Genomic DNA, 66596 nt, shown 5'->3' on the forward strand with positions numbered 1-66596 from the left:
TTTATACTTTTTATAACAGGCTTGATTATTTTTCACTGACATTTTACTGTTAATGTACTGTTTTGTTTGATGCATCATGCTGGAAAATAAAATTTATTTGAATCTGTGGTTATGTCTGACTTCACATTTATGACTGATTGTGTTTTCATGGAGAAAATTCACGCATAGGATTTATAATAAGATATTCAAAGTTTGGAATAATAGTCATTATTTCTGGATTTAAACAAGTCGAATTGTGAAGTTTATTTTTCTAATTTGTCGGGTTCATTAACAAACTATTGTAGAGTCTTGGGAACTTTCTGATGTTATTCCCCCAACAAATATATAAGGACTATAAAAAGACAAAAAAATGTAAACTATTAACAACAATATGACTAAAAGAATAAAATGCATATTAAATGATTATTCTGTGACATTAAATGACCACAAACAGTTACAGAGGAACTACAGTGGAACCAAATATTACACAAAAACTATTTGGGTTGCTTTGCTTTGATTTTTGTCTCATTAAAGGACTAAATGTGAAACACTAAACAAAATGCCTTCAAATGTGGAAAAAGTATCAAAAGTTACCAGTTTGAGACGAAACAATAATAATACCATAATAAATAAAAATAATACAATAATAATACAATTCAAAACTATAATAATGCCATAAAAAATCAAATAGTACAATAATAATAATAATACAAAACAATAATAATACCATAAAAAAATAATAATACCATAATAAATAAGATATAGAATAAACATACTATAATTACTAAAGTATAAAAGATAAAAAGTTTTTTTAGAGAAACATATTCCTATTTTAAAAGTAAATTTAACATGTTTGTGACGTCATTTATCGCTTTGGTGTAGTTTCAAAGCTCTGCCACTAGATGGCAGACGTCTATAAGACTTGACGTGCAGTAGTTTGTTTATACTTTATTGCAATGGCGACTATGTCGGAGCTAAAAACTGGTAAGTTTTTTCATTCAACCTTTATTTATTTAAAAACTAGTAAGTGCCCTCTTACATACTCATTATTATTTTTTTGCGTACTTGCAGTCTAAACTATTAAGTAGTCCCATTGCACTAAATGCTGTGACAAATAAGAAGCCACAGATACGGGTTAGCTAGCATAGCATTAGCAACCTAACATCATCCCTACCAAACCTCATTAGGAAGTTTGACAATTTAGCAAAATAAGTTCCAGTCATTTGACAGAAAGTTATAGTTTCCAAATAATTCAAGATTTCCTAATTTATTACAATCCACGTTTCATCCGGTATAGCTAAACACTTGATGTATTTAAAATAAATCTAGTATATGTCTAAATAAGGTTGAATGAATAACTCAATTAACTGTTCACTGATGCTAATACAATCAAGCTAGGTAGTTGGGTAGGTTAGTGTGTCTTAGTGTCTGGGGTGGATAAAATAAAAAAAATAAATGTTTAAACATGAGACGATTCGAACGGTACCTCTTGATGATCTTTAAATTGTAATATGAGCCATATTATACCAATGTGTTTTTTTAAGAATGTAAGTGAATTAAAATTATGATAAAAACTGAATGAAGTTCGGTGCGCTTTATATTAGTAGTTAGCTACATTTTCTAACTCGCAGTTTTGGCTGGCTGAATATTTATTGTCATTTCGTTCAGATAACATTCGGACTGTTTGTTTCAGCTGTTCGGGACACGCTGGAGTCCCGTGGTGTGCTGTGTCAGCTGAAGGCTCGTATCCGGGCGGAAGTGTTCGGTGCTCTGGATGACCAGCGTGAACCACGGCCGCTGCTCTCCCACGAAAACCTGCTGATAAACGAGCTGATCCGGGAGTACCTGGAGTTCAACAAGTACAGGCACACTGCGTCGGTACTCACAGCAGGTGGGCAAACACATTAAAGTTACTTTTATATAAATGTATTACAGCTGAAATACTTTACATGCCCATATACTATCCTTTTCAGGTTCACTGTAGTTACCAATGCTTCTTTTGCTTCTTTGGCGTTTCCCTGTTCAGGGATCTCCACAACAAGTCATTTTCCTCCATCTCGCTGTCCTGTCCTCTGCTTCCTCTGCCCTCACTCCAACTACCTCCATGTCTTCATCCATACTGTATCTCCTCTTTGTCTTTATCCTGGCAGCTGCATTTCTAACATCCTGCTACCACTATACCCACTGTCCATCCTATGGACATGCCCAACTCCAAACCATCTCAGTCTGGCCTCGCTAACTGTATCTCTCAGTCCTTCAACCTGCGCTGTACCTCTTTAAAGCTGTACCTCATTCCTGAGGAATGAAAAAATGTAAATTAAACGTAAAAATCACCTTTTCTTGAAAAGGTTGTAAATGTACATCCAATCAGTATTTTGTGGAGGTTTAATTAAAACATGTTAACTGGTTCATGAGATATTTTGCAAACGGGTAAACAAGACTGACTTCCAACAGTTCCATCCATCCATTATCTTTACCCGCTTCTTCCTTTTCAGGTCGTGGGGGTCACTGGTGCCCATGTCCACCTAACACTGTGCGGGAGGCGGGGTACACCCTGGACAGGTGTCCAGTCCGTCACAGGGACACATAGAGCCAAACGAGACAAACAACCATTCACTCTCTCACTCACACCTAGAGACAATTTAGAGTTACCAATCAGCCTAACATGCATGTTTTTGGTCTCTGGGAGGAAACCGGAGTACCCGGGGAAAACCCACGCATGCACTGAGAGAACATGCAAACTCCACCCAGAAAGACCCCCAGACCGGGATTTGAACCAGGGCAACCTGTAAGCTAAAGCTGTGGTGGCCATCTTAAATCTGGTTGACTTGCAAGTTTTTTTTTGTTTGTTTTTTTCATTTCACCTTTATTTAACCAGGCTTAAACACTAAGAACAAATTCTTGTTTACAGTGCTGGCCTGGCAGCAGCAGCAGGTGCTTGTAGGGTCAAGGGAATGGAAGTAAGGCAAAACCATGAACTATATAATTCATTAACAAGCAAGGAACACATTACATTAACAACAGTTCATTGTCTAAGTCCAACAACAACATTACGAAGCATGAAAACATTTGCAAGTATCCTTAAAAATGGCTTTTAAAATATTTTTAAAACTTGAAACTGAGACAAGTGAGATCAGACCCAAAGTTTTTGGAAGCAGATTCCTGTCAGATGGAGCAGCAGAGCCAAAGCGAGACTTGGTCTTTAGAGTTGTTATTCACAAATACTGAGAGGATCGAGTGTTAATGGGACTTAACAATTTCCTGCAGGATCAATAAAGTTCTATCTTTTATCTTATACTGTACTTCGAAACGGGTGCTAACTGCAGTAGCTGAGTTAAATATGGAGGCGACTAACCCAAGTTAATCAGCTGTAGATCTTCACTAATGATTACTTTATCAGTTTCATTAAAATCCATCCTGTGGTTTTGGGGATATTTTGCTAACAGACAGTGAAAAGCAGACATGAGCAAAAACTATTATAGCCCCTTTGCTTTCAGCAGTGAGCGATCATAGGTGTAAGAAGGTTGTATTTACCTTTCAGTATCCAGTTGTCAGTGTAGAGCTGCAGTTCTCAATGATGTTTGTTTTCTTCTCTCAGAATCGGGCCAACCCGAAGCAGCTTTGGACAGACACTTTTTGGCTGATGAGCTGAAGGTTTCAGAGGATGCAAGTTCCAAGTCTGTGTAAGTGTCAGGATTTGGGAAAATCCCACAACAGTCCGCTGTCGAACATGGAATTAGACAATTTATTGGACTTCTCTAAGGTTAAGAGTTCCAGCTGGTTCCAGTCTCAATCTTTTACATTAAAACAGGCAACATATTTTTGGGAGGGGAGAAGAGATGCAAAAGTTGTCTGAGTATTATATCACAGTTTCATTTCTTTTGACTTGTCTTGATGCACCGCTTGAGAAACCCCCAAAACACACAATTCATAGTAACTAACTGATATCCTCGTCAGTCAACCCTGTTTCTACCAGTTTATTCGTGCTGAAGATAAGGGGAAAAAAAATCATAAAAGTTAATAGAAATTTTTTTACATGCTTTGCAGGCCCCTTCTGTACGGATTAGTGTCTCATTTTCGAGACAGCGGTGATCACAGAGGGAAGGTTTTCCTGCGGGGTCTTCACACAGCTCCTGGACAAGAAGAGTAAACTGTGATGTGACCTCCAAAACTCAGGAACTGAAAAGACGCCTCCTCTAGATGACATAATTTTACAGAACCTCACTGAACTCAACATATTTCCTCTTGTTCGTAGTTTTACACTCTGCCGTTTATTAGAGTTACAGTGTAAACTGTATGAAATCCAAAATGAATCGATTACATTTCATTTGTTACTTTAATTTGTCAAATAATTTCCATGACATCTATCAGTTTATTAGCAATACATAATATAGGCTTGTACTTACAAGGTACTACTTTTTTTTAAATTGTACTTTATTAATCCCCAATGGGGAAATTAATTTTCTCTCTAGTACTTATATGGTACGTACATGGTAGCAACATGGTTGCTGTCCTAGTACTTACCTGATAGTTACCAGGTATTACCAGCTAATTACTGTGTATGTACAAGGTGCTTACTGGCTACATACAAAGTATTTACTTATCCATTATTGTTTACATACTTGGTACATACTTGATACTTACCAGGTAAGTACTGGATACTTACTGTACCTGTTATGTACCAGATATTTATCAAGTATATACTGAGTATGTGCCAGGTAGATATAAAGTACAAACCTGGTACTTGCAGGGTTTTCTATCTAGTACTTATATGGTAGCTACATGGCTACTATCCTGGTACTTACCTGATAGTACTAGGTATTACCATCTAGTTACCATGTACATACAAGGTACTTACCGGCTACATACAAAGTATTTACACACCCATTATTGTTTATATACTTGGTAGTACCTACTTGATACTTACTAGGTAAGTACTGGGTACTTACCTGGTATGTACCAGGTATGTATCTATTATGTATGGGGGAGTGGTGGCGCAGAGGTTAGAGAAGGTGGGCCTGTGATCGGAAGATCACCGGTTCAAGCCCCGGTACCGACAACATCAAAAATGTGGGTGGGGTAGGTGAAGCACCCACACCTGCCCCCACCCTCATTCGCCCCATTCTGGGCCCATGAGCAAGGCCCTTAACCCCCATCTGCTCCCTAAACAGGTTTCTCTTGAAAATGAGTTCTCGTGACTCAATGAGACTACCTGGATAAATAAAGGGTAAATGAAAAAAAATGTATCAGATACTTACCAGGTATGTACTGAATATGTGCCAGGTCGGTATAAAGTACAAACCTGGTACTTGCAGGGTTTTCTCTCTAGTACTTCTATGGTACCTACATGGTAGCTACATGGCTACTATCCTGGTACTTACCTGATAGTACCAGGTATTACCATCTAATTACCATGTACGTACAAGGTACTTACCGGCTACATACAAAGTATTTACCGGTACTTACCCCTTATTTTTTTACATGATACCTACTTGATACTACCATGTAAGTACTGGGTACTTACCTGGTATGTATCTGTTATGTACCAGATACTTACCAGGTATTTACTGAATATGTGCTTGGTAAATACAAACCTGTTACTTATCTGTTCTGTACCTGATACTTAATAGGTACATACCAGCTAAATATGGGGTACATAACACAGTACATAACAGGTATGGGATATCTAGTACATATTTGGCATGCGCTTGATATTTACCAGGTATGTACTGGGTATGTATTTGGTCTATATCTGGCTCAGACCTGATACCAGTCTTGTACCTAGTACAAGGTACTGAATACTTATCGTGTACCTGAAACATATCTTTTATGTACATAATACTTAAAGTGCTCATAGCTGGTACATGTTTGACTGGTACTTTATACTAACTGGGTACATACCGGGCTGTTTTATGTATTGCTACCAGAAGTTTTTGTTTGAAGTTTTATTGTTTTTTGTGAGACTTGATCAGTACATTTTCAGCAGTCTTCAACCTGCATTGATTTAAATTGATATTTTGATCCCTTTTTTATATTATGAATGTTTGACATTTTATACATTTTAGAACTTTAAAAATAAATATTTTTTATTTATTAACCTCCGACTGTGATGGTCCTGTTTTTACATCGCACCATGTGGTGGCAGTGTCACTACAAAAAGCCAGGGCTGGTTCTGCACAACATACTAGTACATTTTGTTTTAAATATTATTTTGCCATATTTTTTGTCACCTCAGTTATTTTGAGTTTGATTTCATCACAGGACAGTTTAAAATGTACTGCTGTAGGCAAATATCAAGTTAAATGTGTACCAAATGCAACAAAATGTCATAAAAGTTGGTTTCACTTATTGTTTTTAAGACAATAAAGCTACAACAAAATTGGGAGGGAAAGATAAACCCTTTAGTCAAGAAAAATGTTCACTATTCAATCACATAAAATAAAAATAACTACCAGTACTAGACATTATGTAGTTAAGACCATAATTTAGACTTTCAGTCTTTTAAATGGAAGGGTTTTTTTTACATTTAATGTTTTTAAGTAAAAATAAGTGTTCTTGTTTCACACAGCTTGCAGCTCTTAGCTTTGTTAGCTATTCCAAAGTATGATAATTAAAAAAAAACTAGCATTAAGCATATATTTTTTTTGGTTACTGATATGGTATTTGCTGATTTTATTACTACTAAATATGACAATTCCCTTAAAAATAGATAATCTGAACAACTGAATACGACTTTTTCCACCATTTGTCCTCGACAGCTGTATAAATAGGATTGACTGCAGTCGTTTGCCTGCAGCAGGGCGAAACTGTTTACTCCGAGGCTCAGATTAGAACGTGATTGCATTCCACCAGGGTGAAACATATCCATAAACATATTAATGCTCCAACAGACAACCATCTTTGGACATGAGGGGAGTGAAAATAAAAGCATCACTATACATGCTACACGTGTTTCTTCACGACTGATTTAAACTTAAGAACTGCCGATTTCTCAAGTTGCAATTTAGAAAGAAAAATTATTTAATGTATAAATAGATGCATCACCCACTGCATTCATGAAGGACTATTAGACTGCCTGCAGCTGAGGGTGAGAAATGATGGAGCTGCAGATGGTTTGGTCAACCCTGCTCAGATTATTTGTTGTGAATGACTCTCAGCTACCATCACACAAAAATTTAGCTCTGCCTGTAAAACTGACTGACTTAGAGCAAGTTTTGTGTTTAGAAAATTTGATTAGCTATAGCAGCCATCTTGAACTGGATGGACTTCAACAGTTAAACAGTTGTAGACGTGCAGCCAATAAGTTCTTTCTAAAGGTTTCATTAAAATCTAACTAGTGGCTGATAAGATATTTTGTTAACAGACAGGACTTGACTTCAATAGTTTATGCTAAAATTTTAAGCAAATATCATGACCAATGAGTAGAGTATATGTTGATTTCTCAACTTCTATTGCACCAAATTTTCCATCAATAGCTGTAAAATTGACTGAGTTATAGACATTTTTGTTTCCTAGGGTCAGTTGGCTGCGGTGGCCATCTTGACTTGAGTTTAGTCCAATGATTAATGAGATGTAGCTGCAAACCAAATAATTATTTCTTGAAATTACTTTTTTTTTTTTTTTATCCACTGGTTCATGAGATATTTTTCCAACACTCAGACAGACACGGGAAATAGAAATACATCTACCGTATTTTTCGGATTATAAAGCGGATTAAGTGAAAGTAAAACATTTTGACAGATTTTTGAGCGCCGTGTACCACATACAATCAGTTCGAGGTCAGTAAGCACAACCAGAATTTATACATAAGGCGCACCGGATTATAAGGCTCACTGTTGACTTTTGAGAAAATTAAAGGATTTTAAGTGTGTCTTAAAGTCTGAAAAATACAGTAATGTAACGGTGGGGTTTAAAACACCTTTGAATGTAATTGGGTTTTTATTATCGCCTTCTTTTCAAGTTTTTAACTTTTTACTGCTTTAATAACTATCTTTCTTCTCTTAATTGGACGAGGAGCAGTCTTTAGCTGAAGGAAGTGAAATGTCTGCTTTTTCAGAGGAGAGACTCCTTTATATTTGAAGATTCCTTATATTTCTTAATTTTTACCTTGAATGGATCACAATATATCAAATTAATGATAACATTTGGACTGACACGTTCTCTGATGACATCACACAGCTGTATTACATCTGCTGAAGATGATCGGACAGCAGATTCTTTCATTATAAGACGTCTTGCACGTATCGTCTTTGATTTTCACTTGTCACCTTCACATACTGGTGGCAGAGGTGACTTTGTTTGAACAATGCCGTTGCTGTTGGACCATATTTAGTCACTGGAGTGTGGCGTTGTTGCTCACATTAGACTTTGAAACACAGAACGCTGCTGAGACTCCACTCAGACCCCGCTCTCCTTATATGGAACCCACTGCTGCTTTCATTCCCTCATCGTCCCTCTGTCCCGTCTCTCCTGAGTTTTTCTCTGCTCCACCTCCACGATGTTAATCAGAGGGAGTCCTCCATTCTGGTCTATCACCAGGTTTTACACAAACACACACAGCCACATCGACACACCGGCATGGCGTTTTGCCTCTGGCACAAAACAGGCCACAGATATCAAGCAGCAGCTTGATTTAGTGGCGCAAACAGAACAGTGTCCTTATATAGGAAGCTCCTTTGGGTAGAAACTGGAAACTGGAGGGAAGGAGGGAGGAAGCTGTGATGGAGGAATGTGCTGCGTGGAATACACATATAAGATGTACACATGCACGCGAAAAGAAAGGAGCTTTCGTTATTATCGCCGTCCGACAAAGGCCCATGGCTCTGCGTGTGTGTTCGTTTATCTGTTAGCAAAATATTCCATGAACCACTGGGAGTATTTGAACTGAATGTGAACTCAATCCAATTCAAGATGGCTGCCATACAAAGTGATTTTGGCAATAACAAAAGGGCTACAAGTCAACAGCAATATTAAGCTGAAGATTGGTGTGGTGGTAGTTGAGACTGATCCTCAGCCTACACTCCGAGCACTAACTGATAGCCTAAAGTTTGTGTTTAAACCTGAAATTCACGATGGAAATCAACTCTGTTAGCAAATTATCTCATGGATCACTGGCTGGATTATAGTCAAACCCAACAATGTGCCGTCAGGTCATCTGGATTGTTTCAGTTTTGTGCTGAGATGTTTCACCCTCCATCCAGAGGGCTTCATCAGTCTGAGGAAACACCAAACAAAACTGATTCGCAACCAACAGCTTACTAAAAAGTGGAAAAAACTTATGTTTGTGTTAAAATGGCCTCTGGGGCATGCCCTCTCCTCCGGTGCCCTCTCTCTCCCTCGTCGTACAGTCATGTCAAACTGGTTCAAAACACCAAAGTCCATGCTCAGTAATCCAGATATAAAATCCAACAATAATTGTGGTTTTGAACCAGTTTGACATGACTGTCAACGAGGGAGAGGGTGGGCACCTGAGGAGAGGACATGCCCCAGAGGCCATTTTAGCACCAACATAACAGTTTCTTTCCACTTTGGAGTAAGCTGTTGGTTGAGAATCAGTTTTGTGTGATGTTTCCTCAGACTGATGAAGCCCTCCGGATGGAGGGCGAAACGTCTCAGCACAAATAAAGAAACCGTCCAGATGGCCTGAGCATTGTTGGATTTTATATTGAGCATGGACTTTGGTATTATAGTCAAACCTTTGGGAAGTGATATACTAAATAACTTTTAGTCTTCCCAATGTGAGAAAAGGTGACAAATGGCAATAGCTCAGACAATTTTACAGGTATTGAGCTAATGTTTGGTGTGGTAGTAGCTGAGAATCATTCACAAAACATACTCCAAACACTAACAAATTATGCAAGATCTCACAGCATGAGCGCTCGTGTTTTCAAGGTTTCACGAAAAGAGCTGCATCTGTGTGTACAGTAAATGTACAACTCCATTATTTCTCAACATAAGAGGATGTGAGTGGGTGATTTTCATCCCTTCAAGGAATGCTGGACTTTTAATTGGATTTATGAATTGTACAAAGATGTCTGCAGCGTTACAGTAAAGGGGGAGTCCTGTGTCGTAGACAGCTGGTTTGCCATATGAGGAAAGGGAACATGTTAGACAACCTATAAACACGAATAAGTGTGGAACACAGATACTACGCTGAACTATTGTCTTTCTAGTGTTTAAAAAACTCTTCATTCACTCTATATGGAAATATTTTAGTGCAGATCCCTTTCAGGAACTTGCACGTGTCATCATGCTGCCTCCACATGTATAACAGAGAATATTTTATGCATCAGGTAATAAAAAGCTCAAGCCTTATTTGACTTAAAGTTTTATTTGTTAAAAATAAATGCTTAAAGCAGCTTTTGTTCAGCTTTTTGATTTCAGTACATCTTCTCTTTATAGCCCAGTTAATGACGTCTGTAGTATCCATGTAAGTATTCTTCCAAAAACATTAACTTTTCCATATCACTAAGCTTAGATGTTTGGTATGTTTTACTCAGACTGATCACTCATAACATGAATGCTATTTCTCACATATATTTGTTCCAATTCCAGATGTTTCTCCTCAGTCCTTAAAAACATGATAAAGCCTATAAGAAAAGCTCATAGTATTTTCTCATAGTAAAGTCGAAATTTTGGTCTTAAATAAATTATAGTGTCTATATATGTTTTATTATAATGGCTAAATCAACGTAGGTTATAATATATTAAAACACAAATCATTTTAGATCTACATTTTTTTGTTTAGGAATATTTTATTATGTCATTGCATTACCATGCTAGCTTTATTTTGTAGATAAGTGGTTCTCAAGCATTTTGTATATTTTCAATAAATGATAAGCTTTTTAGATTAAGTCAAAAATATAGACCAAAGTCACTGTAAAGTTTTCTCACACAAACATCTCAAGTAAGAACTGTATAACAACTAATGTAAAAAAAATGTAACTGAGGATTCATTTCACAAATTTTAATAAACAGTAAGCTGTTTGCAGAACATGTAAACTGGATGTGATTAAATGTGATTAAATGTGCTTACTGCAAGCTATGTAAATCAAATGTAAAAAATTATCCTGAGCTAAATCAAATAGTTCAGTTTAAAAGAGTTTGCTCCAGTAGTTTTCCAGATATATTGATATTCAATTCTGAATCATAAGTACACACTCAATGTAAACAAAGCACTTTTATCTCCATACTTTGCTCAACAAATCTGAGCTTAAATCAAAATTGCTAGATTTATTGATTCCAAACAACTTCTCCGTGGCCATTGTTGACCTATATTCAGTCACTTTGGCTGTTTCCATAGGAAAATACATGTGGTAGTTGACAGCAATTCACAAATTTTGCTTTCTGTTTTTAATTTAAGGACACATTAACCATCAATATGAGAAAAATTGTTTTATGAATTATTTTTGACTAATCTTCACGACACTCCATTACCTTTAAGACCTTACCAAACATATAAATTGATTGACAGCAAAATGTCTTATGCAAAGTCCAACAAGCAGTTTGACGCCCACGATAGTAGATTATTGCAAAGCTCCTTTTATTAACTATCCTAATTCTGTTTGGTTATAATGCCTCAACATCTACAAATTTATCAGTGACAAATTGATGGAAAAACACATATCCTTCATTAGAATATGAAGTATTATACTATTAAGAATATAGCCCCTAATTTATTTATACTTTACATACTTTTTTAATACTATTTGATTAAATTGCCATTTTATTTCTCCAGATCCAATTAATCTTCAGCTGTAGCTCCTCTTCAGACATCCCATGCTTTGTCTTAATTCCACAGGTGACTGCACTGCGCATGCTCACTTTAAACCCATAAATTTAAATCCGATTGCACTGCGCATGCCCTCTGTAAACCCATACTTTTCCGGCTCTTTAAACCCGACTGCACTGCGCATGCTCACTGCCTCTGCCCGCACTACTGGATGCTGATCGAAGCCGAGCGCGTGCGGATCCACCCTCGCGCAGCTGTGCAGTTTAAATAGTTCGGCTTTAAAATTCACGGGGGTCATTTGGACTGTTTGCTTTGGGAGTACTTCCTCGGTGCTGCCTTCTTCAAACTCCAGCTTTTAAAACCCGAAGCCGCCATTTGACACAAGTTTCTGCACCTTATGTGAGTATTTTCCCCCTTTTTTGGGGCGGAGGGATATAAAAATGAGTGAAATGCACCTGTCAAATTTAAACTTTTCCTCCACTCTTTACCGGTGTTTATATGTGTTTGTTTTGTTTTTCTCATTCGTATTTAAATAGAAAAATGAACTTTGCATATGATGTGAACAAAAAGTTAACAATTTTTTGTGTGTTTTAATAAAACATTTTTAACTAAAGGTATGAAAATTGTAATAAAGTAGTAGTAGCTCATATTAGCTTTAGCTGTTTAGCTTGACGTAACAACTTTTAGCTAAATTTATTTAGGATGTAAACTGCATTTTTGTTGTTTATTTTACGGTCTACTTTTCATGCTTTTTGTTCTTTGTGTGTACAAAGACAAACAGAGAATCATAGGGTTAAAATTAAAAGTATTTGGGGTTAAAACTAAACGTTAGCTGCAGAAGTAGTTTGATAAAGTAATATTCCAACCATTTCTTTTCTGTGTGCATCATATTTGGGCAGCTCTAGTTCAAAGTCTGCAATATTTAAATATTTCAAACCTGGACTAAAATATTATGGCTGAAAGAATCTCTGAAACACGGTTTAAATTTGTGATACATTTATTCTATTCATGACAGTCCAAGAAAAGACTACAGTACTTCAGTGTTTTTATTTTATTTTTTTTATTTTTTGGCATCTAGATTATATTGAAACACGTCTAGTATAAAACCTGCAATTCCTGTTTTAAACCTGGCCTTAACCATTTTAGACAAAAACAATAACAAAAAGATATAAATAAAACCAAGTTAGGGATTTGAGAAAGTTTTATTCTATTTGTGAAAGTTCAATAAAGGAGCAAATTTAATGTTTTCTCTTTTTTTTTTTTTTGTCATCTGGATAATTAGAGCTGCTGCAGCCCAACAGTAAAGCCACAGTAGTGTTGAGGATTAACGGGAAGTTGAGTCTTATTATCTATAAACATGACTCTGGTGGTGTTTACTGTTGTCCTGATATGGTTATGTTACATTTAAGTCAAGCATGTTGAACTTTGTGGTTTAAGATACAGACTGTCAACAAATGTAAAAATAAAAATTCAAATTAAGAAGTTTTAAAAAAAAACATATTAACGGTGTACTTAGCTGTGCATCCATTAGTTTTGGTTTTATTGGAGATAATCTAAGTTAGTCCAAAGAATCTCTAACATATGATTTTAATACAACATAAAAAGCATATAAATGGACAAGGTCTTGATCTGTGATTCTTTACCTTTTCAGAATGTTGATAAAGATCTCTGAAAGCTAAAGGAAGAGAGATGGAAACAGCATCTGTATTTCATCTTACCTATATTTTCTACACTGATGAGAACAGGAGGGATGAAACATTGACAAGGATGCTTTTTTTAAACAAAACACAAAAGCACTTAGTGTTTTTTTTTAATCATTTGTTCAGTTTTAAAGCTCTGCAGTAACTGGGTTATTCGTACAGCTAAATATGAGCTAAGCATGTTCAGTTGAGGAAACCTCTTTCTATTTGATGTTGCTCCTCAAGCCAAACGTATAAAAGTCATGTAGTACTTTTTTGTAGGATAGTAACAGGAAGAAGGCTTGTGGAACATTTTGTGAGAGGAAATGAGGAACATCATTTTCTTGTCCTGCAGGTCATATTCTGTCAGCCTCAAATAGAAAGGTCGTAAAGCCTTTGGGGCAAGTTTATTTTTGACAGATAAAGAATAATTTTGTGAAAGTTTCCTCCATTTTTTTTTTTTCTGTAGGAGAATTGCATTAACACCAAGTGATGCATAAATGTAAACAATTTAAAAAAAAGATGATACAGTACAACAATTAAGCAGGATAAATTGACAACAAAGTAAAAAAAAGACATTTTGATTTTAAAAGTTAATTTTATTGCATTTTATGACCTTTAAAATGAAATATAATGGAGTGTATTGTCTTATAAAAAGTAAAGATGACTATTAGTCTTGTGATGACTGCCTTTCTGCTTCAGCTGGTCTGTTTTAACCTGTCAGTCCCACTTCAGATGGCTGTCTGCAAGATTCACAAGCTGAACACAAACTCTATTGACAAAACAGACTGTGTAAGAGAATGGCTTGATGGAAATACTGAGCTGGTTTGTGACAAATAAATTGGTTTAATGCATATCCTTATGCATAGGGGACTGTATAGGAAAAGCCTGTAAGATGCTACTCATCATAGCATGGATTTAACTTTGAGGATGGCTTAACTCACTGGACTTCTATGCAAACTAGATTTTAACAAATACAAACCAATCTAGGTTAGCATTTAGACAGTTTTATTTTTGCCCATTTAGCCTAGGACTGTGTTTAAGCTTTCCCAGGACAGTTTATATTTTTTTTATAGCTTAGCTCCCACTCTGTGTGCCAGTCTCAACATACACAGTACGAGGACGATGTCTGCAGAGGGGATGATTTATTTGCTTTAATCCAGGAAGTTTACACTCTAAAGTTCAAATGCAATGTTAATTTGATTAATCATGAGGTACATTTAGCTTTATCAAACAAATTTGAATAAAGTTACTGTAGTTGATATTTTTGCCTAGCTGTTTAACAGAAAGCTTGATGTACAGAATATGGCAAACTTAAAATAGAGTCCAAATTAAAATGTCTAGATTCCTAATGAAGAGGCGAAGAATCAATAATCCTATTTTCTCACTTTACGTTAGGTTGAGATCTTGTGATTGTTGAGGTCATGAACTTTAATTCAGATTATTTCCGCATATCGCTAACTCTTGCCCTGTGGATGAAGTCAGTATAATCCTGCAGGACACGACTCTCCATCAGGCTATAAGTTTGGTATGAAAATATTAAAATGATATCATGGTGCATTCAATTGATTAACTTTTGGAGTCAATCCAGTTCAAGATGGCAGCCACATCTAATCAACCTAGGTTCACACAAAAATTGATATACCTCATAACATTTTACAGATGCTGAGTTACTATTTGGTATAGCAGAAGCTGAGAATCGTTCAAAACATTCGCAGAGTTCTAAAAGTTCATGCAAGGTGTTGCATAAGAATGTTCATAATTGTCAAGGTTTAACCAAAGTGCCTGGAAAACTGTCATTTCTGAACATCAGATCTTAGTTTAAACTTTGGCTTGAAAAGCAGCAGATGATGTGCACTCCTTCAGAGAATGCTAGGTCTTTATCTGTCTTCATTTGCAGCGGGACGAGGGATAAATCACATTAAAACTCCCCCACTGCACAATATAAAAACTGAGATGTCCTCACTGTAAAGGTTTAGTGTTGAGCTTTGTCCCCTTTCTCCTGTTAAATATCTGACATGCTACATTTGCATTTCCTCTTCCAAAGTGTCAGTAACATACATTTTGCCTACTTATTCCCGGTTGCTTCATTTACTACGTCAAACTGCAGGTATCGCCCAAGAAATGAGTAAAACCTAGACTCTTGTTCTTAATGTAGCCACTGACTTGTGCATTTAAAAATGAATTCCAGCAGGGGCCCATGTGATGCCTGACAGTTTAAACCCGGAGCCCCGCTCAGCCTCTCTGCCTCCGTTATCATTTAGCAGTAAACGACAAAGCCAGCAGAAGACATACTATTCCCTATATGGGCTTTGTTTGGGAGTTCTCTGGTCTCGCTGTTTAGGTCCGCAGAAAAGAGTCCTGCTCAAGAGAAGGGGCCCTTATATGGTCATCGCAGCACGAGACTGAAGCCTCCTAGCAGGAGACAGAGAAGGGAGGGTGGGAGAAGATGGAGGGTGAAGGACATGAAAACAGGAATCTTGTCAATTAAGCAGTGACCAAGTATAAGAACAAGCCACTTTGTACTTTTTAGTTTTTTGTTTTGTCTTTTCAGATAAAGCTGTTGAAACAATGTTAAGTTAATTAAAGTCAACTTCCAACCCTCGGCCTTTATATCAGTGGGGAGGTTAATTGTTTGTTTGTTTCCCCGTGACTGGAAGTGTGGGGTTGAGAGCGGGTGGAGATCTGTGAGAATGGCTGCACTTTGCAACTCCCCAATGTAAAGAAGCATATTAACTCTGAGATGTACGGCAACGTTACAAGCACATCTTCTTTCTCAGAGAGACCTTTGTCATATTAGTCATGCTCTGTCATCTCTGTAATTGTCTCACTGTAATCCACCTGACAATGTTGCATCCTAACATCTTATTCTTTTGTCATTTTCAACAGCTGGCCCTCCACCTTAAGCCAAAATGTCCAAGAAGGCCCCAAGTGAGGACGAAAAGTTCCTCTTTGTTGACAAAGACTTCCTGAACAGTCCAATGGCTCAGGCCGACTGGGCGGCCAAGAAGCTGGTATGGATCCCATCAGAGAAGCACGGCTTTGAGGCAGCTGGCATCAAGGAGGAGCGTGGCGATGAGGTGCTGGTGGAGCTGGCTGATAACGGCAAGAAGATCACCGTCAACAAGGACGACATCCAAAAGATGAACCCACCCAAGTTCAGCAAGGTGGAGGACATGGCCGAGCTCACCTGCCTGAACGAGGCCTCTGTGTTGCACAACCTCCGTGAGCGGTACTTCTCAGGGCTTATTTATGTAAGTATGCAGCAAAACGTGCAGAAAATCTAATTGACTATGTGCAAAGGGTTATAAAAACTTTTCCTCTAAAGAAATTAAACAAGTTGATGTTGGGTGGAAAAGTCCAGTTTCATTTTCTCAAGACTTAACGTTTTTAATTACGTTTCTCTGACAGAAACAAAACCATCTTTTAAGTATTTCATCCAATATGATTTTGTCTTTATAGACGTACTCTGGCCTGTTCTGCGTGGTGGTGAATCCCTACAAAATGCTGCCCATCTACTCCGAGAAGATCATCGATATGTACAAAGGGAAGAAAAGACACGAAGTCCCTCCTCATATTTACGCCATAACTGATAACGCCTACAGGAACATGATGCAAGGTAGGATTGTTTTTCCGTTTCACTTCCTCTCAACAATCCAAACTTAAGATGTCTTCAGGAGTGATTGTACGTTAAATGAGGGGAGGCAGCAGACACAGTGTGATAAGCTACAGATCAAAAAAGGAAAGTCAAACTGCATTCAACTTTGGCATTGATTGCCAGCTGAACCAAAAGATTTTCACGCCGAAGACTGAAAAATCAGATGAATTCCCTGATGAGGTGAAGAAGCAAGAGCTTAAAGGTTGTAGATGCCCTCAGAGCTAAAACAGGAGTTCAGAGAGTTTCGGCTCATCTTGGACTGCACCTTTCCAGCAACTGAGTTCAGTTTTACTTCAGCCTGAGTAGAAATTGTTTTGACAACCTGCTGGGGACTTTCAGAAAAAAAGAGAGAGGAAAAAACAAAAGAACAGACCTCAGGCATATGATAAACCCAATAAAACCATGGCATGGTCTGCTCACTGCACACAGTGAAAAGACCATCTGATGGGACACAGTATTAGAGTCCACAGTTGTGTGCAACCTTGCACCGCACTAATTACTCTGCAGTTTGAATCGGTTTTTACTGTAGCTGAACATGCAAAACGGAGCTGTTCACTCAGCGTCCAATGTGGAAAAAGCACTTTTAAACTGAATTAAACAAAACTAATCAAAGCACAGAGACTTGATGTTTTGTGCGGTTACATGCAGCCATATTAGCTTTTCAGTGAACGTATCTGATTTGTTTAGAGCCGTTTATAAAGTTGGAGTTAATACTACGCTGATTCCTGAAAGACCTATCAGGAGGATTTTGATGTAATCTCCAGATGTTAAATTAAAAAATGATTGATAGTAGCTTATTTGTGCCGTAACACAAGCGATAAAAACAGTATATTGTTGAGACTGTTTTCTTGTTCATATTCTGTCCTTGTTTAATTTTCTAGTTGGCATTGCTTTGAGTTTGCAAGCCTTTGCTTTTTAACTATTATTTTTTGCTTTAGAAGAGTGGAAGTTTGAATATTCATGGAGTTTGGTGCTTCCTCTGATGGAGAACAGTCATAGGAAGACCATAAATAAACTCCTGAATTCATGTTTTCTATGATTGTGCTTCAAAACAATATGTTTTGTTAAATTTAAGGTGTTTATTAAAAGATAGAACTAGTTTGTGCTGTCAGGCTGACACTTGATTTTTACATTGCATTTTGTGATTGGCAAGTTTAATTAATTCCATCATATTTCTCTCATCATACAGACACATTTTTTGCTTGTATTGTAACAATGAAAATTAACTGAGCATTTAATGGCCAGTTTGAGAGGAGGTGACGATTGTGGCCTTGGCCGCGTCAGTGCTTACAGTAAATGGCTCTGGACTTCAGCTGCAGTGATGCGATTTCAGAGCCGCTCATTTCCCACAAAAGCTGCTTCTTGTGCTTCCAGGGGGTTTTGCCCACTTGATTTCATGTTGACGTGAGGATGTTCCCTCTGAGGAGTTGACATCTGGATTGAGAGATGGAGAGATGGGTGGGGGGGCAGTAAAACATTTCCTGTTTCAGAAACCTTCCCTTCCTCATTCATATTCTTTTTTTTTTTTTGTCCGTATAAAAGTCGGTCTTTTTCTTCTTGCGGCAAAAAAATGGGAGTTTAATGTTCTAATGAGTCGGAGTTTTCTCGTGAAACAGGATGTTTGGACAAGACTTAAAGTGAGTTTGGTTGGTGTTTAGAGTCATTTTAAAGCCCATAAATTTAAAGGCTTATTCAAATTATTCATACAAATAACAGACTTTAGAAGCTTTAGTGTGAGAAATGATGATTTAGCTGATGTGATTTTATGTGATGTAAAAATAAAAAAACACTAATTTGTCAAGGGGATGTAAGCCCTCAGGATGTTTTTATTATTTCTACATTTTGATAAAAGGCTAACACCTTGATTTAGATAAGCCATGTAGGGGGCGCGGTGGTAGGAGAGAAGGCGAACATGTTATCAAAAGGTTGCTGGTTCAACACCCTAGACCGACGACATCAAAATGTCGGTGGGAAAGGTGAAACACCCACACCTGCCTCCACCCCCATTTACCCCACTCTGGGCCCTTGAGCAAGGCCCTTAACCCCCACCATCTGCTGCCCGGGCATCCTAGATAGCAGCTCTCTGCTCCACACAGAGGGCTGTGGTAGCTCGGTGGTCTGTGTTTGTGTCACGAAGGACATCGGTGTAAAAACAATCGGCAAGTCTTTGTGTGAGTTAGTTCACTGTGGCGACCCCTGAAGGGAGCAACCAAAATAAGAATTTTTTTTTAATTTAGATTCTTGAATCTAACAACACATTTTGTGACTCATATACAAAAAAAATCCTATAACAATAGGAAAAGTTTAAAACTTTTTATTAACAAATTAACAGTTTTGTTGTCAATAAACATGTCTATTTCACATTTTATTTTGATTTTGCCATTTTCAAGTGTCCTGCAAGAATGACTGTCATGTTTTAAAGACAATGATGCCTTGATTGAAGATGAGGTCTCTGCTTAGAGTAAAGATTAATAGAAGAAAATGGTCTAAGCAATGCAGATAAGACAATATCCTCTATTTATAAAAAATCTACCATACTTTTTGCCGTATAAGTCGCACCTTTTTGCATAAATTTGCATGCTCTGCTACTTATACAGTGAAGCAACGCATTTGTTTTTTTTCCCTCTCATACTTATAAGCCAAATTTTGGCTCTGACTATTTCATTCATTGACATGGAAAATATTGAACATTAACATTTTCAGCCGCTAAAGGGCCCTCGAGTTATATGGCAAGCCAAGTGTCTCATTAGTGGCTATTAATGAGACACTTAGCTTACCATATATAACCACCTTCGTCTCGCTTCGGAACTCCCGAAGCAAACGTCAAATCAGCTGCATTTCACCGCGCCGCCCAGGAGAAATGCAGCTGATTTGACCATTAAAGTGCATTTATTAAGGAAAAGTTCAACTTAGACACACCTTTACTATAATTCCAAGCAAACAAACAATTGTTTTTAAGTGATAATCTTGTTAAATTCTTGTTTAAGTCCTTCTTTGCACGCTCCCGCGTTGCCATTTGGCAGCCAATCGATTTTTGGCACAACACCGGCCCACGTTTCCGGGTGGTCAGCAGTGACACATAACAAACGCGATGCGTCAGTGGTGACGCGTAATAGATGCGACTTAAACAGCAAAGTGACTTATTTATGGTTTTTCCCACTTTATTAGACATATTTGGACTGATGCGACTTGTACGGCAGAAAGTACAGTATTTGTTCAATAGTGAAATCATTGCATGTTCATATTGGAGCAGTGCACTTTTTCCCCCCTTGTTTAAAAGCGACAAACTATTTAACAATGCATTTTCTTATGTTGCATTCTTCTTTGTAGTGTAAATGCTTTCTGCATTTTTCTTTTGCTTTTTCTTCACACACTGAGCATTTTCTGAGCAATGTGGGGATCACTTTAACATGTGAAATACCTTAGAAACATTTTAGCACTGAGGCATCGTTTCTATCTGCTCATCCAGACAAATACACAGGAAATGGTGTTTGCCACCACAGCTACAGTGTGTAAATATTGTCTGACAAGTAAACAGGACAGGGGTGGATTGATTAGTGTTTGTGCTGGTGTTTAGATTATACATCTTCAGCTCATCCCTGTACAAGAACATTTTACAGCTTTAAAAGATCAGCTTATAGGCAGATCACACAAGACTGCATGGAAAAGAGAAAAAAGTGTTTTTATTTGCTTTATTTACTTCAGGCTAACATTTGGTTCATAATACAAGACATGACATGTGTCTGTATATTTAGCTTGTGGACCACCCATTTAGCTTTTAGTCTTTAAAGCTTAAAAAAGCTGCTTTGTTGGTTTTGTCTTTGTCACTTTTTAAGATGCGTTGTAGAGCGCCTGGGTGTGACCTCTTGATTTTAGTCAGGACAAAGGTGCAGGCAGGATGTGCAATTTCAAATGATTTTGGAGTCAACCTGACTAAAGATGGCCACCTCAGCTAGTTATTGATCCCACAAAAACTTCTCTATAGCTGAGTTTTACAGGTATTGAGCTAAAAATTGGTGTGGTAGTAGCTGAGAGTGATTCACAACATACACTCCGAGCTCTGACCAATCGCATGATTTCCAAATTCAACCAAAATTGTTATCACTCAATCTCCTATCATGAGATGATTTTAGTTTAAATCTCTTGCATGAAAGACTGAATGTGTTGTGCATTTCTTCAGAGAATGATACACATTTTAATGCTAGTTTGAGGATTTGTGAATAATGAGGATCAAATTAGAAGTATTGGCTAAAATATTCTACTTCTGTTGATTATTGTTTAATTTACTGTAGATTTGGATGTCCAGTCCTGGTCCTTGAGGGCCACTATCCTGCATGTGTTATTTGTTTCCTTTCTCCAACTCCTGATTCAACTTGAATGGTCTCATGTTCTGCAAAAACCTGTTAAACAGCCATTGATTCAAATCAGGTGTGCTGAGGAAAAGAAACCTCTAAAACATGCAGGCTAGTGGCCCTCAAGGACCAAGATTGGACCCACTTTTTATTGTAAACCTTGACTTTGACATTTTAAGGTGTAGACATTTTGCATTCAAGTGATGTGAAGTGTGAGCTTTTTTTTGTGGCAGCATCCCAGAAAATTAAATAGGACTGCACACTCATCAGAGGCTTTTACTGTCAGCAAATTGATATTGTTTGGTTGGATTTCCCATGAAGTTGTCACTAATGATGCAGGATGTTTCACACTAAACGCTCCGGTATGAACACTTCTCATGTTAGAGTGGAAGTGATGCATAACCGTGGCAAATCCAGATAACTCTCTTAAGCTTTGAAAAATTCTGCCTTCAGCTTGGCTGATGTCCCGGTCCTCCGAATTTGTTCTTCAGTCTTTGATGTCCATGAGATAAAACAGTGAAATTCCCCAGGGGAGTTTGATGTCCTGCTGCAGGAGATGACAGATGTTCTGTTCTTATGAGCTCCTGGTGTATTTCAGGGTGCAGCAACTTCACTATTTGTACAGATATGCTACCAGTTTAATTTAACATTACTGGAGCAGTTCTACAGACATAAATGTGACAAAAACCACGCCTGACCTCAGGTTTTTATTCACTTGCTTGAGTGAGCAGTGTGTTTTGGATATCTTACAAACTCTTATCCAGCCATCTCACATGCCAGAATTCCCTCTGCCTTAATTAGGAAGTACAGACAGGGAACGGGCTGCATGTTTTTTAAATGCATGTAAGGAATGGCGTAGGAGCAGCAGCCAAACTCAGGTCCTCCATTAAAAAAAGAGAATGTGTGCTATAGTTTACAGAGCAGGGAGGCTGCCTATTGTAACTCTGTGTGTGCAGATCTCTGCACAAGTTATTTTCCAACAAAGGACTTAGACATTAAATAATAAATTATGCTCATCCTGCATGAGGATTGAAAGTTGTTGTAGATTACTTGGCTTTGTTTTCACAGGGGCTACATTATATCATTTGATTGTTACAAGCTGACATCAAAGTTTAATTCTCTCTTAGATAAAGGATTGTGACTCCCCCAGGAGTCGATTTGAATTGAGGGATTTAGCCATAAATGGACTTGATGTATTCTCCCAATGTTTTTTTTTTTTTTTTTTTTTGGGGGGGGAGTGTATTTCTATGTATTTAAACTTCATTTTCATGTTTACATGTCAAAGTACTTGTGGTTAAATGTTTTCTGAGACCTAAAGCAGCCTGTCTCAGCAGGCGGTTCAAGAACTTAATTTAATTGATTTTTATTCCTGGAGAAAAACAGTACAATGCTGTGAGAAAGGTGTTTTTGCTTTTTTTGTCACACATTTTTCAGGTCTGCAATCAAACAATATTAATGTCCAGAATAACCTGAGTAAACCCAAAATGCAGTTTTTGAATTGATTTGATTTATTATAAGGAAAAAAGCTAGTTAAATCAATCAGGCTCTGTATGAAATAGTAATTGTTCCCATCCTGTCACATCATGAATAAATTCTGATTGGCCACTTTTGTTTGTTTGTTGTTTGACCAGTCACACTCAGATCTGATTCTACCTGAGCTGTAGAATTAAGAAATCCCCTAAATAGAACCATTATCCACAAATGGATAAAATGTGGAACAGTGGTGGACCTTCCCATTAGATGCTGGCTGACCAAAATGACTCAAGAGCTCACCGATGACCCATGCTGGAGGTAAAAACCAAGAAACGTCTAAAGTTCTGCAGGTCTTACTCGCCTCAGTTTAGCTTATTGTTCATGATTGAACGAGAAACTAAAAGCGAAAATGCCCGCCATGGGATGTTCCAAGTTCAAAACCCCTGCTGACCAACATCCCCCCCCCCCCCCCCCACACACACACACACACACACACACACACAAAGATCAGTCTCAACATTTGCCAAAATACGTCTTGATGGTCCCCAAGACATTTGGTAAATTATTCTGTGGACTGATGAGGCAAAAGGGATTTTTTTTTAAAGTGTGCATTCCATTGCATCTAAAAGAAAAGACTATTTTACAAAAAAAAACCTTCAAGCCAGGACTTACTTTCTGGACACCTCTGTGTGATTTCTGAATGGACCGAGGCAACAAATGTGGTTAAAACCAGCCCACCCCTTTGGACCACAAAGCAAGGTAGTAACAGAGGTGAAACGGGCAACATATGACAAGGTAATCGGGCTCAATGTGATGAAGTGGTGATGTGTGGTCTGTTCAACTACACGGTTGTGAGATTAAACAACAACAACAGAAAACAGATTTGTCACTGAGGGAAGATTAATGATGACACAAAGCAACTTTGCATTTAGTTAAAATGGCTAACTCCGAAGAGAATTGCTAAACTAAGTTTTAATTGGTCATGTTTTGAAAACACAACAAGGGAGATGCCCGTCACACGTTCGATGCTTTACACGCCACCTCAGCCCAGCTGAGTCCTGCTCTGTGCCCTTTTTTTTAATTTATTTCTGCACTGCTCGCTTCATTTCTAAAAACTCTCTCTAGGATGTGGCCTGCATCTGTGATTTATGAACCGCTAGAGGCAGACGGAATGATATATGTGGACATTTTATATTTTGTGAAACGTAGGTGCCTTAGCACTGCGATTCAGTGTGGGGGAAAAAACAGGCTGTCAAACATGGTGGTGGCAGTGTGATGGTCTGGGACTGCGTTGCTGCTTCAGGACCAGGATGATTTGAGTTCTGCTCCCTACCAAAATATCCTGAAGGAGAATGTCCAATAATCAGATTGACCTTAAGCTCAAGCTCACTTGGGTTCTGCAGCAGGACGATGATGCACAGCAGCACTCCTCCATGTGAAAGACTCCTCGCCATTTATCACAAAGGCTTGGTTGCAGTTGCCACTTTTTATTTTTTCACCTAGGGACAGGTTTGTTTAGATAGCTTTTCCCCACATTTTAATAAATTATATAATAATTTAAAAACTGCATTTGTTTTAACTCGAGTCATCTTTGTCTGGTATTAACAGTTTTTTTCTTTCTTTAATGTGTTGAAGTGAACAAAAATAAAAAAACTAAAGAGGTGAATAGTTAGTACTGTTTGCGATGACATGGCGCCTCTTAATTGATGTAAAAATTGTCTAATGCTGTAATTTTCTTTCATTCTGTAGACCGTGAGGACCAGTCCATTCTCTGCACGTAAGTCACTGTTTTAATCTTTTCATATGTAAGAAAGATGACAAATATGTACCGGTAAATGTGAAGAAACAATGAAATCATCCATCCATCCATAATCTTGACCCACTTCTTCCTTTAATCGTCTCTCTTAAAGCACAAGAAATGTTCCCTTTTCTCCATTTGTGTTGCTCTATGATCACATTCAAACTTGTTTAGCAGTGATACATGTGCAGCGCTCCCTGAGGGCTGTGGCCTTGTTCTCCCCTCAGAGTTGGTCAGGAAGTGTGCCCTGAACCCTGATGGGAGAACTAGATAAGCTTTCCAAATGTTTGGGCTCCGTTTTGTTTGTTTGCTTCAAAGTAATTATTGAGAACTGTGACTGGACACTGTCGTTTGGAGAAAAACTATTTGTTTTGTTACTTTGGTTATATAATTTTTGGAATGGCCTAAATTAGTTGTTATGGTTCATTTTCTTACGTGATTTATTGACCCAATAGGTTTCATGATTCAGTTGAAGTGTCTTCGTAAACAGCAACAAAGAAAGATGATGAATCCAACAAACTAATTTTATACTTTATACTAAGCGTATCTAATGCAGATACTGTACTGCAGAAATTAGTAGAAAGATATAAAGCCTCACATTTTATCAAGTACACTGAATGCAACTTAGTATGTTCATCCTCTGCTAAATTAGATCAATCAAGCTGCTTAAAAATTGCAATATTTCCTTCATTGTAAGAAACTTTCTACACAGGGTTTAATAGTTTCAGTAAATGAGCTATTAAAAAAAAACTTTACTGCATCCAGGATGCAGCAAATTCTTTCCTTTTAAACTATTTCCTCAACAATTAAGCTTCCTTATCGTAGCAGCTCAATACTGAGAGATTGTGTTAAATCAGGCAGAGCTGTAAACTCTGACTCCTGCAGTTATTTTGGGCCTCAACAGGACTCTGGAGCCATAAATGAGAAAAAGATCTGTTTAAAACTTTAAATGTACATTTAATATTTCTCACATTTTATATTTGGGTAAATGTTTATGAATGGGGAATATTTACCGTATCTTTCGGACTATAAGGTGCACTTAAAATCCTTTAATTTTCTCAAAAATCGACAGTGAGCCTTATGTATTAATTCTTTTTGTGCTTACTGACCTCGACTGATTTGATGTGGTACATGGTGCACAAAAAAAAACACATGAAGTATTCATGTGGTGGTTTTATTTCGCTTAATGCATTATACTCCGGTGCGCCTTATAGTCCAAAAAAGTACTCTAATCTGGCAAATATTCTTTTTTTGTTTGTTTGTTTACTCCAAGATTTAAAGCTTCTCTAAACTCCAGACATTGAGTAATTTTCTGTAATGGTCAAATTTGAACTTCACGTAATGCAGGTCTTTGAATTTAGACACACCTTTTTACTTTTGTCTGTAGTAAAAAGCAAATAAATTGTTATTTTATGCAACTGTTGATTCAATTAGTTTATTGTTTGGCTATTTAATGCTCGTATGATTTAAAAACAGTAAAACAATTTTATTTTCCTTGCTCTGAGTAGACACGATACATTAAAGTAATCACTTTTTCTTTTAATGTCGTTCAAATGTATTCAAATACACCCAGTGTACTTATGAGGCATGAATACTGTACTGACAAAATAATCATGTATGTAATGCATTGGTATATAATAGCCCAAACAAGGAATTAACCAAAGCAATATCAGTGTTTGTGTTTTGGCAATTTGATATGTATTTCTCAGATTTATCTGCACTTTATAAAAAAAAAATTGTCACTAAAAATACATTGTTTCATACTTTTTACTCATCTAATGAAGGTCGCCTCTTATATAATGTTGACTCATCCCGACCATGAGTTTACTGAGGAAAGCAGCTTTGCCTTCATTGTCTCTTCTGAGACAAGAGGAATCCTTTAGATGAAATAAAAAAAATAAAAAAGCACATTTAAAACGAGTGCTGATCCAATAAATCCCAAAATCCCAAACCCAAAACATTCATTTGAAACTCAAATATGTATAAAAACAAATGAGTAAAAATACTAACTGCCATAAACTGATTACTTTAAAACCCAAAGCATAAAATTTCATTCAAAGTCAGAGAAAATAAATATCTTGGGCTGCTTTTTTAAAAAACCTCAATTAAAAATTAAATATCACTCAACAATTTTCAACACGATCTCCTTTGCTAATTAATTTAGAACGTAGAGTTTCTAAAAACACCTGTTCAGAAGATCGGAGGAAAGATGAGGAGATGGACGTTGTGGGGAAAGTAGAAGTGACAGGAGTTGAAGAAATGTTCCATACAAGCAGATTATTCATTTTCCTTTATGCCTAAATGTTTCTGTGTTGATTTGTAAAGCATTCAAACAAAATATTGCCTTGATACATCTTATCACAAACTGTAAAACACTCATCATATCTCTACATAAGGACCCATCCTCCAACAAAGAGCCATAAAATCACGAGAAATATATCGGTAAATCAAAAACTACTAGAAAATTTGCATTTTCTGTGAAAATGCAGTGTGAATGCTTATTGCTGAAGAACTTGCTGAAAAACAGCTGAAATTAGCTAAAATAAACAAGCAGAAGAAAGCAGCAAGAACACATATTTGTTGAATTAGGTTTAAATGAGCAGAAATGAGCTAAAAAATCAGGAAATTAGCTTTAAAAAGGCTGAATTTACCAAAAAACATAGCTGAAATGGCTGAAAGAAGCTTAAGCTACCAGAAGGAAGTGGAAGGAGCTGAAATAAGCTAAAAATGTGGACTTAGTCAAAAAAGCTAAAATTAGCATAAAACAGCTAAATAGTAGCTGAAATAGCAGATAAAGTTTAAACTTGCATAAATAACCTGAAAGGAGCACAACAAGCTGAAATTAGCAGAAAGAAATTAGAAGAAGCACAAAAATGTTGTAGTTGGAAAAAAGAATCAGAACAGAGCACAAAATAGCCGAAAAAAACAGCTGAAAGTAGCTGGAAAAAAGTTTAAATTTACACAATGAAGCTGAACCAGAACAAAATGTGAAAGGAGCAGTAAAACGTTGTAAACAGATCTAAAGATTTGAAGGATATAAAATTAGCTCAATTCATTTTATATGAGGAAAAAAAATGACAGAAGGCTAAATATTTCAAAAAGCTAAAGTTGCATCAATACTAAAAGTCATAGCAGGATTGTCCTGAAAGAGCTGAACGTTTTGATACATGATGTGTTGAAATAGCACAAAAATTGTGGAACGGGAAAAGATGCTTGTTATTGTGCTCACTGTTTTATATTTATTGTCCTAATACACTCCTAATTCTGTGATTGCTTCATAAGCATTCACAGAATTAGGGGACATGGATAAATATGATAAGTCTTAAGAAGTCCTTGAGTGAAATCCTTCCTAAAGATGTTCAAAGTGAGCAGGACTGAACTCCAGTTCTTAGTGCTGGAGCAGAAGGAACTGGGACGTCATAACCAGGCTTGAACATGGCAGAGCAATCAGCTGCCAAATATCTCACAGAACATCCCATGCCTTTTAAGGACCCTGGACTGAGCATGTATCTGCGCGGTGGCTGGTGGCTCTGGGATCAATCAACTCCGACTCGCCAAGTTTGTTTCCTGGAAAGAATCTCTCCAGGGCTTTGTTTAGAAAGTTGAGTGACAAATTGATTTTCATAAGGTACAGTAGCACGAAATTTAGATTTGAGCCCTCTAGTGGGCTTCTAACTCTTTCAGTGTCATAAAAGACCTTTTTTTTTTTTTTTATCTAAGTAGCTTCCAAATACTTGGTTCTGTTGATGTGTGTTTCTGTTGAAAAGCTATAAACATTTATTACCTATTGTATAGCTCGTCAGTCTATCAGAATGATTACATTTAAAGTTGACAACAAAGTATAAAATTCAACGTAAAAATTATCCCAAACTATATAAAATGGTGCAGTTTGAAATTCCAGTAGTTTTCCAGATATATTGAAGCAGTTAGGAAATGCAGGTCCGCACTCGGTGTAAACGAAGCGCTCTGCAGAATCCACCGAAAACCAGGTGGGGGCCTGAGTTGTGTGATTGACTCACATTTGGCTGTAGCTAAACAAATATGGCGGAATCAAGCAACGTCAGAATTCCTGCAAAGATGCTTAAGTGGAAGTACGAGTGAATCTGCTGCTAAATGTTAAAGAAAAGAAACAGAGTAAGAATGTTGACCATAAATACAAATACTGAGCTCGGCATTCAAACTGCTGGTTTTGTGAAACTTCTGACCAGTTTTCTTTCATTTTGGATAATTACCAGCGTAACAGCCAGTCACAAATTTTGGTGACAAACTTTTAATTTAGGGACCCGTTAACCATCAGTAGATGATCAGAAGAGGAAAATATTGTTTATTTTATGAGGTTTATTTTTTCATCCATTCTTCATGACTTTGAAATGAGTACCTTATTTTTAAAACAACTCCATTCTTGCATTTTAAAGCAGTTCATATGAGGGCTATTTTCTAAACAATTACTTCACAGTTAAATATGAGTTATGCTGATGTCCCAGCTGAAATTATACATTTCTTCCACAAGTTCTGCAACTATCTTCTGCTTTAGCTATTTGTACTTGTTAAATAATTATTGACTTCTGTATAAATAACCATGTATGTCATTTGGTGACTTGTTTAACAAAAATAGCATGAACCTTTTAAAAATATTTTTGTTGGGTTAGAAATTAAATCATCACTGCCTGTTTTAGATATTTTCCTGCTCTTCAGAAGGTCTTCACGTTCTGCAGAAGAACAGATCAATCATTCAAATCAGGTGTCAAAGCCAAGAAACATCTAAAATTTAAAAATAGGATTTTATTAAAGGAGTGACCAACAGGAGAGCAGAGAAAGGGTAAGGGTGCTCGAGGACTGGGACTGGGCACCACTGTAAGTGTTGACAATTCCACAAAAAGGTTTTTAACTATTGATTTAAGTTGAAAAATATACACTATACTGCAATTAAATGAAAGCAGCAGATAAACCAGAATATGTTAGTAATAAACTGGTGCGAGTTTACAATTCTGCTTTTTTCCTTTACCTCTGAAATAGGTATTTTCTAAGTAAGAAATTAATCAGAATCAGACTTTATTGTCATTGCACAGAAACACAACAAAGTTACATTTCAATACAGCCATCCAAAGAAATCATGGGTAGACGGGGATGCCTGAGGCTGCAGCCTCGTGTGAAGCGCTGCCCTTTTCAGATAAGGAAAAAAGGGAAAAATGAGGAAAGGTATGAAAATTTTAAAAAAATCAATCCTTGATGGGACCACAGTGTGAGGTTGCAAAAAAAACCTCAGCACAACAGGCCGCCCAAGTGAGCGACGCAGACGCTGGCGCCTTCGCATCTAGCTAGGTTGCTGCACTGGGGGCGGGGCAAATGAGGGAGGCCAGCGAGAGCGGTGAATTTGTGGGGAATGCCTAATAACACCTAATAAATTGGAAGTTTATTGACAAAGCAATACATTACAGGATGGTACTTAAATGTTTGTGCAGTAAAAAGTTGTCTCCATTAATCTCCTTGGTACACATAATGTGCTCATTTCTCTCTCCATGTCCTGTAACTAGTTTAGGGAGTTAAAAAAAAAAGAAGCCAGAATGTCAAACAGTTATTTCAAAGAAGAAAAACAAAAAGTTAAACAACTTTCTGAAGCTTCACTTTTTGTAACTCTTTGATTTAAAATGGAAAAATAAAGGAAACAGTTTAGTCTTCATTTCAAAGTCCTGATTTATTAAAGAACAATAATATTTTTACTTTTTGGTGCAGTTCTCTCTGGCACATGATTCTCGTTTAAAAAGGTTGTTAAGAGCTGAAAACTGAACCTGTTGGTAATTTTAATTTTAATTTTTAAGCATTTTTCCACATTTGTTTTTATATACAAATACCTTTCTTTCTTTTTTCTTTAGTGGGGAGTCTGGGGCCGGGAAGACGGAGAACACCAAGAAGGTCATCCAGTATCTGGCTGTTGTGGCCTCCTCACATAAAGGGAAGAAGGACAGCAGTGCTGTAGGTATCCGTTTGTGATGAACACTCGTATGAACATCACTCAACCAGTTCCCTCACTCCTTAACGTGTGCAGAAAACCTGCCCAGTTTAACCCTATATATCGCCGTTTCCTCCAAATAGCAACAATCAGGATCACAGTTTGCCTACGTGAGTAAAGGGGAATGCCTGGAGTGGGGTTTTGTGTGTGCTGTTTGTGTGTTTTAATTCCTTAAATTAGAAAAGTGCATGAAGGTAGTTTCACAGAGTTGCCCAAACAAAGTTCTCTTTATTTTACTTGCACTAGTGGTCAAGATGTTATCTTAATATTTTTATTAGTTAGATGGCATTTTTCTTATTTGTCACTGAAGCAGATTTAGAACAGTCTCTTCGCTGGAATAAAATGTTGGCTTTTTCTGGGAACTTGGATACGCGTATCCTCGGCTTTCAAATCAAAGTGCTAACTTTTTACTCTGGCTAGTTCAGACTGCATGGTCCTTACTCTACAGACATTTCTGAAAACCTCAAACTGTTCGGTAATGGACGGTCCGTTTTCCCTTCTGCAGTGGTTCATCACGTTGACTCTTTCCCATCCATCTTTTTCAGACATCCTTTCTCTGTCAGTGGAGTTCAAGATGAAACCTCCCTGACAGTGAAAGGGTCTCTCACAGATCAATGAGCACAGTGTGAGCATGCCCATTTCCTGTTCTTGTCTGTCCAACGCCGGCCTCCCTTCCCCTCCTCCTCATTCTTTTACCTGCCAGGTACGATGATGAATGCACAATCTTTTCAGGTAGCACTTTTTTTTTGGGGGGGGGGGGGGGGGGGGTCCTGGTGTTTTGCGTTGTGCAAAAATTCCTGTCAGAAGACCAAGCCCAGACGTGGAATATCAAAGTTCATGCTGAATAATCCAGGTAGAAAATCCAACAAAGTTCAGTCAGGTCGTCTGGATGGTTTCTTTTCTTTTTTTTTTTTTTTGACGTTTCGTCCTTCATCCAAAGGACTTCATCAGTCCAAAGAGCTACAACAAACTGATAAAGTCTTTTGGATGAAGGACAAAACATCTCAACGAAAAAAGAAACCGTCCAGATGACCTGACTGAACTTTGTTGCATGCCGTGGAATAGGTTTTATTTTTTGTACAAGACAAACAGTGCTGCAGACATTCACACAAGTAGATTCCATTGGTCTAGTTTTTGGAGGTATGTCTTGGAAATTTGTGAGCCAAAGATCCCACACACCCACTGAGCTCTCCAGAGGAAATTCTTCAAATGTACACTGTCTTCTGTAAGCCCTGGAGGCTCCCACGGACTTTGTCTGAACAGAAATAGTATTGGGAACATTTTTCCTCTCTGCTCTGTCCTCGTCAAGTGCTTTTCTCTGACTGCTTCTGCTTATCAGTCTCCAAGAACTTGTGTTTAAACAATGTCTTAAAGAGCAAACCTCTGTTTCAACAGCTGCTTTTTTCTTTTTCCTGTTTTGCTGTGCCTTTTCTTTCTCTCCTCTTTCCCACAGTAGTTTTATTTGACAGGTCCTTCTTCTCTGCTTTGCCATCTTTGAACTTCAGCTCATCAGTGGGTCTGTATCTCATGTTTTTGTCTCAAGTAACTCTTTGACTTTTATTTAATGAGTGCTTTTGTTTTTCTAAAAGGTAACTAATAGTCATACAAGATATAACAAATGTTAAACATTTAAGACTAGAGTTATTTCCACTGGGGAAATGTCATATTACCATCTGTCTGTATATATTTATCACCAGTCTTTATACTGTTTTTTGTCTGCGCACTAACCATTAATAAGAAAAGCTTTGCTCCTTTCCTCTTTGAGGCTTTAGCTCATTTACACACAAGGTGTTTTGAAGTGAGAAAGTTTACGTAGAAGTCTGCGCCAGCTGACCTCGATGCAGACTGGGAGAACCACTTTGATCAAGTGGATTAGGTTCATTCCAAGTGATGGACCGTCCGCTTCGTTTACTGATGTTAACTCGGCTCCACTTGCTCTGCAGCCACGCTGGAAGCAAATTAAAGCCTGAACATTTTGAGTTTAGCACGATTAATTCAACGTTTTGTACCAGAACTCTTCCACTCTCTTATAATTTCTTATTTCTTCAAGTTTTCTGAAGTATTTTTGTCATTAAATCACATTTTTACAGCTCAATATAAAATGTTTATGTTGATACATACACCCTAGCACCCATCTTGAACAACCTGCACTCCCCCCTCAAGGGTTAATAAGAATATTTGTGTACAACCTTTGTCACCAGGGGGAGCTAGAGAAGCAGCTCCTGCAGGCCAATCCCATCCTGGAGGCCTTTGGAAATGCCAAGACCATCAAGAACGACAACTCCTCTCGATTTGTAAGTTACTAAATGTTTTGTTTTAAAGTGAGAAGTAATGACTCTCCTTCCTGAAACACTTTTTCTCTTTCAGGGAAAATTCATCCGCATCAACTTTGATGTCACAGGTTACATTGTTGGAGCCAACATTGAGACTTGTATCCTTTATTTTAAAAAATCACTAGCAGGGAAAAGAAAAAAAAAAAACTTATTTGAATTTTCAGGCAAGTCTGTAGGAAAACCCTGTTTTTAGTGAAGTATTTAATTAAAAAAGTTCTAAATTTTTAGCTGTTCGAACTCGACCTGATCTAAGGTGCAAAGAGCTCTGCATTTTTCTTCTGCTTTTACTGGAAAATATAGATTTAATGTATCAAACCTTTTCTACATATTTGTTTTCCACGTAGAATAATTTAGAACAGGTTTTACAAGTCAAATTACAGTGGTACCTCGCTACTTTGCTGTTCGTTTTTCGTGGACTTGCTCGATCGCAGCTTTTCAAAGTAAGATTGGACATGACACACAATTGGCAGTTTGATGGATGAGCCACCGATCATTTTTATTTAAAATAAATAATTTAAAAGCATTTAGCACTTGCACCATCTGCAGGAGAAGCTCCCTCCTGCAGTGAAGAAGTGGGCGTGGCCGAGAGCACTGGCAGGTGACAGAGAGCAGCCAGAGGCAGAGAGCTGAGATCATGACATGCTGTGCTCTTTTAGAGTGTTTTTGGGACATTGCAAGAGTGTGAGAAGGGTTTAAATCACCTTAATATACACCTGTATATAAATACTAAAATAAACTTCTACTGTACTTACTAGAGTAAATACTAAAATAAACTACTACTACTACTTGTGTACATAATTTTGTTCCATCTCATGTACCACATGAAATGTAATGACAATAAAGTTTACTTGAACTTGGACTACTGTATCCCCACTTTGCAGTTTTTCACTTATCGTGGGGGGCGTGGTCCCAAACCCCCGCGGTAAATGAGGGACTACTGTATTTTGTTTTGAACTAAGGTGATCTAAGGTGAAGCAAATGCCAAAACATTTAGGAAATAGCTCTTTAACTCCCAAATCTGACTCTGGAAATCAGAAGCTAACTTCAAATTGTCCTGTGGTCAAGATTCATTCACTTACCGATGCACTTCTTTCTAACCCTTATCCTATCACAGAACATATGCTTTTACAAACGTAGTTAAGGTTTTTATTTGGACCTAAACTAAAGTCTGTGTTTGTAAAGAAGTACATTTAAAATCTTTAACAAGTTTCTGCTCTCAGATCTGCTGGAAAAGTCTCGCTGTATCCGACAGGCAAAGACAGAGAGAGCTTTTCACATCTTCTACTACATGATTGCTGGTGCCAAGGAAAAAGCGCATGGTAAGATAAGTTAATGTGTATTTTATTTTATAAACTCATTTGTAAGTATTATAAATCTTCTTACAAAGAGATATAATCCATCAAAATCAGATACATCAGCTGAGAAGACACAGTTGTGAATGCTGTTAAAAATACTTGACAGAACTTAATGACTTGATTTATGCCGGTTTTATTTTCAGAGGAGCTTCTTCTGGAACCCTTCAGCAATTACCGCTTCCTGAGTTTGGGTCATGTTCAGATCCCTGGTCAGCAAGATGACGAGATGTTTGAGGAAACCATGGAGGCGATGAAAATCATGGGCTTAACCGATGAGGAGAGAATCGGTATCAATAATGAACTCCATCTCTCACAATCTTAATGTTTTTGCTTCTCAAGGATCAAGTTGTTTCTGTTGGCTGCACCTCCTGATGTATGGGACACTGTGGCTCTCCTGCTCTGTTGAGTTTTATCAGTATGTTTGGTTTTTGTTTTGCAGATATACTGAAGGTGTGCTCCACAGTAATGCAGCTGGGAAACATTGCATTCAAAAAAGAGAGAAACCAAGAGCAGGCCACCATGCCAGACAACACTGGTTAGATATTTCTCCTACGTACAACATTCGTTAACATTCTGCTATCGTTCCCAGCTCGACGCCTTGAAATTCACTTTTGGTTTTTAGAAGTATAGCACACGTCTGACTTTGTCTCTGCAGCGGCTCAGAAGGTGTGTCACCTGCAAGGCATCAACGTGACGGACTTCACCAGAGCCATCCTCACCCCTCGCATTAAAGTGGGCAGGGAGGTGGTGCAGAAGGCACAGACCAAGGAGCAGGTACTGTAGATAATTGTCCATAAACGTGCAGTGGATTGTACTAATTGTCAGAGTACTGAAAAGGGTCAAACAACTGTTAACTTCTTTTGTCCTACACATGCCACCTGAATGACAGTTTGCGCCTTTATAGACTTCTTTTAATGACACTTCAATTGGGTTTTAACATTTCTCTAACAAAAATGGTTCATACACGTACAACAGGCTATAAAACGTTTAGACAGCAAATTAATTTTCACATTATTTGAAGCTTTTACCATAATCTGGATTTTTTTTAGGCTGACTTTGCTGTTGAAGCGTTGGCTAAGGCCGTTTATGAGCGACTGTTTCGCTGGATTCTGGGCCGTGTCAACAAAGCCCTGGACAAGACCAAACGACAGGGAGCCTCCTTCCTGGGAATCCTCGATATTGCTGGATTTGAGATCTTTGAAGTATAAACATGTTTATCTGCAAGCCTTTTAGCTCATATGTGCACAAGTTAATTTTTTAAAACACCAAAACATACAGTGCATGTGATATTGGTCTTCATTTGTGCCTCCTGGTCATTGCAGGACAACTCCTTTGAGCAGCTGTGCATCAACTACACCAATGAGAAGCTGCAGCAGCTCTTCAACCACACCATGTTCATTCTGGAGCAGGAGGAGTACCAGAGGGAGGGCATCGAGTGGAACTTCATTGACTTCGGTCTCGACTTGCAGCCCTGCATTGAACTCATCGAGAGGCCGGCAAGTATTACAGAGGCTGTTAAAAAAATAAAAAACAACACAACTGAGGCATTGCTGTTAAAGATTATCCTGTTCCTGACAGACGTGTCTTTAGGTTTTATTTGTGTGAATGTTTATGAAGCATTCACACTATTGTGGTCCATTTTTCTTCTGTACATTTTTCGGCATCTTTCTCGTTCCACAATTTTTGTGCTGTTTCAACAAATCATATATCGAAAAGTTCAGCTCATTCAGGAGAAGGATGCTATGACTTTTGCTAATGGTACAATTTTATTTAGCTTTTTGAAATATTTAGCCTTTGCTGCCACTTTTTTTCTCATCGGAAACAAATTGAGCTCATTTTAATCTTTCAAATCTTTAGATCTATTTACAACCTTTTACTGAATTATTTCACGTTTTGTTCTGGTTCAGTTTCTTTCAGATTCCTTGTACTAATTTAAACATTTTTCAGCTAATTTTAGCTGTTTTTTCCAGCTGTTTTGTGCTCCATTCAGCTTTATTTTGCCAACTACAACATTTTTGTGCTTCTTCTAACTTCTTTTTGCTAATTTCATCTTATTATGCAATTTTCAGCTATTTCTGCTACTTCAGCTACTATTTGCTGTTTTGTGCTAATTTTAGCTTTTCCAGCTAAGTCCTCACTTTTGGCACTCTTTTAAACTGTTTTCAGACTAAGTCAGCCAAAATATGCTCTCCACTTTCTTCTAGTAATTTAAGCTTCTTTCTGCTTTTTTAGCTACTATTCAGCTGTTTTTTGCCTATTTCAGCTTTTTTCAGATAATCACCTTTTGTTAATTTCTGCTTCTTTTATCACAGTTGTGCTCTCTCCAATTCCTTCTGGTTATTTAAGCTTCCTTCTGCCTTTTTTAGCTACTATTTGGCTGGGGTTTTTTTGTGTGTGCAAATTTCCGCTTTTTTTTTTTTTTTCAGAAATTTTTTTGTGCACATTTCTGCTTCTTTTAGCCTAAATGGGCACAATTATACTTCCTTCTGGTAATTTAAGCTTCTTTCTTACTTTTCAGCTATTTCTTGCTAATTGCTGCTTTTTTTTTTTTTAGCTAATTTACAAATTTTTGTGCTAATTTCTGCTTATTTAAACCTAATTCAGCAAATATGTGTTCTTTCTGATTTCTTCTGCTAACTTAGGCTTGTTATTCCATTTCAGCTACATTTCAGTTTTTAGCTAATTTCAGCTGTTTTTCACTCAGCATGTTCTTCAGCAATAAGCACTGCATTTTTGCAGGATATGTAATTTCTCTATTTCACATTTGTTGTCGATCTGTGTGGTCTCTGCAGAATAACCCTCCAGGCATTCTGGCCCTGCTGGATGAAGAGTGTTGGTTCCCAAAAGCCACCGATGTTTCTTTTGTAGAGAAACTTATGAACACTCAAGGAAACCACATCAAATTTGCCAAACCTAAGCAGCTTAAAGACAAAACTGAGTTCTCCATTCTTCACTATGCTGGGAAGGTGAGTGGAAGATGCACAGCTCTTCTTCTTCTTTTCACATAACTTCACATAAGGTGGTTATTTTGTTTTTCAGGTGGACTATAATGCCACAGCCTGGCTGACAAAGAACATGGATCCCCTAAACGACAATGTTACAGCACTGCTCAGCAATTCGTCCAGCCAGTTTGTGCAAGACCTCTGGAAAGATGGTGAGATGTCTGAATTTTTCTTGGGCCATGCAAGCAGGAACCAGAAACAAAAATGCCTGATTCAAAAGCAAAACGTGAACTCCATCGATGTTTTTCTAACAAATATACTCAGAGGTATCTAGTTCCAAACACAAGCCATTCATTTGTTGTTTTGGTTTTGTTGTGTGGTTCAGCGGACAGAGTGGTGGGTCTTGACACAATAGCCAAGATGACGGACAGCTCCATGCCCAGCACTTCAAAGACCAAGAAGGGAATGTTCCGCACAGTAGGACAACTTTACAAGGAGTCTCTGGCAAAACTCATGACCACGCTGCACAACACTCAACCTAACTTTGTCAGATGCATCATACCAAACCACGAGAAGAGGGTAACTTGATGTCTTTTATATAAAAAAAACAATTAAATGTTGTTTATAGAGCATAAATTAACTATAAAAAGTCAGAAATCCAAGTTGATTCTGTTGATAATACTTGGTCTGTTCAGGCAGGAAAGCTGGATGCCCACCTGGTCCTGGAGCAGCTGAGATGTAACGGTGTGCTGGAGGGAATCCGAATCTGTCGACAAGGTTTCCCCAATCGAATAGTCTTCCAGGAGTTCCGCCAACGGTGAGTTTAAAACTTAAGTACAACTAGTTTCAAAAGCAGTTTATAATAAGTCTGCACTAAATGTAAAATCTATTTCTTTACAGATATGAGATCTTGGCTGCAAGTGCTATCCCCAAAGGTTTCATGGATGGCAAACAAGCCTGTTGCCTCATGGTGGGCGCATATATTCAAAATGTCTCTCTCTTTAAATACTACACTCAAAGCATTACTCATGCCACTGATCTCATGCTCGTGCAGATCAAACATTTGGACTTGGACCCCAACCTGTACAGGATTGGACAGAGTAAAATCTTCTTCCGCACCGGAGTGCTTGCCCAGCTGGAGGAGGAGAGAGATCTGAAGATCACCGTGATCATCATCGCTTTCCAGGCTCAGGCCAGAGGCTTCTTGGCCAGAAAGTATGAGCATTCAAACCTCCGCACATGCATTTCTCCCTCTAATAATAAACCAAGTTGTTTGTGATGCGTCACATAGCATTTAGGGAATGATTTTATAACTGTTACTCTTGCCGTTTTTCCTGATTTCTGAATAGACAAACAGGTATGTTGCATTAAATCAGACATGATGTAGTGTTTTTATGTCTGTTGTATTTTAAAGGGCATTTGCCAAGAGGCAACAACAGCTAACAGCCATGAAAGTGATCCAGAGGAACTGTGCTGCTTACCTCAAACTCAGGAACTGGCAGTGGTGGAGGCTGTTCACGAAGGTCAGCTACATGTTTATGTTGTGTCTTGGCCTGTATTTTTATGTTGCAGCCACCTATTATTATCCACCTGAAAAGGGTCTTGCTCGTCTATCAACTTTCATCCAGCCTGAACCACATTGTGTACAAGTGCTATATCAAAAGACCAGCTCAGCACTGTGGTGTGTGCTATTAGTTTTATTGGCGTTTCGAGTTGCAATGGCGATGCAATTTGCAAACAAAGACGCCATTTTTCTCATTGAAAAACACTGACAGAATTCACAGCCTCTAACTGCCACAGTGAGGTCACATGACCTAGAGTGGAGAGGTCTTTGAACAAAACTCTTTCTCATCGAACAAACTCTTCCTACCAGATACACATACATATTATATATCAAAACGTAGGCATTTTTGTCATCTTTCCACTAGTATTTCTGGTGAAGCTGTAGGTTATTGTTGAATCAGCCATTTTTAGAGATATTAAGCTGAAATTTGGTGTGTTGGTAGCTGACAGCAGTGCTCAATAAACACTGAATTCGAAATCTAATTCAAGCTTTAACTCAGCTATTTTTACACATACAGAGCTGAAATTTGGTATGGTGGTAGCTGAGAGTGAACCCCAACACTTAGTACAATCAAATCAACATTTTAAAATGGCTGCCACATGGCAGTCCCTGTCATAGTTTCTCCAGGAACTTTCTATTTTTATTTAGAATTAACTGGCGCCAATTCTTTTGGACTACAGGTCAAGCCTCTGCTGCAAGTGACCCGACAGGAGGAGGAGATGAGTCTGAAGGAAGAAGAGCTGCAGAAATCCAAAGAAGTGGCGTTAAAGTTTGAGTCCGAGCTGAAAGAAGTCGCCTTGAAACACACGCAGGTAAAGGACGAACGCTTTCGTATGTCACAGCCATGTAACTGAGCTTTATCCTTTGTAGGACTGATTTGCTGAGTATATCTTATTAACGCAACCCAAACTCTAATTCTGTGTTCTACAGATTATTGAGGAGAGGAACGCCCTACAGGAGCAGCTTCAGGCAGAGACGGAGCTGTATGCAGAGGCTGAGGAGATGAGGGTCCGTCTGGCAGCGAAGAAACAGGAGTTGGAAGAGATCCTTCATGAGATGGAGGCCAGGCTGGATGAAGAGGAAGAACGTGCTCAGACACTGCTGCTGGATAAGAAGAAGATGCAGCAGCAGATGCAGGTCTGCACATCACTTACTTTCCCTTGTTTTTATTCTTTGTTGTCTAATTGTTTATTTTATTTCTTCTGTGCTCAACTTCTTGTTTTCTGACAACTTAGGAAACTAATGCATAATCTGATTATTGGGGTATTTTGATATGTAGGAACTAGAGGAACATTTAGAAGAGGAGGAGGATGCCCGTCAAAAGCTGCAGCTGGAAAAGGTTACTTGTGAGGGAAAGATTAAAAAGCTGGAGGATGACGTTCTGGTGATGGAGGACCATAACAACAAGCTTCTGAAGGTCAGCTTTAAAAATTCAAACTGTTTAAATCAGATTTTAGTGAATTATTTTATTCAGTTTATTGGATGATTTAGGAGCGTAAGCTGTTGGAGGAAAGAGTTGCGGACTTTAGTGCCAACCTGGCAGAAGAGGAGGAGAAATCAAAGAATCTCACTAAGCTCAAAAATAAGCACGAGTCTATGATCTCAGAATTGGAAGGTAATTTTTTGTATTCATCAAAAACACAAACACAAAGAAGTTCTTATGTTGAAAAAACAGTTTCAGTTTTTTAAAGTAGATTTCTGAGTGTTTTTTCTTCCGTTTTTAGTTCGTTTGAAAAAAGAAGAAAAGACCCGTCAGGAGCTGGATAAGGTGAAGCGGAAGTTGGAGGCGGAGTCTAATGACCTACAGGAGCAGATAGCGGACCTGCAGGCCCAGATCGCTGACCTCAAAGCTCAGCTTGCCAAAAAGGAGGAGGAGTTGCAGAACGCTTTGGCAAGGTGACATCAAGCTCTGGTTATCTTGATTAGAGTTTTAGTTAAACTTTTTTAACTACCGTATTTTCCGGCGTATAAGTTGCATCAGTCAAAAAAAGCATCATGAAGAGGAAAAAATATATACAAGTCGCTTCAGCGTATAAGTCACATTTATTATGCGTCATCGCTGACCCGTCGCGTTTATTATGCGTTTATTTAATGGTCAAAACTGCTTCATTTCGCCTGTGTGGCGCCATTCATCCATCCATTCATCCATCCATCCATCGCGGCCAGAGCCGCTAGCTCTCCAGTGTTCCTCCACCTACACCAGCTGAGTGAAGCGAGCACGCGCGGCAGGACTCGCTGTTGCAGTTCTTTGAAATTTAAAGCGTTAGTCAAAAATTGCGTTATGAATACAGAAAAAAAAAAACGTATATAAGTTGCTTCTCTATGAAAAAAACTGCCGTGACTTGTACACCAGAAAATATGGTATCTTTGCAAAAGTACCATTAATACATTTACGTTAACCAGCAGCTTTGCTCGTTGTTCTTAGGTTAGAGGATGAGATGGCTCAGAAAAACAACGCTCTAAAGAAGATCAGAGAGCTGGAAGGACACATCTCTGACCTGCAAGAAGACCTCGACTCTGAGCGAGCAGCCAGAAACAAGGCGGAGAAGATCAAACGGGACCTCGGAGAGGAGCTGGAGGCGCTAAAGTCTGAGCTAGAAGACACACTGGACACAACTGCCACACAGCAGGAGCTAAGGTTTGTCTCAGTATTTTCAAATGTACAAATATTTATTTACAGGGCCTGTTTAACGTTAACGGCAACAAACCAAAAAGGTGTAGAACCTTAAACTCTGCACGGTCCATCAATCTTTCTGCAGAGCCAAACGTGAGCAGGAGGTCACGCTGCTGAAGAGAGCCATTGAGGAGGAGAACCGCACACACGAGGCTCAAATACAGGAGATGAGACAGAAACACACCCAGGCTGTGGAGGAGCTCACCGAGCAGCTGGAGCAGTCCAAACGAGTACACCTTCAATATTTTAACTTGTCTTCAGTCTCTTTTGTATTCTGCAGTGCGTACTGATATCAGTTCTATTTCTGTTAAGGTGAAGACCAACTTGGAAAAGGCTAAACAAGCTCTGGAGAAGGAATCCTCTGAATTGACCATAGAGGTGCGCTCACTGACTCAAGCCAAGCAAGACGGGGAGCACAAGAGGAAGAAGCTGGAGGGTCAGGTGGCAGATCTGCAGTCACGCTTCACCGACAGCGAGAAGCAGAAGACTGAACTGAGCGAGCGCTGCTCTAAAGTCACTGTAAATCTTTCATGTTCTTTCATCAAACCCAATAAGGGAACAAAAAACAGAAACTTTTAGGAGCGTCACTCTTTTAATTGCTAACTCGAAGATGTTGTTTCTGCAACTTTTCACCGAACAGGTTGAACTTGAAAGTGTAACAAACCTCCTAAATGAGGCAGAGGGCAAGAACATCAAACTGAGCAAAGATGTTACCAGTCTCACTTCTCAACTCCAAGACACTCAGGTAAATCCTGCCAAAATGCAGTGTGGATGCTTATTGTTGAAGATCTTGCTGAAAAACTGCTGAAATTAGCTATAAAGACATGTTGAAATGTAGCTGAAATGAAAGGACAAACCAAAATTCACAGAAGAAAGTAGAAAGAGCATGTTTGCTCAACTAGGTTTAAATGAGCCAAAATTTGTTTAAAAAAAGGACATTAGCTAAAATAAAATTAAAAAAAAAAGGCTGAAATTAGCACAAAAATGGCTGAAAAGTCAGAAAAAGCCTTAAACTACCAGAAGGAAGCAGAAAGAGCTGAAATGAGCAAAGAGCTGAAATGAGCTAAACAAATGGAATAAGCTGAAAAAACTAAAATTAGCATAACTGCCAAATAGTAGCTAAAATAGCAGAAAAAGCTAAAACTAACAGAAATAAGCTGAAATGAGCACAACAAGCTGAAATTAACATAAATAAGATAATTAGGCTGAATGTATCAGAAATGACCACAAAAACTTAAATTTATCTGAAAACAGCTGAAATTAGCAAACAATGATAAAAATAAGTAGGTGAAATGGTAGAGTAAGCTTAAATTAGCAGACAAAAACAGAAAGAACACAAGTTTGCCCACTTAGGCTGAAAGAAGCAGAAATGAGCACAAAAAGTGGAAAATGTCTGAAAAAAGTTGAAATTGGCAAAAAACTAGTGAAAAGTGGCTGAAAAGGCAGAAAGAAGCTTAAATTATTAGAAGGAAGTGGAGAGAGCACATTTTTGCTGAATTAGGCTGAAAAATGATTGAATTTATTGCAAAAAAGATGAGGAATTAACTGAAAAAGCTAAAATTTGTGTAAAAACAGCTAAAGTAGCTGAAATATCAGGAAAAGCTGAAACACAAATAATCTGAAAGGAGCATAATAAGCTGAAATTAACAGAAAGAAGTTGAAAGAAGCACAATTTTTTTTTAAATTAGTAGAAATAATCTGAAAAGAGCACAAAACAGCTGAAAGTAGCTGAAAAAACGTTTAAATTTGCACAAAGAAGCTGAAAGAAGCTGAACCAGCACAAAATGTGAAAGGAGCAGTAAAAGGTTGTGAACAGATCTAAAGATATGAAGGATGTAAAATGAGCTCAATTCATTTTCTATGAGAAAAAAGTGGCAGAAAAGGCTAAATCTTTCAAAAAGCTAAAGTTGCACCAATACCAAAAGTCATAGCAGGATTGTCCTGAAAGAGCTGAACGTTTTGATTTATGATTTGTAGAAACTGCACAAAAGTTGTGGAACGAGAAAGATGCTGAAAAACGTCCATAAGAAAAATGGATCACAGTTCTTCATAAACATTCACCCTATTATGAACTCTTTCCTCTTACATTAAAAAAAGTATCCACTAAATTTTAGTGACAGACTGTAAGAATTTAAATTAACTTCTGATCTGCTGCCACAGGAGTTGCTGGCTGAGGAGACACGTCAGAAACTGCAGATCTCTACGAAGCTGCGACAAGCAGAGGATGATAACCACGGCTTGCAGGAGCAGCTTGAAGAGGAGATGGAGGCCAAGAGGAACGTGGAGCGACATGTGTCCACCCTCAACGTCCAGGTCAGGAGTCAAAGCAGAAATGACAGATTGGTAGTAAAAATATTTATGAAATACAATGAAAATCAGTAAGTTAAGAAAAGGAAAGGTGAGCTGCCAATTTAGTTTGAGGTTTTTCCTAAAACACGGAGTGTGTGTTTGTGTAAAGTTATCAGATGCAAAGAAGAAGCTGGAAGAAATGTCAGGGAACGTTGAGCTTCTGGAAGAAGGGAAGAAACGGCTGCAGAGAGATTTGGAGGCAGCCAACACTCAGTTCGAAGAGAAGGCCTCGGCGTTCGACAAGTTGGAGAAGACCAAAAACCGTCTGCAGCAGGAGCTGGAGGACACGCTGATGGACCTGGACAATCAGAGACAGATCGTGTCAAACCTGGAGAAGAAACAGAAGAAGTTTGACCAGGTAAAGAAAATCTGATCGCCAAGTGTAAATGAGGACAAATTCAAAGGGCAAATACTTTACTCTTAATGCTCGCAAAATGTACTTCCTTTCATGCATGCTCCCCATTCCTTTTGATTTTAGTTTACTCAATTTCTTTTAAGAATCTCTTTTTTAAGAAGTTTTATTGTGTGAATGTTTATGAAGCGTTCACTCTATTGTGATCCATTTTTCTTCCGTACGTTTTTCAGCATCGTTCAGGTATTTTTTCAGCTGTTTTGTGCTCCTTTCAGATTCTTTCTGCTAACTACAACATTTTTGTGCTTCTTCTAACGTCTTTCTGCTAATTTCAGCTTGTTATGCTCCTTTCAGCATATTTATGCAAGTTTCAACTTTTTCTGCTATTTCAGCTACTTTAGCTGTTAATATGCTATTTTTAGCTTTATTGGGTAGTTGCACATTTTTTGCACTCATTTCAACTTTTTTCAGCCTAATTCAGAAAAAAATGTGCTCGCTCCACTTCCTTCTGGTAATTTAAGCTTCTTTCTGATTTTTTAGCTATTTTTCTGCTGTTTTCTTGCTTATTTCTTTTTTTTTTTTCAGATAATTTCAATTTTGGGGGGCTCATTTCTGCATCTTTCAGCCTAACTGGGCAAACATGCATTATTTCTGCTTTCTTCTGCTAATTTAAGCTTGTTCTACCATTTCAGCTACCTTTTTTAGAAACCTTTGAGCTAATTTCAGCTGTTTTCAGATAAATTTAAGTTTTTCATGGTAATTTCTGCTTCTTTCAGCTTATTCAACTTATTTATGCTAATGTCAGCATGCTGCGCTCACCTCAGCTTTTTCTGCTATTTCAGCTGCTTTTATGCTAATATTTAGCTTTTTCAGATAATTTCACTTTTTTGGAGCTCATTTCAGCTATTTTTGCTTCTTTCTGGTAGTTTAAGCTTCTTTCTGCCCTTTCAGCTATTTTTTTGTTGCTAATTTCAGCTCTTTTAGCTAATTTCCTAATTTTGTTCTCGTTTCTGCTTATTTAAACCTAATTGAATAAATATGTGTTCTTTCTGCCTTTTTTTTTTTTTGCTAACTTAGGCTTGTTCATCCATTTTTTCAGCAAGTTCTTCAGCAATAAGCATTCACACTGCATTTTTGCAGGAAATGCAATTTCTCTAGTTAATAATACATGTACGGTAATTCTGTCTTCTCTAATCTTCAGATGCTAGCTGAAGAGAAGAGCATATCCAGTAAATATGCAGAGGAGAGGGACCGTGCAGAAGCAGAGGCCAGAGAAAAGGAAACCAAGGCTCTGTCCCTGGCGAGAGCTCTGGAAGAGGCCCAGGATGGCAAAGAGGAGCTGGAGAGGGCCAACAAGGCCCTGAGGGTGGAGATGGAGGACCTGATCAGTTCCAAGGATGACGTGGGCAAAAACGTTGGTGCTTTTGTACCCTCTCAATCATGTGGCATTTTGGGCACAAAATTCATTGCAGTTAAAGTAGAGCACCCCAGTTATTCTGAAAATTACTGATGGCAGGTGCACGAGCTGGAGAAGTCCAAACGAGCCCTGGAGGCCCAAGTGGAGGAGATGAAGACCCAGCTGGAGGAGCTGGAGGACGAGCTGCAGGCAGCTGAGGATGCCAAGCTGCGTCTGGAGGTCAACATGCAGGCCCTGAAAGCCCAGTTCGAAAGAGACCTCCAGGGACGGGATGAGATGGGAGAGGAGAAGAAGAGGCAGCTCGTCAAACAGGTAAACAAAAGGATGAACACCTGAGGATAAGAGTTAGTTAAAGTTTCAAACTACCAGATGTTAAACTACAATGTTCTATTACTGCAGGTCCGTGAGTTGGAGACGGAGTTGGAGGACGAACGTAAACAGAAAGCTCAAGCAGCAGCAGCCAAAAAGAAGCTGGAGACTGACATTAAGGATCTGGAAGGACATATTGAGACGGCCAATAAGGGACGAGATGAAGCTATCAAGCAGCTCCGCAAGCTTCAGGTAAATGTAGGGGGTGGAATAAAGACTCAGATTCAAGTTGGAGGTATAGTGTGAATTTTCTTTACAAATGACACAGTTTCTCTTGGAAGCTTTGATCTTGGTGCATTTTATTTATTTAAATATTAAAATCTCATTCAAATGTATTTACAGAAAAACGTATTACCGGTATGTTTCTTGGCTGCTATAATTTCTAACAGTCACTTGAGCAAATAGGTCAGCTACAGGTCAAATGTCTTGTCTTAAATATTAATTCAAATTCAAAAATACTTTATTAATCCCAGAGGGAAATTATTTGTTGTTGTAACTCATTATCCTCATTTCATTAAGAGATGTTATAGAGACTGATGGCTGTAGACAGGAAGGATCTCTTGTAAAGGTCCATCCCACAGTGGATCCTAAGAAACTGGCTGCAGATGCCGTCCGATCCGTCCACCCAGACTCGGCTGGCCTCTCGGTTCCCCTCGGGCTGTAGGACCGTCCAAATGCTGGGCAGAACTCCTCCCAAAGCGATGGCCACTCCTCCCAGCAGTCTGCCGAGCTCCTAGTCGCTGTGGACAGCCAACTGTAGGTGCTGAGGGACGATCCTGTCCTTCCACCGTCATGAGCCATGTTTCCTGCTAGTTCCAGGATCTCAGTGGTCAGGCACTCGAGCACAGCCGGCAGGTAGATGAGAATCCATCCACAGAACATCCTTCTCAACTCATTTGAGATTTGGGGCTGTAGTTGAGATATTATTTGAGCTTTTGAGATGCTAATCAGCTGCTGTTGGTTGTAGAAAACTGCCTTGTTGCCATGATTACGCATCATAACAAACGTCCAAAACTAAAAAAGTTTCAGTAAAAATCCTTCCAGCTGCACAGCATCTGATACCAGAGGAAACAATCATCCAAAAAATGTGATTTACATCCAGAAAAAGAGGAATTAAAGTTTCCAAAAGCAAATTCTCAAAATGAAAGTAACAGAGCTGCTCCAACATGCAGCCACCTTGAGCGGCGCAATTCTAGAACAACAACTACAGAAATGTATTTTTCTGCAACAGTGCAGTGAATACTCCTGATGCATGCTCAATAATCCAGTGAATGCAGTGAATACTGATTCAAGATGAACGGGTGAAATTAGCTGAAGAAGCTTAAACTGAGTAGAGCTACAAGGAGGCAGAAGACTAGCTAAATGGATGTCAGAAAACAATGTTTTAGTTGAAATTAAATAAATCTAATGTTTCTATGGGCAAAATATTACTAAATGTATGTATGTTTAAGGGAATTAGAAAAATCAACCCTTTTAGCACTCGTCTTCTGAATCAGCAGCACCATTTGATTAATGAATGGCTTAATTAGCACAAAGTACGCAGAAGTACTGAAATGGCAATACATTAATATTAGCAGGACAACAATAGTCTGAAACTACATCAAGACCTCATTACTCTCTTTCTGCTGCCTCATCGATCCCTTGTTTTTGCTTTCTGTTGCTCCTGTTAGGCCCAGATGAAGGACTTCCAGAGGGAGCTGGAGGATGCTCGTGCTGCTCGGGAGGAGGTGCTGTCCACTGCAAAGGAGAGTGAGAGGAAAGCAAAGAGTCTGGAGGCTGAGCTCATTCAGCTGCAGGAGGTGATTCTGTTTTCAACAAAACAACAGATCGCTCTGTGAACAGTTTTGTTAACAACTAGATGAATCTGATCCGTCTCCAGGAACTGGCTGCAGCTGAACGGGCCCGGAAGCAGGCAGAAGCTGAGAGGGATGAGCTGGCAGATGAGCTGGCAAGCAACACTTCTGGAAAGTGGGTGCAAAGTTCTTGTTTTAGCTCCAGCTGTGAAGTAAATGACGAGAACTAATCTAATCCACGTTTGCTGCTGTGGTCCAACGTGCTCAGGTCAGCCTTGACGGAGGAGAAGCGCCGTCTGGAAGCAAAGATCGCCCAGCTGGAGGAGGAGCTGGAGGAGGAGCAGGGCAACATGGAGATCCTCAACGACCGGCTGAGGAAGAGCGCGCAGCAGGTGACGACTGGAGGAGCTTCTTGAGCCGGGGTGCAGTAAAACAGAGTGCTCTCAACCGTGACCTCGCTCGCGTTTCCTCTCCAGGTGGAGCAGCTGAACAACGAGCTGCAGACGGAGCGCAGCACCTCCCAGAAGAACGAGAGCGCTCGACAGCAGATGGAGCGCCAGAACAAGGAGCTGAAGGCCAAACTCCAGGAGATGGAGAACCAGGTCAAGTCCAAGTTCAAGTCCTCCATCTCTGCACTAGAGGCTAAAGTGACACAGCTGGAGGAGCAGCTGGAGCAGGAGAATAGGTTGGGAACAAATCATCTAAACATCTATTGAACTAGAATATAAGCTAATGTTAGCTGCTTCAGTTTGTTGTGTGAATGTTCTTGAAGCATTCACACTATTGTGATCCATTTCTCTTCCATTCATTTTTCTGCATCTTCAGTCCACAGTTTTTGTGCTATTTCAACAAATCATGCATCAAAACGTTCAGCTCTTTCAGGACAATCCTGCTATGACTTAGTATTGGTGCAACTTTAGCTTTTTGAAATATTTAGCCTTTCCTGCCATTTTTCCCCTCATAAAACATGAATTGAGCTCATTTTACATTCTTCAAATCTTTAGATAAGTTTACAACTTTTTATTGCTCCTTTCACATTTTGTTCTGGTTCAGATTCTTTCAGCTTCCTTGTGCAAATTTAAACTTTTTTCCAGCTACTTTCAGCTGTTTTATGCGTTTTTCTGCTAACTACAATATTTTTGTGCTTCCAACTTCTTTAGCTAATTACAGCTTGTTATCCCCTTTTAGCTTATTTCTGCAAGTTTCAGCTTTTTCCTGCTATTTCAGCTACTCTTCAGCGGTTTTATACTAATTTTAGCTTTTGCAGCTAATGCCACATTTTTTGCACTCAGTTAAACTTTTTTCAATCTAATTCAGTAAAAATGTGCTCTTTCAACTTCCTTCTGGTAATTTAAGTTTCTTTCTACCTTTTGAGCTACCTTTCAGCTGTTTATTTTATATTTTGCTAATTTCAGCTTTTTCAGCAAATTTCCACTTTTTGTGTTCATTTCTGCTTCTTTCAGCCTAATTGGGAAAGCATCCATTCTATCTGCTTTCTTCTGCTAATTTAAGCTTATTCCACATTTTTCAGCTAACATTTTTAGCTAATTTCAGCGGTTTTCATATTAATTCATGTTTTTCATGGTATTTTCTATTACACTTTCAGCTCGATTAACTTATTTCTTCTAATTTTGGCTTGTTACGCTTGTTTCAGCTTTTTGTTTTTTCAGCTACTATTTAGCTGTTTTATGCTAATTTTGGCATTTTCAGCCAATTGTACATTTTTGGAGCTCCTTTCAGCTCTTTCCACTTCCTTGTGGTAGTTTAAGCTTCGTTCTACCTTTTCAGCTACTTCTCATCTTTTTTTTTTTTCTGATTTGAGCTTCTTTTTAACTAATTTCCTAATTTTTGTGCTTATTTTTGCTTATTTAAACCTAATTCAGCAAATGTGTTCTTTTTGCTTTCTTCTGCTAAAGTAGGTTGCCTTCCATTTCAGCTGTTTTTCAGCAAGTTATCTGCAGTAAGCATTCACACTGCATTTTCGCAGGAAGTGCAGTTTTTCTAGTTAGATTGAAACATTTTCCAGTAATGTCATCATTATAGAAATTAACTCTGCCCTGCTGTTTACTTTTTTAACTCTTCTATCTTGTTTTAGGGATAAGCAGGCAAATGCTAAGAGTGTGCGCCAGAAGGACAAAAAGCTGAAAGACCTGATGATGCAGCTGGAAGACGAAAGAAAACAGGCAGAGCAGCACAAAGATCAGGTACAGACACTTACTGCAGCCATGTATCGATTCTGAGCGAGGTCAGGGGGAGGCTGGGGTCGTTCTAAGCTGTATCCTCACCCGACAGGCAGAGAAGGCAAACTCTCGCATGAAGCAGCTGAAGCGGCAGTTGGAGGAGTCTGAGGAGGAATCTCAGCGTGCGACAGCTGCTCGTAGGAAGCTGCAGCGGGAGCTGGATGAAGCCACCGAGGCCAACGACGCCATGAGCCGTGAGGTCAACTCTCTCAAGAGCAAACTCAGGTGGGACAACGAGCCGAAAGAGACGGCCTGTTTTCACTGTTCTTAGTGTTTTTTTATCATCTTATACTCGTGTCTGTGATGCTGCAGCAGAACAAATCTTACAGTAGCAAAAAGTCTTCACAGTATTGTGCAAGTTCTAATTATAAACCACTTTAATTTTTTTTACAATTAGCTTCCAAGCAGTCAGCTCTTTATGTTTTAAAGTTTCTTGATGAAAGGTTCTTTAGACTTCTTGAAGGTTTTTCCAGTTTCTGTGACTCATTTTCAGTCCAGTTTTTCAACCTATGACAGCATACTGTTGAATGTGTGGTCATAAAAATAAAGCATACAAGTGAAGGACAGAAGAAGGTGCAGGAGATCCAGGAAAGACCTGATACAAGATATGCAATTCTTTTATTAACTGGCTAATTACTATTCAGTAATCCCTTTGTTGTTGCTAAAATGCAATTTTATGTTAAAATGTGTTCTGTGTAAAGTCTTTCACGCATCCAGCTAAGGAAATGTAACTGTCACTCTACAGGTTTAGGTACTTTACTAGCAGCCCTTCACACTTAACATTGTTTTTCTGAGTTGTCTGTTTGGTGTCAACACAGAACTGGATCATCTCGAGCTGGTTATGCAGGAATAATTACATCGTCAGATTTAAATAAAGCTAAATGAATCTTCTGAAAATGGTCAAGAACTGGACAGAAAATGAGCTTTTGAAATTTGAAAAACCTTCAAAAATCCTGAAGCACTATCAAGACCACTTTGAAAGTCTGTCTTTGTTGAAAAGAAACAATAATATGCACTGCAAATCAAAATAAAAGACCCAGCTTGGACTTTTCTCAGATCAGCTGAGAGCACGATGTGAGTTGTAAAGTGTTTTTGTGTGTCTTACATTTCATCTGACTCTGCTGCTCAACAGTTTGCATTTCCTTCAGCAGTAAACATTTACTGAGTAAAACCAAAACAATCATGTCCATCTCTTATTCCAGAGGCAACCCTGAACCTAAGGAGTAACACAGCAGGTACCTCTGCGCCTAAAGTTACCCCGCTGATGTTTCTCATTCTCAGTGCACTCTACATGCTCTCACTTCCTTCAGAGCCTGACTGAGAGAAACGTGGCTCGTCGAGCAGGAACTTAAAAGTAAACGATCCAAGTTGCACAGAGTTCTCCTTTTCTGATGGCCACATTTCTCTCAGCGCTTGGTTTAAGTGTCCTAAACCAAACTCATTTTCCTGAGCAAGGAGCTGAATGAGTTCAAGATAACCAGCGAGCTGACCTGTATTCTTTCATTGTTCCTTCTTGTAGCGTGCAACACCTGACTGGTTTTTAGCCTTAGCCTAACGAGAACAAACGGCATCACCTCCCTCTCACGTTGACTCTTTGTTCGTCTCTGGCGTTTTTAGGCGTGGAAACGAGCCCTCCTTCGGCAGCGCACCGCGGCGTATGGGTGGGGGCCGAAGGGTGGTTGATGACGCCTCAGAGGAGGAAGTGGACTCCCCAAGCGACTTCAATGGAACAAAGTCCTCCGAGTAAGGAACGATCGCAAGAACAAGATGGCAGATTTAAAGTTCAGGACGTCTGCCACTTGGTATGGTCAAAAATCTGTTTCGCAGTCTTCAACCCTTCAAATTATTCATTTTCTCATTTCCAGTAGTTTTATCGATCTTTCGGAGCATGTTCTTCCCACAAAGCCATCAGAAGTCGTTTATTTTTCAGTTTTGGCTTGCACTGAACATCTAGTTCTTTCTTATGCAATATTTTGTACACAAACAGGTGCCTCTAATTATCACCTGCTTCAAATTTAAAGCGGAGGCGAGTAAATCTGGAGAACTTGTATTGACTGTCGTCCTTGTGCCTGTGACTGCTGTTACTGTTTGAGAGCAGCGCTGAGATGAATTCACATCGGACGTCTGAACACTCCGATCAGTGCTGACTTTTCTATCCGAACAATTATTTAACCGCTAACGCCACTATTTTACATGATTTGCACCTTTCCTGTGCCCAAATGTTTAGATCTCTTCTATTTTAGTATTAAACCAAAGGAGACCAAAGAAGGGATAACTTCACATCTTTAAAATCATGAGCCACATGTTGAAGCAGCACACATTCTTTTAATCTTTGTTCTGATTCACTGTACGGTTTTTAAACGCTCTCAGTCACTCTAAAGCAGCTCATTTGATGATGTATAATCAAGTAATGTTTACATGACACCTTTGTACACTTTGTTGAACCACATGCACAAGAAATAAAGATCATGAAAAAAAATGGTTCTTTAACGTTATTTTTATTTTCTGTCTTTATCAGTAACATCACACTGCTTCATACTTTTAATTTCTTCACATTGATAAGAAAAACTGCAACCCAGCAGAACAAACGGTGGGTGGAGTATCCCAGGCACATGTAGAGAAGCAGAATAAGAGGCGTTGAGTTAAAACGCTCACAACAGTTAGGATCACAGTAACGGTTAACCCAAGAGAGGGCGAGCAGCAAACAAGGAAATCCATTTCTCGACTCGTTGAGTCCTACACACAGGTTAAAGAAGTGGTTCCCAACTCTGGTCCTTGAGGAACACCATTCTGCATGTTTTGCTTCTCTGCTCCAACACACCGGACTCAGTGATTTAATTACTTCCTTGTGGTCTACAGAAGCCTGTTAATAACCCATTAATTAAAATGAGTTGTGTCAGAGCAGAGGAACAACTAAAACAGGCAGGATGGTGTTCCTCAAGGACCAGTGTTGGGAACCCCTGGGTTAGAGGGCTGAACTGATCTTTTTAAGCATGTAAGGGTAAAAGCCTGCAGGACTTGAGTAATGCAGGATAAACCAGAAACATTTCAGGTAAAAGGCACAGTCATCACAAGCCTTGACCCAATTTATAACTCCTCGTAACAAAAGTTCAATGAAAACTAATGTTTTTACTATAAACTGTGCTTATCTTTAAACAAGTTTTATTATTGCTTTTTTTCCCCCCTCCTTAGTGTCGCTGTCAAAGAAAAAACTTTGAATCTCATAAATTGCAACTTATCAGGAAATTGAAGGGGGAGAAATTATCTTTCAGTTAGTGGTCACAGGTTCATCCATCCATCAAACCACAGAAGTGAAGGGATCAATGGCCAGTTTGTGAAAATATATATATTTTTGCTTGAACACAATGATATGTACTCCTCAAATGTTTTTCAGACTTAAGAGAATTATTACGACTTCAGTAGTGCACACGTGCCCCCATCTAAACGATCATTGCCTACAACTGTTTACAAGTGCTTTAGTATTAATGATAAATCTGCAGTGATGAATTCCATTTGAGGTTAAAAACACAACCTATTAACATTTTTAGATCTTACTCAATAGAAAAATGTGAGGGGATAAATACCCAAAAGAAAATATAATAAAACGCTGATCATGCATTTCAGTATTTTAAACAAATCAGTTCGGAGTTAAAGCAAAGAAAATGTTACAAACTAGCAAAAAAAAAAAAAAAAAAAAGCAGCAATATCTAAAATACTAAAATTCCCTCAATTAAACAGTCTACGCCAAAGATCGGAAGAATCTGTTAATATAGTTGTTTTTTAGCTGGACAAATAAATTCTAACATTTTGCTTATTTTGTTTATCAGAGCTTTGGTTGGTCATAAGCATAACATTGATATGATATATATAATAAACTCCCATGCCGCCTTCTTGGTCCCTAAACCCGAATCATTCTAATTAAAACGGGTCCCAGTGTAGGTCATGATCGATGGGTAGATGCAGCAGCTGGACTAAATGAGTTTAATGGGCGACACAGAAGAGCTTGAGACACCACGGATCATCATGGACACAGTGGAAGTTGTGGTGCAAGAAGTAGATTCTGCATTTCTTAGTGTCACTCAAAATGTGCTGCTTCCTGTGATATTAGCCTGAGACGGCAGAAGTCCGTGCGCTGATGGATGGGGGGGGGGGTCACTTCTGTTGCTCTGACAGGATCGACGCAAGAAGGAAACCTTTGCTGTTGTACGCCATTCCACAAAACAGGCGACAAGTAAAGATGGCTCCTCTTGTAGTTTAAGAATGGAGAAAGGAGGAGTCGCCATTTTACCATCTTAAAGCAGGATTTTGACCCCTCCCTGTGGGGACAGAGGACCCTGGGAGACCCCTCTTGGAGGAGCTGGTCCAAATTCTAATCGCTTTACCAAACTAAAAGAAAAACAAATTACTATTTGAGAGAGCAAACCTTACATAGGATTATTACTGAATATCTTTAAAACAATTACAGAAAACTACAAATACAACTCCAGTTCCAAAATAAGTTGGGACTTTGTGTATAATGTAAATAAAAACAAAGTACGATAAGCAAATTTTAGAAACCCATATTTTAGTCACAATGGAACATAGTTAATATATAAATAAGAAATTAGACCTTTTTATTTAAACAAGTACATTAGTCCCTCGTTTATCGCGGGGGATCTGTACCCTGAAGCCCCGCGATTAGTGAAAAACCGTGAAGTAGGAATAGTAGTACCAAGTAGTACGTAGTAGTTTTTTAGTATTTATATATCTAGATATTAAGGAGTTTTAAACCCTTCCCACATTTGCAACATTCTAAACAATGTTTCTAAACTCTAAACGCTCTAAAATAGCACAGAATGTCATGATTTCCCGCCGTCTCCGCTGCTCTCAGCCACCTGCAAGCGCTCTTGGCCACGCCCACTTCTCCACTCTGCACAGAGATCAGCTGATCAGCTGCAGCAGTAAGGGCTGCACAAAGGAGCAGCAGGTGCTGAATAATTTAAAATAATTTATTTTAAATAAAAATTACATGCCAATTGTGTGGCTCATCCATCAATCAGCCAATTGTGTGTCATGTCCAATCTTATTTTGAAAAACTGTGATCGAGCGAATCGTCGATAAACGTACCGCGAAGCAGCGAGGGACTACTGTAGCTTTAAAATGTATTTATGCAAAAATTATAATGGTACGATAGGAAGCAGCTAGATGGACATTTTTCTACAAATTAAGTTAATTGGTTACAAGTCAATTAAAGGATAGTATAAAAAGTATTTTCGTGAAGCTGAATCTGGGAAGTAAAAATGGGCAGAGGTTCAGCAGTCGGCAAAAAAGTTGTATTAAAAGCAGTGGAACTGAAAATGTTCCTCAATGGATGTTGGGAAAACTTGGGAACATCCTTTATCTACGGTTCAAATCAAAGAATTTCTGGAATGTGGAGAAATCTTTGAGCGAACAAGACCGAAAGTCAATAATGGATGCTTGATCTTCGCGCCCTCAGAGCCAGAGCTCATTTAAAATGGACTGAGGTTAAATGGAAAACTTTAAAATTCAAACCTGTCAGCAACGCTCAGCAGGGATGGCTGGTGAGGGAAAAAAAGACGTGACTGATTATGACTGAAGCTGCTACTGCTTCAGTCTCCTGAGTGAATCACGTGACTGGTTCAAACCACTCAGTGCTGCCTGTGTGAGGCAGCTTTGCTGTGCGCAACTCCCCAACTTTGTTGGTGCTTAAAAGCACCATATATCAACCCCAAAATAATACACAATATGTGAAAGAAATGATGAGAGGCTGTGGTGGCTCAGTGGCTACGTGCTGTGGTCTTGCAATCCCAAGGCTATGGGTTCAAGCCCAGGTCGTGTCATATACGGCATCATTTACGCAAGAGGGGTGACCCCTGAAGAAAGGAGCAGCCAACAGAAAAATGTATGGGTTCGTTTTTGTTAGCATCACTGCATTTGTTTTCTTTATCACCATCATGGTAAAAATTAAAAAAAGCTGTTATCTACTGTGGGAACACCTTCAGCTGATCAGCCCCAATAAGAAGGGAGTGTAATTCCTCTTTGATCGTTCTACCACAACTGGTTGTTTATATAATTTGAGCACAATCACACAACTGGCTAATACTGTCAGTGTGGCAGGTGTATTAGTCTCCATATATCCACCATGTATATGAAGTCATGATTAAACTCATTATAATAATGTAGATAAAAATGTGTTTGCATATTTCAGTTGACACAGGTCTAGTGCTTGTATATTATCAACAAGTCATCTCTGGTGAAGCACTTCAAAGTCATGCGTTAGGAAAAACAATACCATTGTACACCAGCCATAATTTCACATAAACCTCACTCATCACATAATTTATGACAAATTGTTTTGCTGACTCCTATTATGCCACTAGATGTGACTGAAACAAAGCACTGAATGAATGAAACCAATACAATTGATACTGGTTCATTTGCACATCGCTAGCACTCACTTCAAAAGCATCGTTTATTGTGATTAAAATATGGGTTTGAGCTTTGCAAACATACAAACCAAAAGAAGGACCAGACGTTACCAGGTCAGAACGCTGCAGTTCTTTGTCCTCACCTGTCGTAATGAGGAGGAGGGCTCAAGGTACTGGCTCGGACATCAGCGCCTGCTTCTAAAACTGAAGGACTACATGGACCGGCAGCGAGTGCTGGTCTGTTCACAGACGTGTCGTGCACAAAGTCTCGACAAGATGCCAGCTTGGACTCTAAATTCTGCCAAAAATGACAAATAAAAAAATTATAAGTTGGTTCAACGTTGAATAAGATATTCTGAAACTAAAACGTTCAATGTCTTACTCCAACTTTTCTCAGCAGCTCCCCAACAATGTTCAGTGCAGAAATTCTGGTGGACGTGGTAAGTGGGGTCCCCGTTAGACTGTCTCCTAAAACAAAACAGATACAATTTAAATACATCATATTAAAAAAGCACACAAAAAACTGGATTATTTAGTCATGTGCACAGATATAAACGTGTTATTACCTCTCCGGATGCTGGAGGCAGGTGTGATGTACGAGCTGAAAGGCTTGGAAGGTGTGACGGGAATAGACGGGGTTACTGGAGAGGAGCAGCCTAAATCTGAACGATCTGCGTCTTTGCCCAGACTGCTGGACGGACGCCTTTCCTTCTGTCGTACTGCCAGCTCCTGGCGAAGGTCTGTCGTAAAAAGTCAGTTATTTATGAGCATCCATGCAGAATAGTTGTTTCCATTACACTGCATGCATCACAAAAACTAAAGTCCAACTTACAGGTAAAGGGTACAACCTACTGGTAAAAAAACCCCCAGAAAATTAGGTGCTCCAGGGCTAGTCAACTAAATTGCTCAGGGGGCAACAGTTACTGCAGCCAAGAGGTCAGGGGCTGGACATCCAGCAGTTATTGTCATTAAGTACGTTTGTTTTATGGTTTAAAATCTAGTTTTGTTGAAAAATGAGCCCACTGGTGGGCTGAACTGAGCACACCCATGGGCCTGATTTAGTCCCGGAGCCTCAGTTGAATAGCTTAGGCTGTGTAATGAACAGAACTGGGATGATTTAATACCACAGAGAATGATTATATGATCACTGAGCCAAAAACAACTGAAGACAACAAGCTGAGTTTAACTGTTTTTTTTTTTTTATGTTACTGTGATTTTTTTATACAACAAGAAAAAACATGGCTGTGCATGTGAATTTATTTAAACCAGAATGAAAATTCGTCTGAGATGTGCTCACCTCTGGCTTCGTCTTTAAGCCTCTGAACGGACTCGAGCATGTTCTCCTTCTCGTCCAGCTCGCTTTCCAGAAAGGCATTCCTCTCGATGACCTGGTTCATCCGCTGCTCAAAGTCCTCCAGAGACATGATGGTAGCTCTGAGATGTACAGCGGACATCCAAACGAGTCAAGTTCATTTGATTCATTGCACATATTAATGGGGATAATCGTGTGTCAAGAAGGTTTTATAAAATACTACAAAGCAATTTAAAATATATATATATTCTCCGCAACGGCCTTTTTATGTTTTAGCAAACTCTTCAGTGGCCGAATAACTCTTCAGTTACACATAAATTAAATACTGCTTCTTCTTTTAATGAAATACATACTGAAAATAAAGTAGAGGCGTAATCAATTCAAAAGACAGTTAAATCTGTGACCTACTGACCTCTTTGTCCTCTCTAGGTCATCATTAGCCTGTTCCAATTCTCTGATATACTTCTGCAGGTGATCTCTAACTGCTGTGGTCTGTGCCAGATCTTCCTCCAGCACTGAGATGTGCCTCAAAGCGTCAGAATGCTGGGACTCAAATTTCTCCTGCAAACAGAAAAACGACACTGGATGCGTCACAAGGAAGGTCGATCAATGCAGGCGCCACCACATCTCTGCTTCATATCTAGTGAGCATTCTGAGTCACAAAACCCTGCCGTGTTTGTGTGAAAGATCAGCTTGTAATCTACTAAATGTAAGTAACCAGAGCAGCACTTTGTAGAGCTGGAAAATACCGACCAGCACGTGTTCTACCTTTATACTGTCCAGCTCCATGCGAAGTCGATTGTTGTCCATCAGCAGCTCTTTGTTTCGCCCTTCGCATTGCTTTAATTCTGTCTCCAGTTCCGCTTCGTAGTCTCGACTCATCTGCTGAAACTCCTGCAGCTCCTCCTGAGTCTCTTCCGCCCTGAAGACAAAAACCCATTACAGTAACCTCCAGACCAACTGAAAAACGTTGTATGACATCATGGCGCTTAAAAACAGTACACCAATAATGTCATCTTATATGAGATTACAGCTGCTTAAGAAAGTAGTTCTAATTGTTCTAACTGGCTACCACCAGTCTGTGGTAGTCAGTGTCCTCTTCTGTGCCGTTGTGTGTTGGGAAGGAGAGATGCAGGACGATTTGACAGGCCGGTGAGGAAAGTTGGTTCAGTGTTGGGAACAGAGCTGGAGTCCCTTACAATTCAATTCAATAATACTTTATTAATCCCAGAGGGAAATTATTTGTTGTAGTAACTAGTTATCCTCATTTCATTAAGAGATGTTATAGATACTGATGGCTGCAGGCAGGAAGGATCTCTTGTAAAGGTCCATCCCACAGTGGATCCTAAGAAACTGGCTGCAGATGCCATCCGATCTGTCCACCCAGACTCGGCTGTCCTCTCAGTTCTCCCTGCCTGTAAGACCGCCTGAATGCCGGGCAGAACTCCTCCCAGAGCGATGGCCACTCCTCCCAGCAGTCTGCCGAGCTCCTCGTCGCTGTGGACAGTCAACTGTAGGTGCCGAGGGACAATCCTGTCCTTCCACTGTCATGAGCCATGTTTCCTGCTAGTTCCAGGACCTCAGTGGTCAGGCACTCGATCACAGCTGACAGGTAGATGAGAATCCATCCACAGAACATCCTTTTCAACTCACTTGAGATTTGGGGCTGTAGCTGAGATATTATTTGAGCTTTTGAGATGCTAATCAGCTGCTGGTTGTAGAAAACTGCCTTGTTGCCATGGTTACGCATCATAACAAATGTCAAAACTAAAAATGTTTCAGTAAAAATCCTTCCAGCTGCACAGCATCTGATACCAGAGGAAACAATCGTCCAAAAAAAATGTGACTTACGTCCAAAAAAAGAGGAATTAATGTTTCCAAAAGCAAAATCTCAGAATGAAAGTAACAGCGAGCTGCTCCAACATGCAGCCACCTTGAGCGGCGAATGGTGGCTCAAAAACATAAAGTACATAGGTGGCAGAGAAAAGGACCCTCAGTAAGCTGCTATCCATCAAGGACAATGCTGACCATCCTTTTCACTGTGCCATCATGAAGAAGACGAGCTCCTCAGCAGTAGACTGCTGTCCCAGTCCTGACCCACGGACAGATTCAGGAAGTCCTTTGTCCCTCAAACCATCAGACTGTTTAACTCCTCCCCATACAGTCAAAATAGTCTTGTAAATCTGCGGCACCCCAGTATGTATATATACACATGTAAATATGCACATGAATATATACATATAATTAGGTTAATCTATCTATCCTTCTATCTAATTACCTTCGCTGTTGTGTGTGTGCTTGTTCTTTCCAGTATCGTAGCTCCTCCTGTAAGGATGAAAATGTGTGTGCTGTCGGCTCCTCCATGTCTGCAGGTAAAAAGAGATGCAGGCAATAAACGCTGCTGTTAGCATGAGGACGTCCTCCTCACACAACCGTTAGCATATGTGCTAATTTGGGTAAAGCAACAGTAGAGAAAAATATCACCATCATCGTCATTTTATCACCTAGCTAAAAGCCCAAAACAACAATCTATGTAAAGATATAAAATGCTTATTTGAACACTTTTAACGAAGGAATCAAACACCGTCGAAGAAAACGCTCGTTGTTGGTGTAACAGTTTAGCTATCTTAGCTAATGCAGAGAGCTAACGGGCTAAATCAAAACAAGCATCACCGCATGAAACTGAACCAATAAGATCAGACTCACCTATATACAGAAGGAATAAAATTACAACATGCTACGCGTAAAAAAAAAAAAAATCGATTTAAGGCTTATTTTAAGTTGTCAACAGACTTGCACCAAGTTAATCTCCTGCTGCGATAAGCTAACACTAAAGTCACCAACCGAATTACCGAATTCAAACGACCCTTCGTCTCAAAACCCCATTGGATAGTTTTGATGACGTCACGTAGACATAAACCAATCACATTGAAAAACAAGCCAGTCTTCGTTCTATTTGTGTTCACTTTATAACCCCCTGGCATTATTGTCTTGTTCGTTTTGTTTTAAAATGTTGATATTAATTTTGTAATTTTGTTAACACTTTTATTGTCAATAATTTTTTTTTTTTTTTAAAGAAAAACAAGCCAGTTGTTTTTCCCAGAGGGCGGGTCCTTCGGGCACAGTCTCCACCAATCATTGTGAGGATGCTTGTTGCCACCACAATAGACATGAGATATTTTGCTAACAGGTGAACAACACTGACTTCCTGTATAGTATTTATGTCTATGGTCACGACACACACTCAAGTAAGTTTTATTTCCTTTATTACTTATATACAAACACATAAATTAATTAATTACATGCTGCAATACATACAGTTGTCGTCATAAAGTGGTTGAATAAACTGAAACCTTATGAAAAAATATACCAGTACTTAGTTTTAAGGCTCATTTTGTGTAATGGAAGTGATATAAACTATTGTTATTGAATTGATATGCGTTTCATCATAAGATATTGGTATAAACTGGCCCATAACTGATTAAATTTGCATTGGTTTTCTTTTATTTTATGTTTTAGTGACCGGAGTTTACTTGAATTCAATTAAATTCAATTCAAAAATACTTTATTAATCCCAGAGGGAAATTATTTGTTGTTGTAACTCATTATCCTCATTTCATTAAGAGATGTTATAGATGCTGATGGCTGTAGACTGGAAGGATCTCTTGTAAAGGTCCATCCCACAGTGGATCCTAAGAAACTGGCTGCAGATGCCGTCCGATCTGTCCACCCTGACTCGACTGGCCTCTCAGTTCCCCCTGCCTGTAGGACCGCCCGAATGCCGGGCAGAACTCTTCCCAGAGCGACGGCCACTCCTCCCAGCAGTCTGCCAAGCTCCCCATCGCTGCGGACAGCTAGCTGCAGGCGCCGAGGGACACTCCTGTCCTTCCACTGCCACGAGCCGCGCCCCCCGCCAGCTCCAGGCTCCCAGTGGTCAGGCACTCGAGCACAGCTGGCAGGTAGATGAGAATGCGTCCACAGAACATCCTTTTCAACTCATTTGGGAGTTGAGGCTGTAGTTGAGATATTATTTGAGCTTTTGAGATGTTAATCAGCTGCTGTTGGTTGTAGAAAACTGCCTCGTTGCCATGGTTACGCATCATAACAAATGTCCAAAACTAAAAAAGTTTCAGTAAAAATCCTTCCAGCTGCACAGCATCTGATACCAGAGGAAACAATCATCCAAAAAAATGTGACTTACATTCAGAAAAAGAGGAATTAAAGTTTCCAAAAGCAAAATCTCAGAATGAAAGTAACAGAGCTGCTCCAACATGCAGCCACCTTGAGCGGCGCAGTTCTAGAACAATAGCAAGCAGAAACAAGAAACAAGCAGAATAAAAAAAGATAGATGTTTCTTATTATGGTTTTATGAGGACCAATATAAAATTAATACAGTAACAATTTCTGCACAGTTTTCTATTATATCAGTAGGTAATGTGCTCTTAAATTTTAATTTTATAGGCAGAATTTGTGAACAGCTGCCAACTGTGCGTTTATCTATGAAAACAGCTGAAGTGACTGAAACTGTCAACAATGGCATCGACCATATAAAAGCCATTTAAGATCAAGATGCTTGACAATTTTATGTATTGGTACTTATTAATGTTGACATATTGATTCATATTCATGCTCTAATTTGTTGAGTAAAATCTGCAGATTTAAGTGCTCTGTTTACATTGAGTGTGTACCCAGTACGCTCTTTAAAACTGTATCGTTTGATGTAGTTCAGAATGAACTTTAATTTAATTTCATATTTTGCAATGAGCACCTTTAATCCTAATTGCGATAAAGAAAATGAGTATGGGAAACAAAATGAATGTTTACTACAGCAGAGGGTTAAACAAGTTTTATTTTTAAAAAAAGCTACGTAAAAAGTCCTCTTTTTGATGTATAGATAGCTCAGCCTCTGTAAACACATTAGGAAGTAACTTTATTAGTTTTTATGACTATATATAGTTATTTTAAATAGTTTTAATATTATTATATATGATGAAGATTAGTAAAGACTTAGAGCTTGACTTCATTCCATCATACCTACCCAAAGCATACAAGTTGCAATTTACTGCTGCTCTTCTCTGGACCCATAAAAGCACAAATTCAATTTTAACATTGCAAAAGCTGATCAGATCTTTTCCTAATTTCATCATAAAATATAGAGAATGCATTTTCATGCAAACAGTCAATTTTAGTATAACCAGGTTCATGCAGGCCTTTAGAGTTTATGAACTGTTTAAGGCTTTGAAAACAAATATACATATATTTAAAATATGCAAACATCACAGAAAATCCTCCTCTGACCATCACGATACTTTCTGTTGAAAGTTGACAGTAATACCAACATGCTGCTCCTTGAACCTGTGATCTCGTGATTATTTTAGCCTTCAAATAAAAACCTTTTACATATATCAGCTAGGCAAAAGAAAATCTACCATTTGTTATGAACTGTTTGATCCTTGGAGGCAGAATGCAGGTTCTTTACTGCACTGCCCTCAGTGAAAACAACAGGGCGTAGACTTTGATTAAAACAGTAGTGCATAGTACTATAAAACCAAAACAAGAAAATCCATAGAAAATTATTTTCATAAAAACAGAAGATCTGCACCAACAGATTACCTAACTGATCTTGAAATTGTAATACATTATAAATAATAACAATAAGACCTAAACTGTGAGTAGGTCGGCTACAAATACTCTCTTATTTTCATTGGGATTACAGTGTTTTAGATGTATAAACATCCAGCGTCTCAGATTAAAAAATAAGTGCACAGTGTTTGCTGTTCTTCGTTCCCATCACAGCAGGGTTCATCGTCATCGTCACCTGAACTGCTCAACAAAGCAGAGAAATCTGGAAGAAAACAGAAGACATCATTTCTCATTTCAGTTTAATTTTGATTAAAGGACGCACAATCTATAGAAGCGTTAAAGATCGGTCCTCACTTCAGCTGGTTTATTCTTCAAGTTTCTTTATTTCTTTATTGTCCGTGTTCATCTTCTGATTGTCTAACATGTCGGTCTTCACCTGGCCCAGAGTTTGCAGCAGACACATGGTGTCAAAGCCCTCATCGCCTGCCTGCTGCAACAACTCCAGCACCTGTTAACCACAAATGTCAATTAGACTACTTTCTCTCTCTCTGTATATATAAATATATAAATATATATATATATTTGACCTGCAGTGTTTTTGCAGAGACTCACCTGCAGACACTTAAATGACTTCAGTTCACTCAGGTTCTCCTGCAGGAACATCAAATAGATACTGAGGTCGTTGTAAACAGGTCTGATCACACCCAAAGCACCAAATCCAGGCAACATCTCGTAAGGCCGTAGGAAGCTGGAGCTCTGCCGAGCCGGTCCGAAAGCTGCGTACACCACCAACGGAACGAGCAGCATGTACACGCCCAGGTTGATGTAGCTGAGCAGCCGGAACACCCCCACCGCTACCAGCTTGCACTGAACGGCCGACGGCACCGCACTGTCGTTCTTCAGCACTCCTGTCCGCAGGTCACAGGAAAACTCGTCCGTGAGCGACGCCAGCAGGATGTAGTAGCCGAGGTAGAGGCACGCCAGCAGGAGGATCAGCAGAGTCAGGACCCGACAGACCACGTATTTCACCACAAGGCTGTGAGAGGAGCGCTTGGTCTTTAAATACTGCTCCACTAGAGGATATTTGAAGCAGCCTTCCGTCAGCTCCAAAGCACTGCAGCAGAAGATAAAGAATACAATTACACGTGTTGCGGTTCACTCTCAGCTACCACCAAATTTCAGCTCAATACAGCAAAAACTCAATGAGTGATACTAGCAATCACAATGCTGCGATTGCTAGTATCACTCAGCCCTCTGTGAGTAGTAAACAGCCATCAGTGTGCTAATGACTCATTGTTAGGCTGATGGTCCTTCTTGAGCATGTGATCAGCTGGTTTTGATTGTCAGCAGCAAACTGGTTGATCCACTCTGAGAAGGTGCTATTTAAGAGACTGAGCTGAAAACAGCACCTCAGACTGAGGAAGTCTCTTGGATGAGAGACGAAACGTTTCTACATTTTTTTGCTTTGTTTTTTTGTTTTTTTTTGAATGTCCAGAGGACCAAATTGAACTTTTTTGGATTTTTCTACCTGGATTATTGAGCATGCATCAGGATATCAATGAGTTATAATCATTTATTTCTTTTAAGCTATGGTGGCCATCTTGGATTTTCGATTTGGATTCAGTATGTGATGGGGAACGTTCTCAGCTACAACCTCACAAAATTTCATCTCAATATATATAAAAATAGCTGAGTTAAATGTAGCTTTGGTGGCCATCTTGAATTTTTTTATTTGAATTTAGAACGTGTTGTGCATTGCTATCAGATACCACCACACCAAATTTCAGCATATCTTTTAAAAACAGCTGCTGTCGGGTTTTTTTTGGGGTTTTTTCACTTTTAGCTAAGGTGGCCATCTTGGATTTTTAATTTGCATTAGGAAAGTATAACAACTCGTTCTCAGCTAAGACCATACCAAACTTCAGCTCAGTACCTCAAAGAATGACTAAGTTATAGACAATTCTGTGTTTTCTGAGGTAGCTGTGGCAGCCATCTTGATCATAAATGGATATAAAAGTTGTGGGGGCACATTGCAGTTTGGGCCGTATTACAGTTGATAGAAGAGTAAAACACGTGGAAGAAGTACGGTGCCTCTGGAGTGTCCTTGGACATGCTCACAGCCCCTGTCGTCTCCCCTTCCCTGCAGAATGTCTGTCACTATGTGCTAATGTGTGGGGTGTTTTTTTTTTATTTCAGCTATCTTTCCTCGGCCAAGGAATGAGTCTGTTAGGATTTTTTTTTTGCCTCTAAATCCTGTATATGTTGTCACTTTCGTTACTTTTTTGTCCGTCTAAACAGGTCTCACTTGTAAATGAGTCCTCGAGGTTCAATGTGATTTCTCTGTATAAATAAAGGTTGAATTAAAAAAAAAAAAACCTTTTCAGGTGGATAATAATAAGTATCTGCCTTCAGGCAGTCCCCAATAAAATATAATACACAGAAACGACAGGTAATTAAATCTTGGACACACAACCAGAAGAAAACATTTTAAAGGGCAGCTTTGAATTGAAGTGTTATTAAATTTCACATTTTTAGAATAAATATTAATTTCTTCTACTGATTTCCTCTCTGGATGTGAGAAAAGCTTACCGATATATCTTGTTAAAATAAAAACATGTATAACAATTTCTTTTTGTGCGTTCACCTCTGGCTGTCCTGGGTTGCAGCTTTGTCATCTAAAGACGCCAGATTTTTGGCCAGTTTGATGGCACGATTATAAAAACGGTCCAGCTCCTCCATAATGAAGCCGAGGTCAGAGGAGAGGTGCGGCGCTGCTGTGAAACGCCAGATGAGGGCCGGGATGTACACGAGGATGGCCAGAAGGAGCAGGATGTACGGAAAGAACTGAGGATGTCACAAAACAAATCAGACGAATGTGTCAAAAATCAATAAAAGCACAGTTTTTTTTGGTAAACTTTTAGATTTGTTATACTTTGCGTTACAGAGGGACATGATGAGGTCATTTTGAAACTCTCTCATCATTCAGATGTTTTTAAGGATGATGGAACGTTCAATAAATCAATATGTGAACTGTATTTAACACAAGACTTAAAGTGGGTCACAGAAGTATTCGTTCTATTGCCTCACAGCCAGAAATTTAAATTATTGTTATTATTTTGTTACAAGCTACAGTTCTATAAATTAAATAAGCTAAAGGGAAAAATTTTTTGTTTTACACAATTTAAAAAAATCAGAGATAAGAAAA

General features: G+C 38.8%; 4 protein-coding genes across 4 annotated transcripts in view; 2 read left to right on the plus strand and 2 right to left on the minus strand.

Annotated features, from left to right (window-relative positions):
- The first annotated feature begins 914 nt into the window (after nt 1-914).
- cep20 (centrosomal protein 20) lies at nt 915-4196 on the plus strand. Its single transcript, XM_037690277.1, has 4 exons — nt 915-963; nt 1673-1870; nt 3578-3662; nt 4027-4196. The coding sequence occupies exons 1-4, from the start codon at nt 936-938 to the stop codon at nt 4127-4129; spliced, it is 414 nt and encodes a 137-aa protein (XP_037546205.1). The 5' UTR covers nt 915-935; the 3' UTR covers nt 4130-4196.
- A 7808-nt stretch (nt 4197-12004) lies between these two features.
- On the plus strand, nt 12005-52525 carry myh11a (myosin, heavy chain 11a, smooth muscle). The gene is made up of 42 exons (XM_037689700.1): nt 12005-12109; nt 16279-16643; nt 16852-17008; nt 24622-24649; nt 30544-30643; nt 30764-30790; nt 32882-32974; nt 33048-33111; nt 34234-34332; nt 34512-34655; nt 34808-34903; nt 35024-35142; nt 35418-35570; nt 35691-35864; nt 37161-37334; nt 37408-37522; nt 37696-37889; nt 38006-38127; nt 38211-38280; nt 38365-38525; nt 38725-38833; nt 39555-39686; nt 39805-40011; nt 40154-40291; nt 40366-40489; nt 40599-40770; nt 41300-41512; nt 41634-41778; nt 41861-42067; nt 42189-42293; nt 43709-43861; nt 44007-44255; nt 45451-45663; nt 45766-45978; nt 46066-46227; nt 47706-47834; nt 47915-48003; nt 48097-48220; nt 48305-48513; nt 49924-50032; nt 50121-50293; nt 51686-52525. The coding sequence occupies exons 2-42, from the start codon at nt 16302-16304 to the stop codon at nt 51813-51815; spliced, it is 5937 nt and encodes a 1978-aa protein (XP_037545628.1). The 5' UTR covers nt 12005-12109; nt 16279-16301; the 3' UTR covers nt 51816-52525.
- A 1204-nt stretch (nt 52526-53729) lies between these two features.
- On the minus strand, nt 53730-60676 carry nde1 (nudE neurodevelopment protein 1). The gene is made up of 9 exons (XM_037689702.1): nt 60515-60676; nt 60087-60174; nt 58577-58730; nt 58221-58369; nt 57794-57930; nt 57063-57236; nt 56879-56964; nt 56640-56794; nt 53730-54454 (listed from the first exon to the last, which is right to left on the minus strand). The coding sequence occupies exons 2-9, from the start codon at nt 60170-60172 to the stop codon at nt 54361-54363; spliced, it is 1035 nt and encodes a 344-aa protein (XP_037545630.1). The 5' UTR covers nt 60173-60174; nt 60515-60676; the 3' UTR covers nt 53730-54360.
- A 2829-nt stretch (nt 60677-63505) lies between these two features.
- Nucleotides 63506-66596, minus strand: part of LOC119422344 (pannexin-1) — a 6556-nt gene continuing 3465 nt past the window's right edge. The window contains exons 3-6 of the mRNA XM_037689701.1: nt 66036-66235; nt 64004-64505; nt 63746-63899; nt 63506-63653 (exon numbers count right to left, since the gene is read on the minus strand). Coding sequence (XP_037545629.1) covers nt 63756-63899; nt 64004-64505; nt 66036-66235 — 846 coding nt within the window. The 3' untranslated portion in view covers nt 63506-63653; nt 63746-63755. The remainder of the gene's footprint in view (nt 63654-63745; nt 63900-64003; nt 64506-66035; nt 66236-66596) is intronic.

This window comes from Nematolebias whitei, chromosome 16 (assembly GCF_014905685.2).
Source record: "Nematolebias whitei isolate Nwh7 chromosome 16, NemWhi1, whole genome shotgun sequence".
In the NCBI taxonomy this organism is placed as follows: Eukaryota; Metazoa; Chordata; class Actinopteri; order Cyprinodontiformes; family Rivulidae; genus Nematolebias; species Nematolebias whitei.

What these genes read in the sequence shown, in the direction of transcription:
- cep20 (XM_037690277.1), top strand. Translation starts at nt 936, where the DNA reads ATGGCGACTATGTCGGAGCTAAAAACTG. An exon ending in TATGTCGGAGCTAAAAACTG is followed by an intron (nt 964 to 1,672) that starts GTAAGTTTTTTC and finishes TGTTTGTTTCAG; the next exon opens with CTGTTCGGGACACGCTGGAG. An exon ending in GATGCAAGTTCCAAGTCTGT is followed by an intron (nt 3,663 to 4,026) that starts GTAAGTGTCAGG and finishes CATGCTTTGCAG; the next exon opens with GCCCCTTCTGTACGGATTAG.
- myh11a (XM_037689700.1), top strand. Translation starts at nt 16,302, where the DNA reads ATGTCCAAGAAGGCCCCAAGTGAGGACGAAAAGTTCCTCTTTGTTGAC. An exon ending in AGCTGGAGCAGTCCAAACGA is followed by an intron (nt 41,779 to 41,860) that starts GTACACCTTCAA and finishes ATTTCTGTTAAG; the next exon opens with GTGAAGACCAACTTGGAAAA. An exon ending in CAGCTGGAGCAGGAGAATAG is followed by an intron (nt 48,514 to 49,923) that starts GTTGGGAACAAA and finishes ATCTTGTTTTAG; the next exon opens with GGATAAGCAGGCAAATGCTA.
- nde1 (XM_037689702.1), bottom strand. Translation starts at nt 60,172, where the DNA reads ATGGAGGAGCCGACAGCACACACATTTTCATCCTTACAGGAGGAGCTA. An exon ending in GCACACACACAACAGCGAAG is followed by an intron (nt 58,731 to 60,086) that starts GTAATTAGATAG and finishes TTTTGTCTTCAG; the next exon opens with GGCGGAAGAGACTCAGGAGG. An exon ending in CCTCCTCCTCATTACGACAG is followed by an intron (nt 54,455 to 56,639) that starts GTGAGGACAAAG and finishes TTTTTCTTTTAG; the next exon opens with TTTGGTAAAGCGATTAGAAT.